Genomic DNA, 51,956 nt, shown 5'->3' on the forward strand with positions numbered 1-51,956 from the left:
ATGTATACATCTAAATTTATTTGTGTGTTATTTACATTTAGTTAAATTACAATTTCAATATTTACATCATAGTTATTCTTTTTTGTATTTTTTAAAATATTTAACTTACACTCATGCTCCCTTATAAAACTCTTTTTGGCTTTGTCTATTGGCATGTGTTTAATCGCAGTAAAATTCAGGATTTAAGTAAATCCTAAATATGAAGTAATAACGGGAATAAGGAACAACACAACCACAGAATTTGAACATCCCCAATGAACATCGCAACTAAATGACTACGTCTTAGCCCAAAAAAAATAATACAATAATAGAAAAAAGTCAACTGCTTCCGGATCCGATTTCAGCTTATATATACTTCTAAAATCTCCCATCATCCCATTCCACCATTGACTGACACCACTGTTACGTTGTCGCAGTTTTGAGGTTGGGTAGAACGTGTATCCTGAAGGTTTTGTGAAAAGTTTCAGCGAGTTAACGGAACGATAATTACAGATTTTACTTTTTGATAATGTCAGTGTCCAAACGGGATAAGAAAGGTAATAACATTTATTGTACCAATCAAGATATATCTACAGGCCTATTTACTCCACAAGTCACAATTGCCACCTTTGTTTAGGGAAGAATCGTATTTGTCCCCCCACCCCAACGTCAGGAAAACGCACATCGGCCAAATCTTAGATCCAGCAAGTCATTGATATAATGTATATAATCAACTTATTAACACTAATATAATTAAAGAACTGGTGTGAAACTGCCCATAGATTCATAAAATGTTCCATAAAAAGAACTAAGCCTCTGATACCAATCCTAACCTGGTTCATGAACTACTCCTGACCTAGTTTCTGAACTAAGAATAACCTAGTTCCTGAACCAGTTTAATTAAAACTAAATTAATTCTATTATTTGAAAACAAAAAGAACAAATAAAAAAATCTATTGAATCTACTTAACAGGCATTCTAAGACAAAATACCGGTTTTCATGAACAAATTATACTTAATTTCACAGGCCAAATGCAGGAAAAACGTCTATAAATTAATGACTGTACCTCAAAAACATATGTGCAGGGTTCGATAAAATTTACATGTACATTAATTACATGGTCAACTATACTGCAATACAGCCCTCCCCTATTATCAGAGATTTATCGATTTTACATGTCAAATACTAAAAAATTATTTAATCTATGGATGGCCATAACTAAAAAATTGTATGAGCTGATTTTGATAAAATGTTTTTATACACATTTGAGACAGTTACTGTACTACAATGTAAGCCTCATTCTTAGGCCGCATCTATTTTCAGAGATAAATCGATTTTACATGTCAAATACTGGAAAAATGATATTACAATATACAGTTCTCATTCTTAAGCCGCACCTATTTTCGGAGACACACCGATTTAACAGGCTATGTGCTGACAAAACCAATTTATGGATGACCGTACCTCTAAAACGTACAAGAAAGTTTTATTGAAATCAGCTCATTTGTTTTTGAGGTATGGCCATCTATAGATTTGGTATTTTAGTATATAGCCTGTAAAATCGTGTAACAGATCAAACTACGACATTCAAATATTCATGGGGAATTGGTTAACGGTGAAGTGAAAAAACGTGTTGTGCTTTCTGCTGTGCTATTTAATTAATAGTAGAAAAATAAATTAACTACACAGGTTAAGAAAGTCAAATAATTAAATTGGGTCAAACACAAGTAACACTCATTTTTATTAAAGTACTTAATATAATGAGGGAAACAAGCTAATTTGGGGGGTTGATACAAATTGAGTATTGAAGATGAGAATCATGAAATTGTGAATGAAGGTCGACATATGTTCGTGAACTTCATCTGAGGGTTGTCTCCACTAGTGCAGTGGAGTTTTATCTTGGTTAGCTCTACTCCTTTGCCGCGGCAAGCCCACTCCCCCCCCCTCCAAATAAAACTTACCAATGCATGGTACAATTAAAATCGGCCGGCTGTTCTGGACTTCGATACTAAACAATCTGTACGCATTAAGCGATAAAGCGGCAGAGCGATAGTGACTCAATACAAACGGGTTTTATGTATTTAAGTATTGTTCAGTCGTTGAAATGGGGATGTAAACAGGTTTAATAGTTCGGTTCGTTGAATAATATTCTATATTTGAGAGAAATTTGTTGAAGAGAGCGATATTTTCTGGCCTCACGTCTCTTATTGTTTTTGAAATTTTGAGCTCCCTTTCATGCTTTGCTTCAATTATTTCGGCTTCCTAGCCATAGTGGTGTGATATTACCGTATTAACCACAGACACTGACATTTGGAAGATTTATGATAATGTTGTCAATTGCCGATGCTGTAGTAGGCGTCACTCGTGTGGGTGATTTAGCAGCTTAAGATGGAATGATCTTAATAGATCGGCAATAGTGGGAGGATGAACACTGTAGAAAGCGTCAATGTTGAAACCGCCCATCAAAACGAAATCTTGATTGCGATTGGTCAAATCTGATAAAAGTTCTGATTTTGCGAAAAATAATATCTTCATTGCCACTGGGAGACCTGTATATTCCCACAACTTCTAATTTTGATGCATTTCTTTGAATTTAGATTCCGGCTGCTTCAAAATCTTTCTTTGATTTGAAAAATAGAGGCTTTGAAATTTTGTTTAAAAAATATTGCCACACCACCTCCTATTGATTGATGTTGACAGTACGTGTTTGCCAGTTAGAAATTTGGAATTTTACAAAGATTTATGTTTTGCCTGTTGAAACCATTTGCAGTTATGACTAACAAATCAGATCTCATATCTTCGCACAAGAGATGAATTTCATCCAGTTTGTTAGTAGCGAATTAGGCATTTTGATGAAGCAGCCAAAACTGGTTCTTATTAGAACATTTTGATTCTGTTTCTTTCTGATTTTTTGAGTTTGTCAATTTAGTCCTTCTTTGGAAAGTGGGGTCCCTAAAAAAAACCGTTTTTTTTTTTTTGCTGGTTGGTAAATGGTCCATCTGTTTTTTCATCACTTTACCGCTCTTGACACCCTCAGCGAAGTTGTCGTGCGGGGGTGTCCTTGGCAGCGCCGGAGACAGCTGCAATGTCCTGGGTGCAGGCGGGGAGGAGCAACGCTCACAAGCAGAAGTAACAGGATCTTGGGCCGATTGTTAGTTGAAACTAGTTGACGGATGAACTATGGGAAGGTGGAAAATTTCTTGTGATGTGGTTTTTTTTTTATTATTCCTTCCTGAGGGAAAAGGTCAGTTTGTCCCCGTGCTTAATCCTAAAAGGACCTTTGCGCCTCCCTTATTTTAATTTTGTGTCCTCAAAGTCCGAGGCTTTTGCAAAAACCAATCAGATTTGAGGGCTCCTGTTCTCCGATATCCTTGGGGCTGAAGAGATATGCTCCCAGGTATCTTTTCCGAGTTTTTAAGATGGCAGGACAATCTAACCAAATATGCTCTGCAGATTCCTCCTCTTCTCCACAGAGTCTACATTCGTTAGCCTGGCTAAGGCCTACCTTCATAAGATGTTTCCTTAGGGGGCCATGTCCTGTCAACATTCCGAATATTGGTCTTATATCCTCCTTATTCTGATCTAAGAGAGCTGTCCACCCTTTAACGTGAGGAGAGATAAACATTTTGGATAGTCTTAATCCTGAGGCTCTACTTCTATTATTGTGTCTTATGTTCTTTTCCCAATCTTTGACCAGAGCTTTAATGTTGGAGAAGGCTATCCCGCAACCTGGCTCAGGCCCCATCATTGTGGATTCCGCTCTCTTTTAGGCGAGGATGTCTGCTTTTTCATTTCCATGAATGCCTTCATGACCCGGTACTCAATCGAGTGCTACTCTGTTATTCATTGCCAGCTCTGCTAGAGCACTCTTACAATCCCAGACCACTTTCGGATCAAACGAACAGGTATCAAGTACCTTCAGTGTAGCCTGATTATCAGAAAGTATTAGGTATTTTAATCTTTTTTTCCTCATTTGTATGAGTCTCCTGGAACATGAGTCTATTGCCATGACCTCCGCCTGAAAAACCGTGGCCAGCCATGTCGATTCCTGGTCCATGTATTCCGTATCCTGCCCTAGAGTCAAGGCTTATTTGTTGTTGATCTCGGGTTAAAATTGTTGTTTCGCGAATTTGTAATTTTTTAACGTTTTGCACGTGACTTTTTCAACTTCCGCTTGACCAAAGTCCAACCCTGTTTCTTCATGTCGCTTAGAGAGCAGTCTTTTTTATTAGCTGTTTCAGCTCAGACTTACTAGGGAATGAGAATGAAATTAGTAGAATTAGTAGTCCGATAGATAGGGATGAAGGTTTCATTGCATTCATGAGAACTATGATGAATAGTTTAAATTAAAAAATGGATAAAAATAATGAGGAATTACGGCAGGACTTGAAGGATTTAAATCATAAAATAAATAAGATTATTAAGGAACTGAAAAAGGAGTTAAACCTTAATTATGAAGAACTGAGATCTGAAATGCAGAGAAATAGTGAGCAGCTAAAACAATCCCTAATTAATATTTGCCCATAATTAGTACCTCCCAATAATTAAAACATATAACTACCCTCAATATCTGACGCATGCTCCTTCCTCACACTACATGATCCCCGGTCTAACCTGCTTAGCCCGCCATAATTTATTGGGATCAAATTATATACCGGGAATTAATTAAATTTATGTCTAACTTACGGATACCCGTTCAGTCTCCGGCGTCGATCAGCATGCACATCTCACTCCTCCAACACAAGTCCGTTCTGGCCCAAACCCGTTCACCGAAAAACGGCTTGATTGTGGCTCGTCTCGATCCTCAGTCAAAGTTCACCCAACTACATCCTACACACTGACCGACCTGATCACAGTGGCCTTTACATGCCACAACCTCCCCCTCCAACAAAGGCGGGGCCAACAAGAAAATTAATTCCATATGGACACGACAAAAGGGTGGGTAGGAAAGGATGGGTGAACCCTAATCCCAATATAGCAATTCCTCCATAACCCTATCCACAATCTGGACTACTCACGGAATTTTGGGTAACCCCCCTATTTGGGGGAGCTGTCAGCCCGTATGGTATATGCGTGTAATCTTGGAAGATCCACGGGGCAGTTTATACCACGCTGGGGTTGATGACATTAAAGCATTCGAGCTTATTGGGGGGCCATGATATGCTGATATACATATGATTCCTACATATTGTAGGAAAGGAGGATGGGTTTGGCAAAATTCTGTTTTTTTATTATTATTTATTTATGTGAATATCCTCTCCCGGTGAACAAAATGTTGATATGAGGCCTCACATGAGAATTGTAGCATTAGCATCTTGCTATTTTAGAATAAAGACGGTTGTGTCTGTGCACTGGGAAGATTACCAAACGTCTACTACGTCACTAAGGGCCCATGGCTGCAGGTTTTATGGTTGTGCTCTTAATCAATGGGTACCCACATGGAGTTATTCAGGGTTTCTACTTTTATGCTAATAGTGGTTTGTTATGTTGTACAAGAAAAATGGTTATTAGACACCAACTTGTGGGTGCTCTTGACTCCATAATTCATTACTTTGCTGAACCCATATACAACCATTCAATTGATAATTTAAGTCTGCAATCAAGCAATTAAATTATACTAATTGCATGATTTGGAGATTATTTTAACAGACATGATATCTGCTGTCCAACATTCTCATGTTTCAAAGTAATACTACTTGCCCTGCCAAGTAAGGAGCTATTGCGGTGCACGATGGGGAGAAGAGTTCTGAATTTCATACCCTTAATCGGCTATCCTGCCAAGAGTATGGATGGGACATGGGGTCCGGGATATCAGCAAATGCGTGCAAGGGTCGTTTGAAACCATTCCACCGATCTAAAACAAAAGGAATACCCAAAACTGCCCAATTATAACAATACATAACCTAACATGCATAAAACACTACATTTAAAACCATACAAGTTTACAGATATACAAGTAGGAATTGGAGGAATTATCGTAAAACAAACGAAACCACAATAATTGGCAAACCAGCACAAATTAAACACAGATCGCTTTTGAAGATTCGTGTCCGGTACATTAATTTAAATAACTGACTCCCTACTACTGCGACGACGTCTGATAGTCTGATTTTTGTACACGTCTATTCTATACCCACTTAAACACGTGTGAAAGTATAATACCAAGTAGACACAATGCTAACCTTTATACAGGTGTCCCATAAAGAAACGGAGAAACTGTCAGGACTTGTTCTCACGGTGAAAATAACGAAAAAAGTTCATATACACATAGGTCCAGAAACGCTTAGTTTAGCGAGCTATACAGGGTTGAAATGATTTCGCCCAGATTTCAGTGCCACCGTTAAAGGGAGCCCTACTAAATATATTTTGGGCGTTACCCAGGACGTAAAATTTAATGTATATTATGCAAATTGAAATGAAAAAATTGGTACCAGATCTCTAGCTGCAGTAATATTTAAGATATCTGAAGAAATACACAAAATTCGGTGTCCAAAAACAAGTTTTCATTTAGGTTTCCAAGTAGATTACCTTTGTTAAATGTGTAACAAACACGTCAAAAATTCTTTAACAAAACTTGTACAGAATTAATTTCTTAAGATAATGATGTAAATAAGCCAGTAAAAATTGTAAGTAAACGTTAAGAAAATCAATTTTTAATTAAATAAATAACGTACGAAGAATAGGACAAAATCGGTTTACACTTTTTTTCTTGCTGAAAACGTACATGTTTTTATAAACTTTTATTTTCACTTACTATTGCAAAAAAAAATAAATGCTAACAAAATAACTAACCTTAGTTTAGTAACTGTTTGAAAATTCTCTCCTTCACAGTGCACACAGCACTCTGCTGGACGTAAAATTATTTTTGGTGGCTCTGCGAATTATGTCTGGATTGTTTCTTATACTGTCAAATGCGTTGCGAATTCTAACGAATAATTCTTCCTTGGTATCAACTTTATGTTTATACCACCATAGCTTTGATATGTCCCCATAAGAAGTAGTCAAGAGGCGAGGTCAAGAGGCGATGTCAGGCGATCATGGTGGCCAGTTGATTGGTCCACCACGCCCAATCCAGTTCAAGAAATTAGCATTCAAAATGATTTCTAGCTACTAAAGAAAAATAAGGAGTTGCACCATCGTGTTGGAAAATCATTTTTAATCTTTTTTGTAAAGGGATATCTTCCAAAAGCCAAAGAGCCGGTAAATCATTTTTCAGAAATTGTTCGTACATATTTCCTGTAAGGTTTCCTTCAAAAACGAATGGTCCTAGAATTTTGTCATCAAATAACGGCACACCAAACATTAATGTGAAATCTGTGTTGGAGAAAGGTTTCTACGGTACCATGTGGATTTTCTTCTCTCCATAAATGACTATTTCTACAATTTGAAGGACCCGTTTCTCGTGAAAGTTGCTTCATCAGTAAATAAAATTGAATTCACCCTATCAGCATTGTCTAGAAGCCAATGAGAAAAGTTTAACCGTAAAAGGGTAATCTGTCGGCAGCAAATGTTGTACCTTTTGCAGGTGAAAAAGGATGAAGTCTCTCTTTACGCAAGATGCGCCACACTTTTGTTTCTCGATAAACCAGTGCGATACGCAATTCGCCTCGTACTAGTACCCGGCTACGATGAATATGTTGAATCACTTGAAGTTCATCGTTAACGCGATGATGTGCCCTGCCGTTCAACTGAAAACGAAATTGTTGGAAATGATCCATTCGTTCTTAAGAACTGAAACACTGAGAAAAGGTTTTTCGCAATTCGGAATCCGCCTTGCAGGAAAATCTTTCCTGATATTCATGTCGAGCAGCTTCCTGCATTTTCCATTAGCATATCCGTAACAGAACATTATGTCGGCATATTCTTCATTAGAAAATTGAAACGGCATATTAAACTTTTATACTGTATCAATATTTACACTTAACTTATCTGTATGACACTTCATATAAAATAAATTCAAAAAAAGTTCGTAATTGTGATTGTTGAACACTGCCAACCTGTGAAAATAATATTTTTGTTACAAAAGTTGTAGAATAACGTAAATTAATTTGCAATTATTGTTAAGTTTTAGATTTTATGACTCTAAAGTTTTTTTTACTAGTATGTAATTCATTAGAAAAAATAGAAGAATGTTTTCTATAAATAAAATCTATACATAATTATTTTTAATAATTAACATGTTTTCTCCAAATATTAGGATGTACATTCAGTAAGAAAAAAAGTGTAACCGATTTTGTCGTATTCTTCGGTGACGTTATTTATTTAATTAAAATTGATTTCCTTAAAGTTTTACATATAATTTTTTATTTGCTTATTTTACATCATTATCTTAAGAAATTAATTCTTTAACAATGTTAGAGATGTAGCCTTGAAAAAAGTGTTTTATAAGTATGTATAAATACAATATAAATAAACCCTTTTTAACACTTTTGTAAACTTTTATTTTTGTTACTATGTACCTGGAAGATGAAATCACAGATTTCGAAATGTACATAGTAACAAAAATAAAAAGTTTACAAAAGTGTTTAAAAGGTTTAATTTATATTGTATTATACATAATTCTTTACAAGTTTTTGTTAAAGAATGTTATGTGTTTGTTATACATTTAACAAAGTTAATCTACTTGAAACCTAAAATGAAACTTGTTTTTGGACACCGAATTTTGCGTATTTCTTCAGATCTCTTAAAAATTACTGCAGCTAGAGGTCTGGTACCAATTTTATTCAATGTTTTTCAGTTCAATTTGCATAATATACATTAAATTTTACGTCCTTTGGTAACGCCCAAAATAATTTAATATGGCTCCCTTTTAACGGTGGCACTGAAATCTGGGCGAAATCTTTCACCCTGTATAGCTTGCTAACTAAGCGTTTCTGGACCTATGTGTATATGAAAACTTTTTTCGTTCTTTTCACCGTAAGAACAAGTCCTGACAGTTTCTCCCTCTCTTTCTCCGTTTCTTCATGGGACACCCTGTATTATAAGTGAAATTAATAATGTACACATGCTTATTCAAGCAACTAACTTAACTATACTACTTTTTGATAACCTAAGATCTGGCCAGTACTAAACATATATATATATATATATATATATATATATATATATATATATATATATATATATATATATATATATATATATACATTCCTGTGTCATTTTTACTGTTTGTGTGAGTACCTTTGGTGCAGCCAAGCCTAAATGTTGGAAGACATAACATTCCAACAAGTAGGATCCTGGGTCTTGGTTACATTTGAGTGTCTTGCTCAAAGAAAGTAATTAAAAAAATATACATAAAAAGTCACTCTCATTGACCAATGTTAATGTTAATTAACAGTAGGTACAGCTTTAAAAAAAAAATCAAACTCAACCTGGTTTCCAGTTTCCGACGACCACACCGAAAAGTTTAATGTTTAGGTAGGGACACTGTTTCCCTAAGACAATCTGTCCTTTCTAGGAGGACCTCGAAAAGTCATACCTCAGACCAAACAAACCACAGTCGTCTACGGGAGCAGATGTTATCCCTGTGTTTAAGTGTTAAGTGAAGGAGTACACATTGAAACTTAAAACTAATGTCACTACAGAGAAGTGTCCCCTACCGACCGGCACCCCTAGGAGTTAGTGTGTAGGTGAAAAGAATCTCTTTAAATGGGATACATGTGCCTTGTACACAAAATTTTCCGGTCGATGGGTTAAGTAGCTTAACAGTCACTGGTGATGTGAAACATTCTATCACGCAAGGTTTAGACCAAAGTGGTAGTAACTTCTGATTTATGCTATCCACTGCTCTGCTCATAAGATTGCTCTTATACATGACCCAATCTCCCAGCTTAAAGACAAAGAGCATCCATCTAGCGTTATATAACCTCTCCCTACGTCTTCTAGCCTGTTGTAAGTTTTGTAAGGCCTAATGCCAGTTTTGATCATTTGGGACTACATGCTTTTGATTAGGTACCAATGAATTCAGATGCTAAGCCAATTCTAATGAATGAGAAATCTGGAGACCCAAAACAAACTGTCTGGTGATGTTTTGGTGCTGTCATGCAATGCAGAATTAGATGCTAATTGAAACCAATGAATGTTTCTGTCCCATGACTTGTGATCCTGTTGATGAAACATTCTGATAGCAACCTTTAGATTTTTGTTCACCCTTTCCGCATGCAAGGGTTTGGTGTAATAGGGTGAAGTATAAATGTGTTGGATTCCATACTCTAAACACAAGTCTGTAAATTTTTGGGACCAAAACTGAGTTGCATTGTTGGACAAGAGATATTTGGGAAACCCGAAATACGAAAAACGTGTTTGGTTCAGAAGATTGACTACTGAAGACACAGTGGTATTTTTAACTGATAAAAAAATGGTAAACGTTGAAAATGCATATAAAAGGTACCGATTTCCCTGAGCTGATGTTGGTAAAGGTCCTATGTGATGGATAAAATTTTTTTTCCCATACTTGATCTACTATTTCTGAAGAAAGATGACCTATTTTTGAGGTTGGAGCTTGCTTTAATCTCTAGCATAAGTAACACGACCTAACTCTATCAGCAATGAGATTGGTTAGATTATTGTATGCCCAAAAGTAACAAGTAATACGTGCTGATCGTCTTCTTGATTCCTAAATTAGCAGAAATTGGTGTCTCATGGTAGTACCTAAAAACAAGATCTATTAATCTTTGTGGTAAAATGACTTGCCGTTTAGTCTTTCCAGGTGGCCTATAAAGAAGGACATCCTGCTCAACGCTATAGTTTGGATACTTAACTGGAGTTTTGATAATATTTGTAAGCTCAGGATCCTCCTTTTGGTGCTGTACAATATCTTTAAACGCTCGGGTATGGTAAAAAAGGTCATAGTAACATCCTTCTGATCATCCGACACCAAACTACTCTCTGTGGAGCAGCTACTAGTTACCCCTGTATTCTTGTGAATGTTGGTTGTTTCCGCATTCTCAAAAAGTGTGGATAAACAGTCTGCGACCACATATCAAAGATCAAAGATACATATCTTGCAATATTACCAGTTTGCTGCTGAGGATGATTCAGCAGCCGTGGGTTCTCTCATGTTCAGCTCGAACCCATTTCTAGACAGCCCCAAAGGGTTCACACCTTGGAATACCGCAGAACGGTTGATGGCATGTCATAATTGACACTGAGCCCCGGTTGGCCAGGGCATCAGCTCTTTCATTCCCAGGGATCCCCTCATGACCAGGAACCCAACAAATGGTCACATTGTTGATTCTGGCAAGGGAGGAAACGGCTTGATAGCAATCCCAGACAAGTTTGGATATGAACACACAAGAGTCCAGCGCCATCAGTGCTGCCTGACTATCCGTGAAAATATTGATTGTCTTACTCCTATATCGCAGACTGAAAAACTGTCGGATACGGACCCATAGGGACCACCAGCTCCTTACATGGTCTCACTCCCACAATTCCAGCGCCTGTGCCGCTTTTTGTTTTAGAGCCATCTTTAAACCGTTAGAGCCATGGTAGATGGTCGGATTATTTTAATTAATAGTAGGAAAATAATTAATTAACTTTACATGGGAACAAATTCATAATTGAATTGGGTCAAACACAAGTAAAATTCATTTTTATTAAAAGTATATAATCAGGCAAACAAGCTAATTTGGGGGGTTGAGACAAATTGAGTATTGAAGAGGCAATGACCTCAGAAAGCACATGTTGCAAAAATTTAAATAAAGAGTTGATACATAAATAATTCGGGTAAATAGAAAAGACTCAAATTAATAAATTATAGTGGACATAATGGAGTTCCATTTATTAACAACGAATTAGATTAAATTAAAGCGTGAAGACGCTGATTTGAACGAGAGTTGGGAAGGACATTGCCTTAGACACTACGCTATAATCTGGTATTCCTCCTTCTGGCGAGAAATCTCAAGCGAAGCAGACATAGGAGAGATGCTCCAGACAGTGACATGGACAAATTGTTTGTTTTTGACTTGCAAAATTTAAAACCTTTTATATAAATTAGTCAATTTAGACAAGTCTGAGATGTATTAAAAAATGTGTAGAGATAAAGACGTACATTAAAATGCCATTTTTATACAATTTAAATGTTTATTAAATCAGTGACAATCCAGAAAGTACTGTTTGAACACTTGTAAACATACAATTAATCAATCACCTTTATCTTCAAAATTCAACACAGTGAGAAAAGATTTAGCCTATTTGGACCCTCAGATTATTTAAAGTATGCCACAACATTTGTTCCCACCTACATTGAATGACAATAATTTAGATCACAAACCATGACACCAGCCCTAATACATTTGACTTACGGTGCGACTTCGACCCATGGTATTGTAACCGGCCCACGACACATCCTGTAACCAACGTGAGGCGCTACACTTTAACTGAACTGGAGCATAATGCCACAACCAATTTAAAATCTGAGCAGCATCTCATGGGACAACTAAACATTATAAAAACCGAATCTGTTCAGTCGGTTCTTGAACAGGACCTCCTTCAGAATTCCCTAAGAAGTAGGCCAAGAAAAGAATTGAATCTCCTAAGAATGAGGGGTGTATTGTAGTATAGTAGACCATGTAATGAATGTGTATAGAAAGTTTTAACAAAATCGGCTTGTACGTTTTTTAGGTACAGGACCATCTATAGGGTTTCTCAGAACTTGTCTTGTTAAATGAGTACTCAAATATAGTCCTCATAATGGCCACTATATATGATGATTATTATTATAAAAGTAGTCTTTGTTCATTTAAAATCTTTATTTGTAGTTTATATCTTCACTATATATATATATATATATATATATATATATATATATATATATATATATATATATATATATATATATATATATAGTATGAGTTAAGTTGATGAACTAGGTTAGGATTCAGTTAGGAACTAGGTCCGGGTACTCGTTCTTTCTATGAATGGAATCTATGGCCAGTTTCACGTTCCCTCATTTCTCCAACCCTACTTCACAACCAGTTCACACTACTTACCGAAGCGAGAGAAGAAAATGGCAAACCACAGTTATTGAAAACTAACTGATAAATGTAATCTGTACACTACATTTTTTACTTTGAAAATCAAGTTTATTACAAATGTGCTAAGTGTATAGGTGTTCAAACTGTATGTATCATGCATAGTTATGCTGTAGTTGATAGAGTAAGGCATATAAAGTATTTAGGAATATTTGTTAACAGCGAGGTTAATTGGAAAACTCACATAAATCATTTGAAAAACAAAATTAATAATGTTTTAAGGTATTTTTATTTTCTTAGAAGATTATGTAATGAAAGAGTTATGCGTATTCTATATTTTTCATTGATTCAGAGCAGAAATCCCTTTTTGGGGCATACAATACTTATTTGAATGCAATATATGCTCAACAAAAACATGCAGTTAGGTTAATATTAAATAAAGGAAAAACAGTTCATTCAAGTCTTCTTTTTTGGAGTTGAAAATTTGTCCAATAAAATGCATTTTTCTATATAAAGTTTTACAGATTTTCTTTTACAGGAGTGGTAACATTCCACACAAAAATAGAGAATACAAGCAGAAATTAAGATCCGGGAATCAATTTACAGTTCCAAAATCAAACTCTACATTTTTTAAAGAACATTAAATTTTATAGCAAGAATTTTTAACAGATTACCAAACAATATTAAAGAATTACCGAATATTAAAACATTTTTGAAAAGACTTAGAGAGTGGCTGGTAACTTACGAGCACCTTGACTTCCTAATTAAAATTCAGCGTTAACATCTATCTATGAATGTACACCATAAATATTTTCCACCATTATTTTGCTTAGAGGTTTTAAGACATACAGCAAAGTTTGTACATTTTTTTTTCTCTTCAACATCTTTTTTATTACTTATTTTAATTTCAATAATTTCTCATGCAGCAAAGCAAAGAAGCACTGATAGTAAGAAAAAACATTACCTGAAAAAGATTAAATACAAAATTCATTCTTTCACAATCTGGATGCTGTAAAATAATTTTAGTGTTAAATAATTGGAACCTCCAAACAGGTCAAGTGCCGTGGAGGCCCTAAATCTTCTCTTCTGCTATTTACAAAAGTCGGTATATTTATAAGTTTTTATAATGATTAGATATGTAAGGGTACTGAAAGAAGTTACTTTTTAAGTTACATAATTTTTTTAAATCTAAATACATGTTTAAGTTTCCATTTAGTCAGTCTTGGCAAGTGTAATTATATTGTTTATGATTCTTAATTGTGTAAGTTTTTCATTTATTTGATGTATGTTTTGCGACGGTATGAGAAAATAAATTTATTTATTTATTATTTAAATAAAACAATTTGGTTAGAGTTGGCAACCCAAACAAAAATGGGGATGGGTATGTTGCATACCTACATTTGGTTAAGTATGTATTTGGGCTTATTTACATACCTAAATACAAATTTATCTTTTATAATTACTGTACACTGTCATTAGCTGGAATTATAATAAACCATAAAAGTCACAACCTCATAGCTGGCTATTTTTGGTAGAAGCTTTGAAAATCATAACAAAATTTACAGATTTGCACATAAACTGTCCGAAATTTACTTTTACCTCAAAAATACAAAACTGTTCCAACAAGATACATATATCATGTGAAAGTATGTAATATACACTACAAAATGATAAAATACATGGTTTTATGCGCTTAGAAATATTTTACTGAGCTACCAATGAGTTGGTAATCTTAATCTTAGATTTGCACGTAGACAAGGTACAATTTTTAAAGTTTTTCACAAATTTATAAAATGGCTACAGGATGACATACCATGTGAAAGCACACAATATACACTACATTATGACATACATTACATATGGTTTTATGCACCTGTATTACACATGTACAATAAATTAAATACAAAGTCTCCCATTACATGAGAACCAGCATTTCTCGCACTACTACTTCTCTTGCTATAGTAGACCTGGCATTAGAAGGGTTACATGTAAAACAATTGTAATTTACAAACACTTAGTTAAAGAGTAAAATATATAGTACTGTGTAATGTAAAAAGAAATGAGTTCATAATCAATTGTTAAAGAATTACTGAATAAACTACAGTAATGATTTAATCTATTCAACTAGTCTTGTTCTTTGGCTTCCATACAAATAATTTAAACCAAAACAACTCAAATTTATTAATATGTAAAAGATTAAACAGTATAATGTATGGCTTCAGTATAAGTGAAATAACATTGTCAAGGGATGGATGAAGCAAACTATGGTTCTAGTTTACAGTAGTCACGTTAGCTAAAACAATTTCAAATAAATTTATAAATTTCTTAAAATAGTATGTGTTCTAATCTAGAAAACTCATGAATAATTGATCAAGTGGTCGTGATCCATAATTGAACAATAACTGATAATGTGTATGAAATGTAGGTTATATTTTACATAGTTCATCAATCTGGGGGACCGAGGGGAATCTGTATTTCTGGGTGAGGGAGATAACAAGCTAAAGAGAAGTAGGCATTGATGGAGGAAATAACTCTGATAATAACATTCAGCCAAAAAAGTAAAAGGAATTTTAGAGGTCAGAGTAGAGCTATCAACTGCATATGAGGATAATTCAATTGTTATTTGGGTTTTGGGTTTTCCTCTTTACCTTAGTCTATACAACATGCTATAGGTCTTTTTTGCCTGTAGGCATCGTACTTGTACATCTGGTTATTAACCCTTCCAACGCGGAATTTCTCTTTCAATTTTGACTCATAACGCGTAATTAAGTTTAAAATTGTTTTTTACATTTTACCAACTCTAATTTTTTTTAGTTAGTGGTGGCTATTAAGAATAAAAAATAATAGTATCACAAAATAATCAGACCCCTATATTTTTTAACAAATTTTACAAAAAATTGAAAAAAACAACCTCATTACTTGAATTTCTAAAAACATTTTCAATAAGGTAAAATTAATATTTTTTACAAATAACTAATGCTAAATAAATAATTCTAAATATAACAGGAACACGAACAGTAAATAAGGAAATATGGCAAAACAGCGTTAAACACTAAAATATGCCGTGCCGGGATATATCGGTGTACCGCGTAATGGTTCGCCACAGACTGAGGCTAAATCACGCCACAAGGGACAAAGCCACATCCTCCCACCACTGCGATGCGCCAATGAGGTTCAAACTGTAACATTTGCTTTTCGGAACAAGTATTTAACACTCCCTTGAACTCTAGCGGATTCCACGGCAACTACAATTTATTAAATAACACAAAATAGACTTTGAAGGATATATCCGTTTACTGCGTTTCGGTCAAAATCAAGCATAACGGATATATCCGTTTGCCGCGTGGGAAGGGTTAAATTATTTTCCCCTGTTTCGTGATTGGTCAGGTTTGCTGTATAGATTTCATAATAAAGACTTTCTTTTTTGTTTTGTAGTTGTTATTACCCATTTTGTAGTTGTTATTACCCATTTTGTACTTGTTATTAGCCATATTGTATTCAAGTTTCCTTGAATTTGGGGCTGCACTATAATAAGCGACTCCACTCACTCGAATGATCCATTGTACCTGCTGCCATTACAGATGGCCAGTGTTGGTAGATTTGTAGTTGTTATTAGCCATATCGTATTCAAGTTTCCTTGAATTTGGGGCTGCACTATAATAAGCGACTCCACTCACTCGAATGATCCATTGTACATGCTGCCATTACAGATGGCCAGTGTTGGTAGATTCCTATACTAAATATTTTTTTTCAAATAGAGGCTGCTTTTAAAAATTAAATTAAAAAACTACAGAAACAAACACAAGTTGGAAAGCTGAAAAAATGTTTTAAACCCTTGTATAAGGAACTAGTTGAACGAACAGACAGTTTAATACTTACCACCATTTGTTAACCGGTGCTGACTTGCACTGATAGTGATGAATGAAAAGCCACTTGAGATACACTGACCAGTAAAATATGAAAATTCTAAAAGGACTGATCATAAATGTCGTAGAGCTAAAAATATTACAAACTATCCTAACCGTATTGTTTTACTTTATGAAGAGGTCATTTTTGTTTAAGGGGGCTGACGTACTTGTCTAATTACTCAAAGAATTAAAATTTCACTACAAATTAAAAAGAAAACCCGTGAAGTTTTCCATACTAAAATATTCAAATAGTATTTGAAATATAATGGTCTTTTTCATTCTGATAGTCATAAGATATAATTTTATGAGATATTATTATATAAACACAATAATAAGAAAAGAGGCAGGTATCTGAAATAAGTCTTTAACGTGTAAGAATATTACATTCAATGTAGTCTACTACTAGTGTAGTTGGAGAAGTGAAAACTAAACTGGATGTGTACATAGTAACCAAGTTACTACCTTTTATTTATGTCAAACCTAGTAGTAACTTTAAAATAGTTAAGAATGAGCATAACTGCTATTAAAATAAAATGAAAGTATACATTTATCCACTTTATTCATTGCCATTGGTTTTGTAGTATATCATTTTGTGATTAATTTATAAATAATGAATGATTATTTCATTTTGTTTGTTTCAGTGTCTCTGACGTGTACTATAAAGAAGGGAATTGGATTGAACCAAAAAGTACTTGAAAATGTTAAAGAATTGCTAAGAGAATATGGTAGTTTGTATGTATTTACTGCTAGACGTGCGAGTAATGAGGAGTGTAAGTGTGCTCAAAACACTAACAGGTATGATTACTATACTAAATAATTACTTGGATGCACTCTTTGTTTTAAATTGGCAACTACAACTTAAAGTAACTTATTTACTGTGTTGAAAAGTGTATAAAATAGAATAATTTTTATTCAGCCAAATAAATAACATTTCATTCAAATGTGGAATGATGGAAAGTCAATGCATTACAAAATTAACCCTTTGCAAACCACTAATAAATTATGTAATTTTCCTTTAACCCCTAAACATCTATAAAATATATTTTTCTTTAAGTTCAAATGTAGTTTTTATTATAAATATGCTATGACGAAAATACACAATAATATAAAATGGGGTATTTTAGTTACAATTAGCATATTTATGGATAAAATTTAAAAAATAATTATTTATCATTCAGTAGAACCTCTCACATTCGACCAAGATGGGACCAAGCCATGGTCGGAATGGCAAAAAGGTCTAATATCGGGAGGAGCAAAAAACTACTTTCCCAGGTAGAAAAAACTGTATGAATGTATGCAGTGTAATACAATAAGCAAACAACATACGAATACCAGCATTCGTATGTTGTTGACATAATTTCAAACATTTGCAGTTTTTAAATTAAATGAAATCGAGAATAAAATCTAAGGGACGTTTTTTTGTCCACAATACATCCATCGTGGTTGCATTTGAATGTTGCTCAATGTATTTCAGCGCAACATTGAAGACGTCTTTAGCAGCAGAATGACTCACTACGTTGTCACTTGCGGTTTTCTCTTCGTCTGAGTCAATTTCTTCTTCCTCGGCTTCAGCTTCGTTCTGCACAATAGCAATGATTTGGCCGTCGTTTAGATCTTCACTGGCTGTGACTTCCGAAACATCACCTTCAACAAGCCACTCTTGAACAACACGTCACGTGTTGGACTTAGACCGGAGTAGTTTTGAACTTGAACTCTTCTACATCTGTCATCTAGAGATCGTGCTGAAACACTTCTAGTTTTTGTAATGTTTCTGTATTTTCTGTCTCAACATCTGTTTCTGTCGAAGTTGGCTCATGATAAGTTTCAGGTTCTTCTTGTTTCAATGATGGACAAATTTTTTCCAAGCCTTCTAATGGGTTGTTAGTTTAATTTCATCTGAAGGTGCACCAACAATATAGATGGCATCTTTTATATTTAAACTTTTCATTGCCTCAAAAAGGTTAAATCCTTCTACTACTTTTTCCACGAACGAGACAACATATTTTCTTCTGTATCTTCTCTTTGAACACTCAATGACACCCTGATCCATAGGCTGTATTAAAGGTGTATTGTGGGGCGGTAAGAAAAAGCCTATTTAAGAGCAAAACAGCATGAGCAGTTAAGTTTTTTAGACTTTAAATGTTTTTTTTTTACTGAGGGGTCAAATTTGTCAAAACACCATTCCTTATACAAATGACTATCCATCCAAGCAGATGATTGATTATGATAGAAAACGGCAAGTGTTGCCATGTTTAGATTTTTAAATGCTCTTGGCTTCTTAGATTTCCCTATGACGAACAATGGCATTTCGTGGCTTCCTGCGGCATTACTACAAGTTGTAATTGTGTCTGTCTTTAGCAAGCCTTGTTCCTAACACAGGCTCATTTCTAGCACCAAGAGTTGTGCTTGGAAGCATTTTGTAATTTAGGCCTGTTGTTTCATCTACATTTGAAACTGTCTCAGATTCGAGTTTCTTTTCTATGACTAACTTCTCAAAATTTTCTATAAATTCTTTAGCAGCATTATCATTAGCTGAGTTTTTCCCCTGCATTTATAACATGTTGTATGTATGCCATGACACAATTTCCATTTATGTAGCCATCCTTCACTAGTGCTAAACCTTTATAGATCACTTTCCAACTTGTCATGCAATTTTATAGCTTTTCCCTTTACGATAAGGCCTGACAATGGTGATCCTTTGCACCTTTCCTGACAAAATCAAATCCATAAGGCTTCATCAACAAGTTCCAGTTTTGGTTCTTTCAACATTTTTCTTCTTTTTAACGCATCATCTATCTTCACTGTCGTTGAGTACGCTTCCATACTTTTATGGCTTTTCCTACAGTCCTTTACCGTAGTCTTCCCTACACCCAACTCAGAAGGTATCTTAGTAACAGACTCACCATGGTCCAATCGTTGCAACCTCACATTAAAGCACTTCACAATCCGTAGTCATGAATTGGGGAAATACACAAACAGTATAATGGGAAAAAACAAAAACAGTTTTGACGTTAACAAACATATAACATTACAAGATTGTAGTCAGAGACCATTCCACATAAACAACCACGGCTGAACAGATGGTTTGTGGCATGAAAACAAAGAATATTGTAGTGTATATGAGTCACTCTTTCAGCCTGATCAGGCTCACCAACGGAGTATGGTCGGATCACACAGACGGTCAGATATTGGGTGGAGACGGATGTGGGAATGTCGGATATGAGAGGTTCTACTGTACTGTTAATTAGATTTAAATTCAAATTCTTGGCGCAATCTAATAAAATTGAAAAATTATATAAACTACTAATCATTAGAGCATTTATCGTAGATATGATCTATTATTTTTATCTTATTATTATATTATAGGCAGACATTGGATATATTTGGTTATGGCACTGTAGGATTCGCAAATCAGACGAGTATATGGACGGAGCTACATAAAGCTCCTCCTGCCGTGGAATGTAGGTCGTCTAAAAATATGTTCTAGTCAACCGCGATAAGCACGGAATGTGTGCCTGCCATTTTAAAGGATTTTTTGTGAACTAAAATCCACTCCAAGAGACACAATGTATAATTTAGGATATAATCGTGTTTGGCGTTTAGGTCAGTCTGTCATTCGAATATATCCATATATGGCGTGGGAAGGGTTAAAACCAGTACTTCACAGTATAAGGACACACGACATTCATTTCAAATAAAATATCAAGTACTATACTAAAATTGGAGTTTTTATTATTTTGTAAACAATTCTCTTCAGCTATAAAAAGGATGGTTTAACTCTTTGACTGAGTTCTTTTTAGGTGTTATAGGTTTGGTGCAGGAGAAGTAATACAAAAACAGTCAATTTAATAATTTTTAAATTGTCATATATTTTCGGAAGTTAATATATCCATGCACAATATTTATTATACTGTATTTACAAAATATGAATATAAAATAATATATTGTCATTATTTTCTTTTAAACATTCTAAGTTCAACCAGGTACATAAAAATGAGTTTTCAACATATATCAGTTATAACAACAGAATTTTAGAGAACTAGAAATAGAATCATCTGATTACTTTGGAACAATTGACTGAACACCGACATATGGCGGTAAATTAGAACTGAAAAGAAATAATGGAAAGTTAGTGCAATAAGAATAATATGCCATCAAACGGCTGCCAATATTACACTATGATCCTCCAGGGTATGCAAAGAAACTGGTTTTATAATTTGAGTACTACGATCGCTTGTGTACACGAATAGACAGTGTTGTTTAGTAGTCCTTGACTGCAATCTAACCGACTAACAGACTCAACCAGTTAGTCAGTTAGATTACAGTCAAGGACTACAAAACAACAAGACGTAAAGATCCTCATGTACATGGGACTATTTGGTTTGAACAGTTCGAATGCTCGTCGGTAGTGAACAGACAATCACTAATTCGTATTTTAACCGTACATCGTACAATGCTTAGTTGTAAATAAATATATTCTCTATAAATATATATCCATACATTTTTACGTAAATGTAATATATTCTGGAAGCTCATTTTATAACCTACATTTCTATGACTTAAAAAGGAAAAATTAATTGGAATTTTATACATATTCATTTCCCTGCATCTCTGCAAATCCCTTTGAGGTACTGTGGTATTCTTAGGCTTCCCCCTCCCCCACAAAAGATAAATAAATTATACTTTAAAAAATCAGATGAAATTATTTGGTTTATTTGTTGATTGTACTGAACCGATCTTGCGTACTGGCGAAATCATTGTCTCATACCGAAAGTTCGTCCACCGCTAGACCTATGATCCGCAATACTGGGCTACAGTCTGCCCCACGGTAGCGCTTTGTTTGTATTTATTTGTTATCTTTGTATTTACGAATTGGATACATGTATTTATTAAACATTACAGAAAGGAAAGTTGTTATGTATACACAATGTTATGTCGACACATCGAAAGACACAGAGATAAAAAGGAAGGAGCTTAAAATAGGTGATAGCGATAAATCGGCACCGAATTTCTCGCATATCGATAGCGGCAAAATGCTAGATCACTGCTTTGTGGCATTTCGTGCAAATACTGCTAGTGACGATAAAATGTTATCGTTGCACTTGGCGTAGGGGTTAAATACAGTACTACAGTTGTCTATTTGGTTTGAAAATTGATTAGATAATCGGTAATTTTTGACCAGGAAACCGGGAATTTGAAAAGAGATTTTGAGTGGCCACCCTGACTGTGAAGGTGTGTCTATCAACTTATTTGTTTCATTTCAGATGTCAGTATTTAGGTAGTTGTCAGCGCCTGTAGTGGCTACTTCTACATTGTGCACAATTTTATTGAAAAATGTCAATATGGTAGTTGTCATCACCTGTAGTGGCTGCTTCTACTTGTAAACAATTTTATTGAAAAATGTCATTATTAGGTAGTTGTCAGCACATGTAGTGGCTGCTTCTACTTGTACACAATTTTATTGAAAAGTGTCATTATTAAGTAGTTGTCAGCACCTGTAGTGGCTGCTTCTATTTTTACACAATTTTATTGAAAAGTGTCATTATTAAGTAGTTGTCAGCACCTGTAGTGGCTGCTTCCACTTGTACACAATTTTATTGAAAAGTGTCATTATTAGGTAGTTGTCAGCAATTGTAGTGGCTGCTTCTATTTTTGCACAATTTTATTGAAAAGTGTCATTATTAAGTAGTTGTCAGCACCTGTAGTGGCTGCTTCTACTTTTACACAATTTTATTGAAAAATGTAAATATTTAGGTAGTAGATGTCAGTGCTCGTAGAGGATGCTTCTACTGTATACTAGTTTTTATGAACACTTTTAATGTATTAGAAGCCAAATAAAAAAATTCTAAGGGCATAAATCTAGTATTATATGTCATTATGTGGCATATATTTTGTGTACTTTCATGTAGTAGCCTATGTGTCTTATGGTGCTGTTTTGTATTTTGAATAAAAAATTAACGTTTTTAGCTTGTACAAGCCAATTTAAGATGATGAACTCATTGGTAAGCCTGTGATTAAATGTGTGATTCAGATCCATCCTATATTTCTTACTTTTTGTTAAACCTGAACATTGTGGATTCTTTTTTATGTTTTACATGTCGTGTAATTTCTTATAATCTTTGTATCTTTTTCATTGAATTTCTTACCACTTGTTTTGAATATTTACACACATATATTTACACAATTATAGACATTATTGAGCATGATGCTATAACATGTCAGCTTGCTAAAACATGTTGACTATTGAGGGAGGGGTGTTTGTACAAATTCTTTTAGCAGTCAAAGGTTAAATGGCTAAGAACTAACATGCTCTTGTGTACAGGTTCTCCATGGGAAAACCGAAGGCGATGGACGGTTCTCTGAGTCACACCAAGGCAGAAGAACAGCACAAGGATCTCCACAAAGTATCTACGTTCGAGGAAGAACTGTTCAGACGCCAGCTAACCCGCAACCCCTTAGATGAATTGATTACTCAGTTAGTACCATAGATATATTGTATTTAAATAGTTTGGGAATTTGGTAAATTTATAATGCATTACTTTTCTATTCAAATTATGTCATTTAAGTCATTGGTTTGATTATAGTATTGCATCTTCTAAAATGTACATTCTTTGCACATAAGTATGTTTTCTGATCAAATTTGAAAAACAAGCCTTTTTACTGCCTCTTAAAATATAGGTTTATACCATTGAATTTAAATTAAAGTGATTTAACATTTCTCTGTATAGAAATGTAGTTTTAAGAGAAAAATAGTGCTACTTTTTTGCATTTATAATTACCTTGGTTGATACAAACGATAATGTAGAATTCAAAGGAATAATTAGTATATTGACTTTTTTCTGTTGTAGAATGTCCAGTAGTAGCTCAAACAAAAGTCATGCCAGATCAGAGTCTGTACCTATAGAAAAGATGACGTTGGAAGCAGGAACTCTACAAGAGTATGCTACTAAGATGGAACCATTCTTCTGCAGCCTTGGTCTCTGCATGCAGATGGTGAAAGGGGAAGTCATTCGGTGTAAGGACCACACTGTGTGTAAGCAGGGTGTCCAACTTATCCCAGAACAGGCTGGTATACCGGTGAGAAATAAATTACTTTTTCCTGAATAGTATTGAGATAAATTTATTCAAACTAAGTCTAACTGACCAGTGAAGGTATAGAAACTATTTAAAATCCAACACGTATGTTGGGAAGTGTTGGAACTATAGTCCAGACGAACAATATAAAATGTGCTATTTAATTACCAATATAATTTTTGTTATATTATTATACAAAGCAGGATTACTTTAATAGACTTAATTCTCATTGAAGTATCGGGTTCTGATGATTCATTACAAGAACTTTAAACTAAAATTCCTGTCACCGTAATAAAGGAACTGTTAAAATATTTTCTGGTTGTAAGAAAATCTATCATAAACAAGATTACTAAATTTTCTGATTCCTGTCATTATTGAAGTATAATTGTGCAATTAAAATAAGAGCAAACATTAAATGAGAGAACTTAATGTCTAGTTCCTATAATCATGGAACTGTTAATTTGATTTAAATGTTGGTCATGTATTTTTATCTGGTTTGCCTATTTCTTCATTATATTCAGTACCAAGATGTCTTAGAAACATTTGTGAAATTACATGTTTGCTGATCAAAATATTTTGTTTTACTTCAAATATTTGTTATTCAAGTTTTTATCCTTTTACTTTACTCTAATATAACTTTTTTCTCCCAGTGTTATTCAACTGCACTATGTTTTCTATGAACAAAGTTATTTAAACAGCTCATCATTTTAACCAATTTAAAAGGTATTATTGTATTTTATTCTAGTTACAAGAAAGCAAAGATTGAAATTATACTTGAAAGTACTATAAAATTAATCAAATTTATGTTCAACTGTAGCATAATAAACTTTATTCCAAACCATTTATTTCGTCCATTTATTTAACATAACCAAGTTATTTCGTCCTTTAACCCTTTAAGGACCAACCGTCTGATTTATCGCCGGCGGCGTACTATGCGAAAAGGACCAGCCGTCTGATTTATCGCCGGTGGACTTTTCATATTTTTTAAGAGATATTTTAATCTTTTATATGGAATAAATATACTATTTTTCTATTCCCTGTATGTTTCTTACTATGATATCAAATTTTAAACGTCTTTGGAATCATCAGCTTGGTGAAATAAAATATTTTATGGCCATGTTGCATCGTAATGTTGTCAGGGTACTTTGGGATTATACCGACCACACCCAGACATGAATCGTTATTTGACATTTTGCTTCTACTGATTACTAGATTAGCGTAGAACAAATTTCGTCAATATAAAACAGGAATTGTCTTATCGCAAACCCCTCCCCATCCTCAGACAGAGGTCAAAGTCGAACGGTCTAGTAGATAACGTAATTGCAGAGTCTCGCCGCCCGTTCAGCTGGTGCGTCGCTTTGTTGTACTTCCGTGTTTTACCCCTACATTTCTACAAACACAAAAACTAAACTCTTTATTGAAAAAAACACACACAACTTGTTTTTATGTACCGTGCAAAAAACTTAAATAATCATGTGATGCCGCGCGGCCTGCCGTAATCGGGATTCTCGAGAAAGATAAGATAACAGCGACAACAATACTGATCACAATACCTGGAAACGCTTGTTGATTGATGGAATGTTAGTTCTGTTACTCAACTACATCGTTTTATAACATTCTAAGTTCATTGAAAAAAGTTTAAGCGTTGGGGGCATATAACGGAATCTGACCCCATTAACAATTATTGATAGTCGTTGTAAGTTTGTAATTTTGTAATTAAAGAGTTGTTTTTTCGTTCTATCATGTTTGTTTCTATAAATGTATATTTTTGTGTTCTTCATAATGGTGTGGTCGGTATAATCCCAAAGTACCGAATAATATCCTTAGTAGCCTATAAGGTTTTGTATGTTAGGCTAATGCTGAAAAGTGTGTTTTAACCAGTGTTACAGAAAAATTTAATTCATTTACAAACTTTTTATTTTTTGTTCCAGGGCTTTCAAATTTTGTACAGTTATAGAAAATTATATGTAGAACTAATAAATACCATTTCCCACAAATAGTTTATTCTTATTTTTGGTAGTTATTGAAGATCAAACTCAATTTTTTAATTTTTTTTCTTTTTTTATTTGATAAACAGATAAATCAAATTGTTTTTTACTATATAATGACTTAAATTTATTTTTTCACAATGAACAGTTTAATTATAAACATTTTAAACCTAAAAACAAATCTGTACAGTAATTAGTTCTGAAGATATGATTTTTCTCTCAAACGCTTGAAAAATTGCACATTTTTAATGTGCACAGTTCTTGGAGCATGGCCAGAAAAACGCAAAAATTTTCTTTGCACATGTCAAATTTTGGTCTGGTCCTAAAAGGGTTAATTAAAATGAACTTGATTGAATTTGTTACTAATTGAAATTTTGATTTCAATAAATTGACAATTCCAATGAACAATATTAATTTACTTAAGACACCAAAACAAACTTATATAGTCTGTTATATAAAAAATTGTAGTTGGGATAAGTAAAACGAACATGTAAATAATTATGTCTGGGCGTTTTTATACAAAAGATAGTCCTCCACATTTTTCCTAACTTAGTTGTCATGAATCTGTCCTAAGACATTTTTAAAACTTTAAAATAGTGACAATACTATACAGAGTAATTACTTATATATATATATATATATATATATATATATATATATATATATATATTTATATATATATTACACATAACATTTCAGCCTGACTCCCTTACCTGGGCTGGGAGATTACCTTCATTATAACACATATAACACAATAAATATACAATTCAGTCTTGCAACATCTAAACATGGGCAGACATTTTATAAAAAAAAAATAGATGTATTATGCTGGTGATAAATTTATTAACAAATTTTAAAATGTAATAAAAAATTCACTTGTTTTTGTGATGTGTGAAATATATATGACCTTTGCTTAAAATAATGTCCTAGAATGTCGTGCACAATGGTCGGTTTGAGGTAAAGAGAAATAACACTGTACAATAATTTAAGTTATTGTAATTTACTTGAATCCTATGGCTTAACTTAGTTTTAACAATATTTTAGATACAAGAAAATATTATTTTCAAGTATACAACAACAAAATTGACAGTTCAAATTAATAGCTTAATTTGTACATAAACATTTTTTTCCTTGTCAGGTACAGTACACAATTTGCAGGCATGGTAAATCACAACTGAGATGCATTGTGTATTCCTTGTAGGAACCCATAAAAACATTGAAAAACATACTATTTTTTGTTCAAAACTAAAAGCCCTCATATTTTTCTCATATAAACTGTTTTTGCAAAGAAAAGAATTTTGTTTTTGAACATGGAAAATACTACAGCAAAGCAATTGGTCCAGAAATTCCCTGGTGTTTAGAACATTGTAAAAAATATATATTACTGATGTAATAAACATTGAAGGAGTTATGAATATTCTGAAGTTTTGTGTAATCCAGTGTAAATGTCAGACTGGAAATAAAAAAAGTTACTTTTATGAAACAATAAAGAAGTATTTTGTTTGTACTTCTTATTAATGTGGCATATTTTGTTCCAGAAAACCAAATCGTTTAAAGATCACATGGCTAAATCCCGACTAGTACCACAAGGTGCTTACCCAAGATATGGACATTTAAAAAAACTGAAAAAACCAAAAGAAGAATGCTTAGTACCAACTATTTGTGCTACTACTACTACTAATACCGCCACCACAACCACTACCAAATCAAATCCACACAAACCCAACAAACAAATTAAAGAAGAAATGGTAATCTCAACATCAAATGAACAAGAAGTCCAAGAAATAAAGACAGAAAAGATTGATGAGATTTAAAAAAAACTAATTAAAAGAACTCAAAGAAAAAAATTAATGGGACCACATTCATTATCTGCAAAAGGAACGCCTTCCAGGAAGGGTTAAAGAATTTGAAGACTACAGAGTAGAAAGCTAAGATCCTAGTATGTATGTAATTGTTTTATTATATAGCACTGTCGAATATTTGTAAATGACATGAATACATGTTTGTGTTCTAATCAACATTGTTGATCTACTAATTTGGCAATGCCTTGCCTAACCTTCAATCTTTCAGAGATGTAAAGTGACATCTCATCCCTCTAACTGAATACCGAGTTAAAGTGCCATACTTTGTAATAAATCTCAGTATGTCACCATCATCTTCATTTTCAAACATTGGAGTCAGATACAGATTTACCCTTTGACTGGTGAGATTTTTTCTCTGTAAGAGTGCCCTAGAAAGTGAGTTTTTTTGTGATTTGGGTGTACTGCAAGAGAAGTGTTATAAAAAACAATCAAGTAAAACTTTTGAAGATTTTGTTTGTATTTTTACAGAAATTATTCTAATTATGCACTAAAGTTATTTTATTTACAAAGTACGAATATAAGATAAATACTGTCAGTATTTTCTAATAAGCATACTGTTTAAGCCTAGTCCACACTGAGATACAATGTTCGCAGACTGTATGCAAACAGTCTGCATACTGTATGTAGACTGTTTGCAGACTGTATGGATACTGTCTGCATACAGTATCCAGACAGTTCACAGACTATGGAGATTGTATGTAGACTGTTTGTAAACAGTATGCGAACATTGTTCATACATGTATGTTAATCGTTTCGCGTCTACACCAGCTACTCTGCCAGTCAGTCACATGATCCTGACCGAGGAAGATATTGCTCTAGTTAGTGCTTGTTTTATAATTTTAAACTAAGTGAGTACCTTACCAAGAAGAAGGCGTTGGTGGACCCGGACATTTCTGGAAGAAGGTTCATACTACAGTCAAAACCTTCTGTCGGATCTAAGGTTTGAAGATGGCACTGGTTTTCGAAATTTCACAAGAATGACACCAACTGACTTCGAGATACTGTTGAACGTGGTAGAACCAAATATTACCAAGAAATGTACCAATTTCAGAGCCTAAAAATCATATTAGTAGTTTTTTATCTGAGCTGACATACTTTGGAATTTTTGTCGTTTTATAATAAACAAATCTTAAACATTACATTTGGTAATTAATTCTTACCTCTTCATCTTCGTTCTTCCCAGGTATGGTGCTTCTGCTTCCACGGGTCTCTGTTTCCAGCAACAAAAATAGAAGCATTTCATATCCAAACCACCCTACCTTCTTTGGTGAACTACCACTTTTTTCTGGCACACAAGGATTTGTGCTCACTACGAAATTGCACTTTCAAATTTTTTTTTTTTTTTGTCTACTTCACCAATATCAAAAGCTAACACCTCGGCAACTTCTTTTAACGCATCCCGCTTTTTGTTTCGGTTTTTATTTTCTGGGACCGATACATCCCATAAAGCTGGAAGTGAATGAAACTCCTCTATCAGTTTGATTGTCTTTTCCTGTGTCCACGGCGTCATTATTGCACGCAATCACAACTAAAATCAAACCACAACACCAAGGGCACAGTAGATGTTACTCAGAGGAAGGCTAAGTGCAGACTGACCCAGGCTCGGATCTCTTGTATCTCAACGTGTCTACACTTGCAGACTTGAAACAAGATACCGCAGATTTGTATTCGTGTTTTCCATTTGGTTGGAAAACGAGAAATATTGTATTTTGTCCCCCAAAACACAGGTTTTGGTATTCCAATTGTATGCAGACTGTATCTAAACTACCTGCAGACTGTATGTAAACTACCTGCAGACTGTTTCCAGATTGTATGAAGACTGTCTGTTGATTGTCTGCAGACTGTCTCCAAACATCACTGGATACAAAAAGATAGTCTGCATACAATGTATCCGGATACAAATCTGCCAGTCTAGGCTTTAGTACACTAGCAAGAAGAAAAATACCTGGTGAAATGAGAAACTTGGTTTAATGATAAACAACAATTAATAACAATTTAATGATAACTTACCTAAATATTTACATCAGAGTGTTTACAAATTAATTAGTAAATTTTAAGTGACAATATTAATAATCAGCAATTACACTGTCGTGTATTACATTTTAAAATAGCAGGGAAAAAATTTTTAGCAGTGTGAACATAAGCGGATGTGGCAATATCAAAAACCATAACACATGAGTAATTATTGTGAATGAAACAATGAATTTAGAATAGTTACAAGAACAGCTGTTGTCAAAATCATTGTTTACATGGCAGAGTGCAAACTAACTAGAGTAACCTGCAATTCACAATATTTAATGGTTATACTATAATCTTAAACACATACTAAGTTACACGTTCAGAGCCGCAGCTACATATTTTTCCAGGAGGGTAAGCCATAAATTGCCACCCTTTTCCACTACTCAACATCAGCAGTTAACAAATTTTCTTTTTTGTTGCTTCTAAATTAGAATGTAAATAATCCAGAAGTACTTAATAATTATTATTTTTGTTACTAGCACATATCCACGGTTTCGCTCACAATTTTCAAGATCTAAGAGCATCCTTAGTGAAATCATTTATGATCTAATAAGATGGAATCTTATGACAATCTTTTCACTCAAATGTAGGCATTTATTTGGAAATTATTATTTTAGTGCCCGTAATTAAGAGATTTAAAAGTTAAATAAAATTTTTACTGGCTCATTTCAGGTTTTGCATGTGTCGAAGTATATATTTTCAGTTTAATTAAATTACGTTCCTGACGCCACAGTAGAGTCCCTGTCCTAATATCCCAATTAAAAAAATACATACAAATAAAGTCTCAGAAATCTTCTTTGGTCCAAAACATATACTTCCGATTTTAATTTACATCCGGTGAAAGATATCTCCAGTGTTTTAGTTGAATTTGTCTTATTGTCCCATTGATAAATTATATATACCTAGAAAGGAGTGAAAAGGTGGTCTATGGCCTTTTTATTAACGAATGGTCTAAAAGTGCCTATTCAAACCATTCATACAGTCTAATACAGTGCCACAGTTAAGTTTTCCTTGCGCTTATAAAGAAAAATATAATATACATATGTTGGTTTTCAAGCCCTACTTTTGTCAAAAAAATCTACTACCGACCCTTTTAATCTATTTCTAAGATACTTCAAATGCTATAATTGCGTTTGCCTTTATTACGATGAAGAAAATAAATATACTTACGTAAGACTGAGAAGTTCCTGTGGTCAAATGTGTTTATTCCAGCTGTTTAAAATCATGTCTTGTCTAATTTAGTTATGGTTTCACAGTTTAGTTTGCGTTGTTGCACCGATCAAGAAAATATGTACACATGTAGGTTTCGGAAGTGAACTTGCATGAAAAGTGTATTTTTTCGGTCTACGATATTTCTGGTAATACTTTTTATTTTTACCCCGATCAAGAAAATATATCCATACAAAAGCTTAAAGAGACTACTTTGGTCACTTGTGTTCTTTCAGTATAAGGAATATTGTTTCAACTATGTTCATTCCAAATTTCTAAATAATCGTTTAGTATAAGTTTTGCGAGATAGAATTTTTGTTATTTTTCAAACTATAGTCTAGAAAAGAATGAGTGGTTGAGGCATATTTGTATCCATTGTCATGTTTTAAACTGAAACCACAGTAAAAATCGTATCATATAGTCAAAGGGACGAACCAGTTTCAAGTACTTTACATGCAAACATTCATAAACTTTACATAAACATTCATGGCTTTGTTTATTAATGTGGGTTTTATAACTATGTTTAAATAGTATTTCCTATGCATTACATAATATAATTTGTCACTGTTGAAATCTGCAATTAAAATTAGATAGTAACTTAGCCTTTCCACTCTGCATAATATTATTGATCAAGCACTGTGTATGTAGCATTTTCTAAAATTTAAATGTAAACAAATGTTTCTGTCTGTTAAACTTCAGGTGAAGGTGTTTACTGTTAGTTAAATTTGGATAGTGTTTCGTAAACATTACAATTATTATTCCAAATTGTAAAGTATTCCAGGAAACGTTTCCGAATTTATCTCCATAAAACCCTTTATCGGACTCAACGAATATTTTAAAACTATATAATTACAATGTAGGAGTATGTTACTCCTCGTGTTATGTAACATGCTTCGCTAAGGTTGCATACACAATTTTAAATCTATTAAGCTCATTACATTCTCTATATGTTCTATGGACTGATAGACATAAAGCCATACAGTAAATGTTTTCACCCTCATTGCTGACAAAAGAAAAATTGTTTCAGCCTACTGAAAGATAGGCTTCAATAACGCTCAGCCAATTCTCATGGTTGAAAATGCACCATTATAGAACTCATATTTGTCTATGTAGAAATGAAGTGAAATGCCAAATTTAAAGTTTAGAGATAAAATCTTGAGATATCTTGCCACATGATACATTCACATTTTGTATTAATACGACAGATTTTACAGCAGTGTTCAAAAAATAATAGTTTGGTTGAGCTAGTGAGTGTGTTAAGTGAAACATTGTTATCGATTTTTGACATGAAATACAGTCTATTATATATTTTTTTTACTATATGAATAAAAATGTCACTTATTAATATCTCAAAATATTGTACTTGGTTAGATTGCAAATGTTTTTATCCTGCCATTTTCTTGTTACCACCATGGTTACCCATACAACCAATGTAAAAATAATTGCTAAATGTATATATTGTATATGCTAAATGTAAAAAAATTGTTAAATGTATATGCTAAATATTTAAAGGTTTTTGAAATATCAACAATTTGATATTTTTTAATTAGAATTACATGCAAGAATTTGTATGAATGTGAAGACAAGACTTTTAAAACTTATCTTGACAGGACAGAGAATCAGAGAACGTTAAAAGAGATTTTTGTCGTCTTATTTTAATTGCCCAGGGGAGTGTTGCTACGGTAGTCTGGCAGTTTGCACCTTCAAAATAAGCAGGTGCTGGCTGCGGTAAATTAACAAAACCTTGAACTCTGTGTTCAAAATTAAACGTTTGAAATAGTAATTTACAAAATTACAAGTCCAGGGTAAATAACTTTAAGAGCTCCATTTAACGTGATCAAAGTACTCTTTTGAAACGCTCGGTCAAGAGTAAAAGTTAAGATGGTAATGTAATAACAAACGTTTTAATGTAAGTCTAAACGTACGCACTAAAAACAGTACATTTGTACCTTGTCTTGTATAAAAATGTGGTCTTAACTGAGGGATTTCAAGTTTCCGAGTTATGAAATTTTAAAGATATAATTTTGTTGGAAACCACCAAAAACAATTACCTTTTTCATTTTTGCTGACATAACTGGAATTTATTATTCGTAAATAATTGATTTTACATGTATAAATGCAGAAATAAACCACCTAAATTAAAATTTATTCCTGTAATTGTAGTTCTGCTAGCTATTTTTTTAATTAACATTCAAACAAGGGTATCTGCACTTTTTGACCCGATAGTAAAGGGATTCATGTGGAACTAATTTATGCCTAAACAGTAGGTAGTTGCAATTTAACGACTCAACCTTTTATAATTTTGCCCCCCGGGGCAAATACTCCCCCTATCACCCTCCTAGCTACGGCTCTGTACACATTAGTACATAAGTTACCTCATAATTATTTGTTTGAAGGTTATTTTTGACGATGGAAGGATAGTGAAGGAAACAGGATTTTTCCGGTCATTTGCCATCGTAAGTGAAACAAGAATCAGTAACACTATGTTTCAAGATCTGCAATCTGATCTCTTATTCAGGTAAATAACTAAACTTAATTTTATAATTGAGATATTAGTTTAGTTATTTACCTGTAGAAGAGATCAGATTGCAGATCTCGAAACGTAGTGTTACTGATTTCTTGTTTCACTGAACGATGGCAAATGTACGGAAGAATCCTGTTTCCTTTACCTCATAAATCTTTGATGGTATGATAGGCGCGGAAACAGTCAGACTTTTTTTCTCTCTCTTGGACAAGTAGGTAGGAAATTGCACCTAGTCCTAAAAAGACCTTTCCGGAGTGACAGGATAATCTGGATGGGTATGGTTGGGGGTGGGGGTGGGGGCCCCCTCCTGTTGAGATACATGAAGAAAATTTAGGACATTAGTCTGTGTAGTGTTATGGGCTACATTGGTTTTAATTTTTTACGATTTTGTGGATTTAATTTTACAACACGAATTACGACAACTAGCAGTTACCCAATTTCCTGTAACAAATTCGCATGCAATTTCCTGTTGAAAAACGACAGTATATTCATGTATTCTTTTTTATGACATTCTAAAAACTCCTGAGATAATTATTGATAGTTACTCAAGCTATTCCAATCTCCTGATTTATTTTAGACTTAGTTAAAAGAACAGTGTTTTGGAACCCTGAAGTCGTAGATTGAAACAATTTTTATAAGATTCAAATTTTCCTCCAACATTTTATGATAATTTATTAAATTGCTCCTACGATTTCAGTAACATTTGAACTGATTTAGGTCAGTGTGGAGGAATCCTTAAGCCACAGACAATAATAATTAATGATATAATGCATGGTGGGGTTCTGTGCAGTTAGGAATGGAAATAAGCTTATCTTAGATATTATGTATTATATATTATGTTAGTGTTCAAGGTTAACAGCTTTAAATTATAAGCAAAATTGCCAATGGCTCTTATTTTAGGCTCTACATGTGGGTGAGTACTTCTGATTTGAAAGAGTTATATTTTTTATGCCGTAGTTTAGTTTGCCACAATCAAGATAATATGCAAAAAAAATGCATACTTATAACCATTGTAGTTTAATCCGGTTGTTTGTCTTGTTTCCTCGATCAAACACACACACAACTCATGCATACATACACAGGTCTGAAAAGACTAGGTACTTGATAATAAATCGTCTACTTTCGGCCATTGTAATATACATCCAGTTCACTACCTAACAGAGAATCAGTTACCTCCACATTCTCCATCATTAATTTTTACACATGCATTAATATCTTTGCCTAAGATATTTCTGGTGCTACAGTCGAATTTGTTTTGTTGTCAATAAAATATTATACGAATAGCTTATAAAGGTCCGAGAAACCTTTTTCTTACAAAAACATCTAGGTTCGGTTTAATTGAAGCTAAGTCTGTTTCAAAAGCTAGATAGTAACATTATCTTTAATTCCTGCATTACACTACTGATCAAGCGCTGCGTACTTGAATAGTCACTAAGAATTTCAGTTAAAAGTTGATTACTTTATGACAGATTCTATTAATATATAAAATGACTACTGCAATGCATTTCTTATGGAAATTTTCACTACTTTATCACAGCCCAGATGTCGTAGATAAAAGACATTTCTTTGTGAGCCTCTACGACCCAATATGAATGTATGTACCAAATTTCATGCCTCTATCTTTTAAAATTTTTGCTAGGCGTTGATAAGTAATTCAAGACACTTCCTTTATGTAGATGTCTTGATAAACTAATTTGGTTTTAAAGAATGAAATTCCCTCTGTTAAAATGTTTTTTTGTCTAAGATATTTCCAGTACCATTGTAGAGTTTGCCCTGATTAAGAAAATATATACCAACTTCGATCACAAAGCATCTACTTTTGGCTCTTAATTTACTTTTGATCTAAGATTTTTCAAGTGACAGCTATAGTTTCCTTCTTTGTACCAATAAAGAAAATTATAACTTGCGTACAACTTAAAAGTTACTGCGTTCAAAAAGAGTCAGTTCCAGCTGAATAAATTCACTTCCGGTCTAATTTATTTACTTGATCTATACAATATATAAGATCAGTTGGTGTTCATGACTTCATTAATTCAAACATTTAATAGTATCACTTATAATCTACCTCCGGTCTGAGAAATTTCAAGTGTTATAGTTAGATTTTGCCTTTTTGTCCCGATGACAAAAGTATATCGTACAACTAAAAAGTTACTGCAGTCAATATGAATGTCTTTTAAATTCATTCCTGATCTTTTTTTACAGTTCCACAGTTAAATTATGCTGTTGTACTGACTAAAAAATTATCACATGTTGGTTTTGGAATACAACTTAGTTTAATTTCTATTGCTGACGTGATTTTAGAAGTTTTCACCAACCAAGAAATATGTGTCTGGTATAAGGGATGTGTTATCCATTCATTTCTTTTTAACTACAGTAAAAATTCCATACACAATGTCAAGGCAGCTAACCAGATTGTATTACCTTATACGCAAACAGTCACAGCTTTGTACAATGAGGTAGTTTTTATAATAGCGTTTAAATAGTATTTCCATTACATTAGATGGTTTATTAATCATTTCAGCAATATAAATTTAAAGTTAGATAGCAATTTTCGTCTTTGCGATCTGCTTTACACTACTGACCAAGCACTTTACAATAATTCATATGTTCTAAGCAAGTTAATTTTTAAATCTAAACAAATGTTTCTGCCCTCTTTGATGAACTTCAGATTTAAGTGTTAACAGCTGTTAAGTATCAGTTCACTTTAATATTATGTGGCATAGCGCCGGATCCAATGTAAAACATTCCAATATATAAAAAAATTTATAAATAAAAAATTAATTAAATAAACAATTTAAATTGGACCGAATTGTAAATCTAAACCATTCTCGAATCCACCTGAAGACACACAAAATGTCATTAAAATTGGTCGAGCCGTTTAGGAGAATTCTCCTATAAGTAGATTTTCAGACAGTAGGTATATGTACTTGGCAAGTCTGCTCATGTAACTTGAGGATAGTAGTTTTATTCTGAGTTAAGTAAGCCTTTTGTTGTACCTGTTCTTTTGTCCAAATATTATAGGGCTTTTGTTGGTTTAGATTAGGAAAGCTGTATGCTAATTTGTTGGTACTGCTGGGCCAATGAATTAGCGCGGGACATTGTTAACTGTGGAGGGGGGTATTTAAACCAGCTTTTCTCGACTTCCACCTGAATTTTCTGTTGTAGGAGTATACAAATCTATGTAAGTCGTGTGTCAAAAGTTCCGTGAGTAATTTTGGCTCAAAAACAATTTTTTTGCGAATTACATTAAATAGTTTTTCTGGCCTAGACATAATTTAGGTGTTTCTTGTTTATAGGGAATTTCACGCAGTTTTGCAAGACAAGATTGTAGATTTACTAAAAGGAAAGCTGTCAGAAGAAAAACATTTCATGATGAATACTTGTTTTTCCTTCTGAGGCAAAAGCCCTAAAAGGACCTTTGCGTCTCCCTACCTACTTATATTTATGTCCTCAAAATCTGAGACTTTTATAAAAGCCAATCCGACTTGAGGGCTCCTGTTCTCTAATGTCCTTGGGGCTGAGGAGATATACCGTAGGAATTTTTTCCTAATTTTAGTTATAGCTGTACAACTTCGCCATGTTCCGCTGATTCTTCTGCTTCTCCGCAGAGTCTGCATTCATCAGTCTGGCTGGGACCCATCATAATAGTTAACATTTGAACTCTTTGTGATTAATTTGTGTAATTTTGGACATTTTTGAATTAACTGAAACATAACCGGACCTGGACAAAATCCCCCAGTTTGGGTTTAGCACAAGGTGCAGAATAGGACTTTAAGAATTAGTTTAATTTGAATTTGATTGATGTTTTTAGAAAGGAAGCAGCTTTTATTTAAATTTAGATTTTTGTTTGAAGAGCCAATTTTAATTTTTATTGAAAATAGATCAATTTATTTGAGTTTTATTTGAATATTAATATTCTTGTCAAAGGAATTTTTTAATACAAACATTTTGTAACAAATTATATGGTTATATAAAGATTGAAAATTTGACAGCAAAGTATTTTAATTGAGTTTTCAAAGGGACATTAATTATTTTTTTAATTGACTTTGACCTCTGAGTATAACACACTCTAGTAATATTTCATAGCCATAGATATAGTCGGTGTTCACTGGTTAAGCATTGCTCAAGAATAAATAATAAAAAAATATTTGTATACCGACTTGGAGAGTTCATTAAAATTTAATCCTTGAATTTTATTCTGGGTTTTGTGACCAATAACCCAACACTTTTAAAGTTTGTCACGTCCCCTCTGAAGAAGGAGAAGCCAGCTCTTAACCAGCCCCTCTAGTCAAATCAGGCAGGGGGTGGCACACCCTTACGTCTAGGCTAGCAAGAACCTTTGACTCATAGAGAACCCCACCAATTTCAACAGTCATCACCCGCAGTATACACAAGACCTATAACTACCCTTGCCCTTGCACCCCAAAATCTCAACATCCATAAGGTTATCCAGATTTAAGTGACATTGGTTTTTACTGTCCCCAGTGTGAGTTCAACTGGAAGGTATACATCAAACAGGAGTAAACCCTCCTGGAGAAGCACTTGGAAACGTCGTAGTCGCCGCACATCCATGTCGTGTCCTGGCGCCGCTGCTCGCCGACGCTGGTCCATCTGCACCTGTAGCACGCTCTCCAGAAATATAATCAGCTGATTACTTGGAACAACTTATTGAATACTGCCTTGACAGTAAATAAAGTCTAAAAGAAATAAACAAAACAGTAACCGCGCTTTAGTGAGAATGACAAAAATTGCTTTAAAGTGTTTATTATCTATTCCACTAGACCACATACGAATTCAGGTGAAAGAAAATAGTGTTATTCATACATAACGTTATTGTGAAAACTGTTTAGCGCCATAACGTTTCCCGCATGGCTATCGAGATTAGGCTACTGCGGGCAGCATGTAATGGACTCCCGAATTCGTTTCGGGATTACTAGTCAAAAAGTTAACGGATATATTAAAATCGTGCAGTGCAGTTTCATGAATTTTCAGATTCTTTCATAACATGTTAAATATTATTTCAATTAAAAATCGTTTCACATTTTCAAAATATGCATAATTCTTAATTTCATAATAATCTTGTTGAATGTAAAAAAGATTCAAAACGTTTTGAAGCGAAACGTTTTCCAAACGATGATCACGTTTTCTTTTGCAGGCTGATTAGTTTACATGTAGTCTCCCATCGACACTGACGAAGGTGCTACAAGGAAAGGAATTAACCACTGTGAATGAGGGTTATATACATTTCTTTTAATTATGATATAAAACGCAATATTTTCATAAATCTAATCTAATTTATTTACATGCAATGGTTTCATAGTTATTTCTTAAGATATACTATAGTACGAGACATATTACAACCCTGGCGAAAATAAACTGTTGTTTAATGCGCTTAGGCTTGACATATATTGTTTAAACTTTGGATGAGTGTGGAAGATTAGGTTCTTTCAATGATACTAGTATTAGTTTTTTTTTTTTTAATGTTTGTTATTGACGATGGAATGTTTGAAAAGATAAAAGGAGGGGGCTAACGTTTATGGTCAGGAGGAGGCAAGCTGCTTCCGGCCCTATGTTTTGGTTCTAGATCTTAGTGATATGGTGTGTGTGTAATTTGTTTTATCATCATGCCAAAAAGCTATCTAAAGCGATTAACTTTTAGAACTTATTTACTTATGACAGTTTTATCTTTCAATTCAATATATTCACTATATCATTGCAAGCTAATACTAATGGATAACAGGATTTCGAACATTTGCCATCGTCATAATATGTTACAAAAGGTATAATACAACGTTTCGGGAATTGGAATGTATCCTCTTCGTCATGGGAGGGAGATTTCAGTTAATACAAAAATAGAGAACAGAAGGAAGGAAAGTAGGGAAATAAAAGGGTTCAAAAATACCCAAAAGCTGCTTGGAGTCTAGTCAGGTCCGAAACTCGATGAGAATACGCCTGAACGCGTGCATTTTGAACAACGGAGGTTATTTTGAGCATAATCTTTAATCTTCCGGTGAGACTTAAAGCGATTGTAAATATGTTTATTGTATTTAAAAATAAAATTTTGAACTAAAAATACGTTTGTTTTTCACCAGCTGTTACCAATCAGATACTCATTCCTTATTATAAAACAGCAAAAGTTTGCTGTGTAGTGTAATACGAGAGGAGTCAATTTCATAACTTTTTTACACATTTAGTTAACTTTTGCTTATTATGGTTGTTTTCAGAATTAAATTCTCTACAATCTGTATTAGGAAAAACCATTTTCTTATTGATCATTTAACAATGTTATTGGACAACAAACATTTAAGACGATATTTTTGTTATTAGATTTTTGGCAAATTTCATACTTTTTCTCAAAAACTGTTCACACTTTAACATATAGAGAGGTTTTATTTGATTTTTCAGGTGGTTTTCCTTATAAATACACCTTATTTGAGTTAAAAAGTAAGAACAAAACATTTCAGCATCGCTTAATTTCACCAGGTGAACTGAAAACAAAGCAAAATCTTTCGCCAGCCATTACTCACTAATGGACCGTTTCCGGACCTACCTTTATATAACATTTTTTCTTATTTTTAGCTCTAAAATCACGTCTTAAAATATTTTACCATATTTCTGACTCACCCTATATACAGATAAAGAATTATAGAAAAATACTTCGTGGCGTGTTTAAAACAATATCTGAGAAGCTTAAAACAATGTTTTCTGGATTTGGCTTGTCAGATATCTTTATGTCTGCTAATGTATCGTTCAATCGCAAGGAACTTCTGAGTTTTGCTTGGAATATTCAGCTTATAACCAGTAGTCCGTACCGTGGAAAAATCTTGCTGAACAAGCTGTTTCAATTTGTAAAAATTATGCAGGCCTAAGGATAATAACAAAGATATGTATTTCTTTTTATTAGAGTATAGGAACACTCCATTAGTGAATCTGAATGTAAGTTATCTCAATTGTTTCTTTGTAGACTACTCAAAACCAAACTACCAATAACAGTAACTCTTTTAAAGCCTAAAGGTGGGCAAAAATCTGTAAATGGTTGGACAAAGGATTATTATTACAACAAAACTGCTAGAACTTTCAGTGTGTTTAAGAAAGGGATGTGAGTTGATTATAAAAAACAATGTCTGGGTTTCAGGAAAAGTAGCACAATGTATATACTAGAAACTATATGGTAAGATATGAGGATGGAGGATTGTACCATAGACAATAGGGTGATGCTGCGAAAATCCTATAATAAAACTGAATTTAAATCAACTGATGATAATAGCTTTTGTTAAAAGTCTGGTTAAAATAACAGTAGTGTGAATCAGAGTTCTGAAATTACCTCCCAAAAACCAACAAGGCCAGTAAAGTCTTCTATTTCAACCTGTACCTGTACAAAATCTGGTAGAACAATCTCAGCACCAAAGTACTTGAAAGATTATGTAACTTAATAGGTTTTAACAGAGTTTAATCATGTGTTTTGTTATTGAGATTGTTTGCGCTAATGTCATATTAGCTCATGAAATATAAGCTCTCACGATGAAATATTTTTCGTTGAATTTAAATTGTATTTACGAGTACTTGTCGATTTAAAAATTAATTTTAAATGATTAGGAAGGGAGATGTATGGTACTGCCCATATAACTGTAATGTCAACTAACGGTATGTCATTACTCCGTGTTCTCTAAGTTAATGACTCGATCATTGTTGTCATTGATCATTGATGTCTTTACCTTCCTTGCTGTGGATTGATTATTAATAAATGAACATGTTGTATTCATGTCTTCTTTTTTTACTTATCATAAGTTTTTTGAATTTTGCCAAAACAAGAAGCAAAATTCAACAATATTGAACATATTGTTTAGATTTTGCTTTTTGTTTTGGCATTGTTTGGCAAACGTTTTTGCCACCCTGGACAATCTCGAGGACAAAGGAATATACCTGAGGACCACACGTCTTGAACAATCTGCGGAATCGGGAGTGAATAATATTTAACTCCTGGTATGATTCAGACAGGCTTCATCCAACCCCAGGTGATTTATAATGTCTAAACGAGTTGATCACCCTCTAAGTCCTCGTGTAACTCGTTACCTAACTGTAACGATTGCCTATTGGCCGACCTCCATTGTGTGTGTTAACACGCCCTGCATATCTTCCTCCACAATTGTAGTTGATCCTCGTCATAAATAACGCTGTCCTAAAAGTTGCGATCACATTTATTAATCCCTCCGATTTAGTGACGTATTTGTCTGCGCCTTGATCATCCTTGAGACTACCAATCGGCGAAGGTAAAGGTCGTTTAGTAGGTAAAGGTTAGTAGTTTTTGTAGCCTTGCACAATTCTTCATAATACCAAAGATAGAACAGAATTTCTTCCGGGTTACTCTTTTAGCTTTGCTGTTGCACAGTGCAAGTGCCTCATGGTAAGTCGCCCAAGTACCTCAAGTTTTGCTCTCCTGAGTAAGGCATAGCTCTTTTCCTCAATGAAGTCACTTCAGAGCCCTAACAGGCTACTTACGATCTCTTTTTATAAATGACAGGACAACTGATTTATAAGGGCTTAACACCTGTAGTGGCCAAGTTGCCGGCATTTTATGTATCCAACCGGACTGTATAGTGAATCCTATTTTATTATTAATGGATTCTAGGTGTGACCTTAAATGACATCTAGCATCGATTCCCCAGGTTCCTAACAGCCTCTTCTGTGTACCTAAGTTTACGATTCTAAGCAGATATGGCCACCATCGTAGATGGAAGGCTCATGTCAGACTCATGCTAATCACGTACGCTATTAGGCATGCCCACCGTGGTCAACGTCGTCTATGGCTTCCGTCGCATCTAATTGTAAAATGTAGTAGCGTTACCCACATTTCAAATCATTATCTTACGAGAAATTATAAATTACAGAAGTTATACTTACCCCTACTTTTTATGGTCATGCCCACGCCTCACTGTGTCAATTGGCGTTTCACTCAATAACTAGTTGAAATCATGTCCTCCCGACATGATCCAAAGCAACTAGCTCTCTGGAAGATGAAAGATCTACATCATCATAGAAAAGTTACGATGCTGAGAGTATCAGCGACGTCCAGTGTCAGCCTCAAACAGACTGTTTGTGGAGAGGAATCTCGAACAAAACTTCAAACAGGAATGCTATTCACTTTATTGCTTACAAAAGTTCAAGCTTTAGCACTTCTTCAATACTTACGTCTGTTGGGGAAACAGTTTGACTTCGTGCTTTTTCTTCAAATGCCGTCAGAGTACCCAGAGAAGAAGCCAAGAGAAGTTGTCACCAGATTGCCAAGACTCTATATTCGCTCGATTGAAGAGCTAGCCTCGTATATGGTACGAAGATGTCTTCAACCGAACAACTCTCTAGATCTTGCTCCTATTGAACAGTAGAAGAAAACTTCGCTCAGTAGATCAGAAGCATCAATGAGGTATTTTAGGAGTTTATACAAGTAGAAGACGTCCTATATGTCTCTCCGGACAATAGGAAGGAGTGAAAACTAAGCAGCAAGCATCTCCTTAGGAACTGTGTGGTAGTCATACTCGAGCCTGACGCCGACCATTCTCAAGAACTTATCCTGAATCCTCTGAAGTTCATCCTGAATATATGCCTGCTGGAGTGACCAATGATCAGTGTGGTACTCTAGGCTTGGGCGAACGTAGGCATATTAAAGTTATTTAAGAGAGTGAAAATTTGTCATAACATTGGTAGAATGATGTATGAAACCCAGGATCATGTAAGCTTTGGGAAAAATGCACTTCACATTCAGTTCTCAACTTAAGTTGTGAGAAAACTTGACTCCCAGATCTTTGACTGTAATGGATCGGTTAAGCTTCTGACCATTAAGTGTATAATTAAAGGAAAGTAGAGAGGCGTTCCTGTGGTAAGTCACAAAAAGGCATTTGTTGGTGTTAACGGTCATGTAATTAATCCCACACTATTCAACAACGGAGTCATGGACAGACTGCAGTTTCTCACAGTCATAAATTGTTGAGATAGAGCCTTACAACTTGAGGTTATCGAAAAATAACAAGAGTTTCACAGACAGGGCTCTTGTATTTTCGTTGACAAAAACGTTCAAAAAAGAGGTCCCTGATATAAGCCCTGTAGCATGCCGGAAGTAGTTAGAATATAAGAATAAAAAAGCCAGAAACTTGACTTTCAGTCTTCTGTGTTGGAGATAACTGCGAATCCACTCAATTAGAGACCAGATGACACCAAAAGAGTCTAATTGGACTAGGAGATTACCGTGATTCACCATATCGAACACCTTAGCGAAGTCTAGGTACGCGATGTCAATTTGTCTGCGCTTCCTGAAGTTTTGTGTTACGTCACTCTGAAGTCACTAGGTTCGTTGCAGTAGATCTATGGGAAACGAACCCATGCTGGCAAGGATATTTTGAAAAAAAGGGCTAAAGTCTATTCAACACAAGCTTGTCACACTTTGGCAAAAATTAGTTGGATGACAATTCATCGATCATTAACTGATATATTGTTACTTGATACATTTGCGTGAATATGTACCACAAAACACAATTTCAAGGCGTTAAGAAAAAATCCTATCTTGCATGACCTGTTTACGATGTTGAGAGTTCGGTAATCATGTACCTAAAAGACTTCTGAACGTTAGGTGAAATAAGGCCTGAACCAGTACCTTTTCAGCCAGCAAGTTTAGCCAACGCCCCATCACATTATCCATAGTGAAGGACAGTAATGAAAGACTGTACTCTTATCTCCAACTTGGAGCGCCACAGGATTTGCTGCGGATGAGGAGAAAATACTGAAGCAAAGGAGTTAAAAAATCTCTCAATTTGAGATGGATCGGATGGTGCAATTCCATCTAAGTGAAACAAGGTAATTAATTTTAAGGTTGATCTTAAGGTAGATCAACAAGGTAGATCTTTCTTTTCTGTATTTTTAACATAAATCCGGAATGGTCCAGGGTTTCTAGGGAATAACATCCAGCACGTGATATGATATGATATGATAATAATGATTTATTCCAGAATAAATACAGGTATTTTACAGAGTTGTAGACAGGAATTACACTGCCACAGTTTCAAGTAGCGTGGCAGCTCTACACAAACAAAAACATGAATATTGTTTAGCGTGCTGTGCATATACACCGTGACATTGTTTGGACAATGCACGGCAATCCTCTCTTACTCTAAAGAGTTTTTGGTATTTTATACGACATAGTATTTGTTTGTTTTCCATACGGAGGATATTTTTAAGGGAAGCATGTACCTTTTTTGCGAAATAATCTTTGTTTCCAAAAAATGTGTTAAATAAAGAACGTGTTATGCTCTTTTCAAAAATATGTAACACGATGTACCTTTGAAGTTGATAAATTACCGTAACATTTTTGTGTATACTCACAGTCCCCAGACGTCATTCTCCTTAACACTGAGAACGCGGCTTACCAGCCTCATTTTTATCACAAATACGACGCTGTATTTTTATATATAACACTTCCTTGACGGCATTTTTGTTGGTAGCTCTAGTAGCATTGGTCTTATTTTATGTGATGCTGGCAGCTAGTTCTTGACTTGATAATGTTTACACGGCAAAACTCAGAAGCCCAACGAAAGTATCAATAGCACAATTCTGAACAGACTACCAAAGACTAGTTTTGTAGTTATTCAAATAATACTAGCTGTTTCCCGCGGCTTCGCACTCTTTTCGTAAGCGTTACCCGTGTATGTGCACTTCTGGCTCAAGTAAATTATATTTCTAACGCCGACGTAGAGTTTGCTTTGTTGCCGCGATCAAGAAAATCTGTATATGTTTATAGCCATTGTACACGTACATGTGTTTTATTATAAAGTGGTCTAACACTCAAGCTTTAAGTTCAACCAGAAATTTGTCTTCAAGATAAATATACATCACTAGCTGACCCGGCGAACTTCGTACCGCCTTAAAGGGTCCACAGCATCCACATTGGTGCTTGAAATGTACAGAATAAAAGACAAAGTAAAAAATAAATCAAATTAGGTCCTATGTGATTTTTTTTTCCTTCACAACTAATCTGAAATTTAAATAGAAAAACAAAATAAAAAAACACAATTCGTAAGTTATCTAAAATAATTCAAATCGCAATAAGCAGCAAAGCCACAGATACATTAATTTATTAATATTGATTCTCTTTCTTCAGTCGAGTACCTTGTGATATACAACATTTTTGGTCTTGTTATTAGGTGCAAGAATGAATAAAGCAGATGGTTTGCCGACACGTGAACATGCCACATATAGTTGTCCATGAGAAAAACATGGATTTTCTAAATTTAGTCCACAAACGCTCAAAGATGGCCTTGTGATTTATTGATCGTCATGGCAAATGCAAGACGAATCGGAAACTGATAGGAATCATCGGAATCCTTGGAATAAGAACTTCCTCACCTTTAAATTTTCCTTTAAGAATCGTCGCGTGAATCACATTTATCATCAATTCTTTTACAACCAAACGCGTTCCATTGCATAATTTTGGTTGATTTAGATTGCGAAGCATTATGACTACTGCACCAACCTTCAAAAGTAAGTTATGGGGTGGTAAGCCGGGCACATCCAAAGAGTTTAAACATTCAGTTGGATAGTTAGTGGCCTCATCTTCATTTGTTACGCAATCAATAGATTTGAATGTTTGCAGAGTACCATCAATTTGACTCTGAATTAAAAAGTTCAAGTCATCCACATCCTTGTTCTTAGCTGCCAAGATTGCTCGCTCACTCAACCAATTGTTATTTTTGTGATTAGTATTGATATTTGGGAATACTTTGCTGATTAGTTCATCTTTTGTTGAGATAAAGGTGCAAAAATTGGATGGAAATGAAATCAATCCACTTTCTTGGTCTACAGGAACACAACCATTACCAATAGTCAACAACTGATTAGAAAATTTTGAGCAGATGGATCGTTTAATAATTCAACTCTCATGTTTGCAGTCAACTGTAGTTTTTTTACATAACGCCACAAATTTGATGATTTTAGGCAAGCGTTTATTTCATCAGCAGCAGTCGATCTAGGAATAACTGGCAGTGTTTGGCGGAAATTATCAGACAATAAAATTAATGCGCCTCCAAAACATCTTGTGTCATTGCGCAGATCTTTCAATGTTCTATCAAGTGCTTCAAATGCACGTTTATGGGCCATTGTGCATTCGTCCCAGACAATGATTTTTGACGCTACTAAAACTTTTGCCATTGCTGAGTTCTTTGATATGTTGCACGTTGGTTGCTCAATGGTTTGAAGATTCAAAGGCAGTTTCAGCGCTGAATGAGCCGTACGACATCCTTCCAATAATGTGGCTGCTATCCCAGAAGAAGCAACTGCTACTGCAATATCAGATCTTGCACGAACAGTAGCCAAAATCAATGACATTAGGAATGTCTTTCCAGTTCCACCGGGGGGCATCTAAGAATAATAACCCACCATTTCCATCACTAATTGCCTTTATTAATGTACTATAAACTTCCTTTTGTTGGGGGTTCAACAGGGGTACATTTGTTTGAATTAATTGTTCTAATTCACGTGAATCATATTCAAGTCACGCTCCAACTCCCGATTAAATGCGTCATTCATTCCGCGATTTGGTGCTGGCATTCCCAATTTAACTAACATACTGCCACACATGAGGTAACACATGTCCTCAATCAAGACTAAAGCTTGGTTATAAATCTCTTCGTTAGCTTCGAGATTGGGATTTCTCATACTAACACGAAGCCTATGTAAAATGTCTTCTGCCATGTTATCCTTGTATTTGTTCCACAGGTCACGTGGATTTGATGGAAAACATGTGGAAATAATGGTAGCAAATAATGTCCGTATCTGACTTGAATTTGCAGATATAACCGCTTCAGCAATTGTCATGTCCCAATGATTATCATTCTCTAGTAAATTTAGCTCTTGGCATGCAGCACGAAATGTTGGGTACACTATACCATTCACTGTTCGTAGTGATTCATATGATGTTGGCCCTCGGACATTTACCAACAACAATCGCAAAAAGAAGCATTCATCATTCTTCGGATTAACTGTGTAAATACGACCCAGAGCATCTGTAGAACGTACACCTGTATGACCAGTAACCACATCGCCTTGCTTCCGACGTTGAAATTATTTTGATGAAGAGTTCCAAGTATAGTATCGTGGCATCTCAGAGTATAGCAAAGTTTGTGCGAACAGATCGCTCTGACAAATCTCAAAAAACTGGTCAATGTTGTCGCTGGAGGTAAAGCAGCACGTTGGACCACATTTGATTCGGTGAAATACACTCGTTGACCATTCTCAAGATGAACCGACAAATGTGAAACAGTAGGATGGCGTTCATGAATAGAAAATGAGAATATACGCCAAATTGCCTCATTGCTGTTTACATATCGACCAACTTGATAACGCATGATTTCATCGTAGGTGTTGGAGGCTTGGATTCCAAAAACTGCCATATCATCACTTCCTTTAGTAACATATTTGCAGACATATTTGATTGATTTTACTGAATTGCAATACTCAATGTTGCAATGTGTCTTAAACGTTTTGGAAAGTAGTGGTGAATATGGAACAATCCAACTGTTGTCGACCACAAAATCATTACCTTTCACTTTTATTGTGATAGTTCGACCATTATCATCGATTGACCGACGCCGATATAGAGGATAGCCATCATTGCATGTAATAGTCTCTGCCGTTAATTTTCGTGGATACCGTTTTGAACAGGCACTGTTGACCATACACGGTGATTGAGGGTTGATAGCGCCACATGGACCATGAATCATATTCTTGATTACAACATCATGTAGGTCTGGATCTGTTTCAGGATCAGGGATCTCAGCACATATGATATCATCAACTTGGTCTGGTTGAATTTTTTCTACCATCCAAATCAGAATGCGTGCATGGGGCAAGCCACGTTTTTGCCATTCAATTGAATACATCCAGCATCGAGTATTCCCGAAGACACGTTGCTTTACAATAAAGTTCATCAGAGTCAGGATCTTTTGTCTAAAGACACGTGCTGTGATGTCGTGCCGATCACTTGATGTTTGACCAGGAAGTAACATTTCAACTATTTCTATCCATCTTGGATTACATGTAAAGGTAATGAACAGATCTGGTCTACCGTAATGACGAACATATGTCATCGCATCTTGCGCATATTCATGCATATGAGTGGACTACCTGTGTATGTCGCTGGCAGAATAGTCAATCGACCAATATTTGATGTATCTCCATCAGTGCTAATTGCATCGCGCAAATGGATATACTCTTCTGATCTCAGTTTGGCTTGATTCAACCGAATGAAATTAAGACGCTCTGTTTCGATTTTTACATACATATCAACGCAATACTGCTGAAACAGCCGACGAAAACGCAACAAATAGTTATCTGCATTTTGACGAATCATTAAACGGTATGAATAAAAATTCATTGCAGAAAGCTTCTTGTTCGTCTCTTCACCTGAAAAAAGAGGGCAAATTAGTGAACATATCCATATTCTAAATGCAATTTACAGTATCTTTGAGATCATTTAATTAAGTTAAGGTTAAAATATATTTATTACATTATTCATTATTGAATCATCAATTATTATTTGCTCAATATTTTCCAAAGAAATAGCCTCTAATCCCTTAGTTGACATCCAAGAATTTTTTTTTTCATTTTAACTAAAACTTCACAAAGCTAAATTTATACAAAAAAATATTTACCATTTAATGGATTTATCATCTTGATATTGAAATGATATCCATCATCTCCTTGCCAAAACATCAGTGGATATTGCAGTGCATCATACGATCGGTGTGTTTCATATATTTTTTGCAGATGCCCTGTATCGCGACGTGTAAGAGCAATATCGCGTGTTTCCATGTTTTCACCTACAACCAGGATGGCAACTTCATCTATCGTTGGAGCATTGAATCTGCGTTCATGTGTTCCAGCTGGTCGTTTGTGTGCTCTTATCACAACTTTGTAATCACCACTTGGCATGCGCTCCAATGCAGTCTTAAAGAGCCTGATCAAAGCATGATGTTCATCAAGAAAACACTGAAGATCTGAAAGAATTGTTCTTTTCGTTGCTGTGTTGATCTCATGTCGGCGATCAAGTTGCTCCTTCATATTACCTATAAAGTATATTTGTAGGAATTTATACTGTCCATCCACAACTGGTAGCAATGATCCAATTCGATGGTGAATTTGACCTTGAATCTGTAAAGATAGCAAAGTTTATGTAATTGAGACAACAATTGTATTAAGGCACCTAATAATAATAAAAACATAAAATCATTTTCAAGAATACATGAAATAAAGTAAATATTTATTTTATCATTAATTACCTTGAATGTCGGATTAAATCCATGTTCTTGAATTATGTTTGCCCCAAATGATGTAATTTGAAAACAACTATTGTATTTTTGAGTATTAGCAAGAAAATGTCGTGATTCTTGCGTTTCTCCAGAAAGCAATGATTGCAATGGATCAAGAGGGGGAGTCAGTATTGGCAATTTTACTTTGCCATTAAGACAACACAATCCAAGCGACTCTCCAACAAACTTCAATGCACTACAATGCCTACAAACAACATCCATTGGACCAATAAGTACAGATACATGCGAACTGTAATCAAAAGTGCAATCATAACTAAATGATACTTTATTCAAATCAACAGCTGATGTATTCCTTCTTGCGTGTCGAACTTGATCTAGTTGTTGATCAGTACGATTAGCTCGCCGATTTCGCATAGCCAAGCGAGCTGTTTCACGGGCTTCCTCTCTTTGCTCTTGAGATTGAGAAGCACGAAGTCGGGCCATACCAACACGACGCTCTTGTCGTCCGATTTCACGTTCTTCTTCAGTAGAATTGTTCACAACGTTACGAAGCCATCTTGCATTACGGCTTTGTTGAGACAGATTTGATCTTCTGGGTCGCGGCATCTTTATAATAATCCTCTCAATGTTCACAAACACTCGCAAATCGTTTAAATTTGCGTGCGAAACAAAGTTATCCGAACCGAAAGCAATCGAAGTAGTAAGTTGTTTGTCTTTTTTTAAAAAACCAACAGATTATTGCAAAGGTAAAAAAATCACTTCATGATTGACTGATTATTAAGTAAAAATGAAAGGACAATCTATATGTCAGAAGCCATGATTTCATTTTGTTTGACTGAGTAACCCAGAAAAATGACACAGCCAGCTGTGAAAGTGTCAATCAAATTTACAGTTGTTTGTTTACATTTTGGAATTCAGGCAATTGTTTATTTCAAGATACAGTTTTTTTACTCTATGCTTTCAAACTATATGTGTAAAGAAATTTAAAATAGTAATTAAATGATATAAACATATGTTTCTTTTGTCGCATAATATATGTTTACAAAGAACAGCTGATTAAATTTGAACAGGCTCTTTCACTTAATAACATATGTTTGCTACAATGCATTTCTTACGGGTATTTCTGTAACTTTTAGAGGCCAGTGGGGCGGAATCCTGAATCGGGAACGGGATAAAAAGTATCCTATGTGTTTCTCCCAGTTCTTAGCTACCTCCCTACCAATTTTCAGCCAAATCGGATCAGCCGTTCTTGAGTTATAAATAGTGTAACTAACACGACTTTCTTTTATATATATAGATAACTAGGAGCTAGTGATGCAGTTCTGCGTTTTAATGAAGGTTCTATAGTGGTAAGTGATTGTTTTGGAAAGATATTTTGGCATCAATTCGGGATGTTTTGGGATTGAAGGACTACCAAATCAACCAAAATAGAATAAATAAGGCTATGATAAAGAGGCCCAAGAGAAGAATAAGAATAAAAGAGTAAATATAAGGCTAGTAAAGATGGGCATCAATGAATATGACTACTTTTCTTTTGGTTTTTAATTACATTTTTATAATAACAGTGAATCTAGGGTAAGCTTGACTTTATATCAATTATCCTAAGGTACTGTTTAGGAACCTTTAGGTACACTTTTTGAAAAGACTACTAGACCTACATACTTTTAAATTCACACAGTTGTTTTAAACTAGTCGATGTGTACATACATGCATGTTTATTAAGTTATATTAAGAATTTTTATATTTAAAGAATAAATAAAATGATTAAAAATTGGCATTTTTTATGTAAGATATAAAATATAATAATCTTTTATTAACTGAGATATTAATAAATAATTCCATGAATGTGAAGTTCTATTCATGTAGAAAAAATCCCTAAAATTTAAAGCCATTAGGCTATGTAGTTCATGAAATAACGGTACTAACATATACCATTGTTTTCCCTTTAAATATCATTTGGGCCACAAAAGCTACATGATCACCTTAATATAACTAGTTGCTTCAATTCACTCGTAAACTAAATGCGAAACATCAACGAGTTGTTTCTTTTCATAGGAGTATAATAGCGGTGTGTTTCAGACAGCAACTCCTTGTGAAAATGATAATTTAAT

The 51,956-nt window shown here is 34.3% G+C and overlaps 1 protein-coding gene across 1 annotated transcript; it reads left to right on the forward strand.

The window, feature by feature from the left end:
- The first annotated feature begins 362 nt into the window (after positions 1-362).
- LOC124362125 (mRNA turnover protein 4 homolog) lies at positions 363-28,922 on the forward strand. The gene is made up of 5 exons (XM_046816338.1): positions 363-536; positions 17,501-17,654; positions 23,182-23,334; positions 23,708-23,936; positions 27,460-28,922. Exons 1-5 carry the CDS (start codon positions 509-511, stop codon positions 27,733-27,735), a joined length of 840 nt encoding a protein of 279 aa, XP_046672294.1. The 5' UTR covers positions 363-508; the 3' UTR covers positions 27,736-28,922.
- The last annotated feature ends 23,034 nt before the right edge of the window (positions 28,923-51,956 follow it).

This window comes from Homalodisca vitripennis, chromosome 5, assembly GCF_021130785.1.
Source record: "Homalodisca vitripennis isolate AUS2020 chromosome 5, UT_GWSS_2.1, whole genome shotgun sequence".
Taxonomy (NCBI): Eukaryota; Metazoa; Arthropoda; class Insecta; order Hemiptera; family Cicadellidae; genus Homalodisca; species Homalodisca vitripennis.

Bases quoted from the DNA above. Each gene is read 5' to 3' on its own strand.
- LOC124362125 (XM_046816338.1), top strand. From the start codon at position 509: ATGTCAGTGTCCAAACGGGATAAGAAAG. The intron at 23,335-23,707 runs GTTAGTACCATA...TTTCTGTTGTAG, and splicing joins TTAGATGAATTGATTACTCA to AATGTCCAGTAGTAGCTCAA. The intron at 23,937-27,459 runs GTGAGAAATAAA...ATTTTGTTCCAG, and splicing joins CAGAACAGGCTGGTATACCG to AAAACCAAATCGTTTAAAGA.